The following is a 71,353-nucleotide window of genomic DNA, read 5'->3' on the forward strand; positions in this document are numbered from 1 at the left end:
CTATTTCTTTGTTCCTCTCTCTTAGGGCAGGGAACAACGTTGATTCAGAAAGGAGGGCACACATTTAAAAAGGGGACCCTGACAGAAACAAAGCACCCCAATGCAAAGCAGCTTTAGAGTTATGAGGACAACGGGGGGGGGGACAGATTACCGCCCTACCCTTATCGAGGACAAACGGCGAAACCTCCCCCAAAAGAGGGGGCGGTAGTGGGGGTCGATGGGGGCGCTTTTGGGGTCGATTGGGGCCGTTTTGGGGCTCCTGACAGACTACACGTCCCGGCGTGCCCAGCGCTGGGCGGGGCCGCGGGACTGCGGCGCGGCCACAAAGCCCGGGGGGCGCTGAGGGGGCGGCGGCTCCGCGCCCGCCGCTCGCCCGCTGCCCTCAGCCCTCGGCAGCCGCAGCCGAGCCGGGGGGCGAGCGGGGTCCGCGGCCCCTCATCGGGCTCCTCTCGGTCCCTCTCGGCCCCTTCACGGCCCTTTTGAGGCCGTCGGTAGCGGGGAGGCTGCGGCAGCGGCACCTGCCCGCCGGGGCGCTGCCCCGCCATGGCGGACCCGGCGGAGTGCAGCATCAAGGTGATGTGCCGCTTTCGGCCCCTCAACGAGGCCGAGGTGCTGAGGGGCGACAGGTTCATCCCCAAGTTCAAGGGCGAGGACACGGTGCTCGTCGGGGTGAGTGCGGCACGGCTCGGGGGGGGTCCCGGGGAGAGGTCTGAGGGGTCCTGAGGGGATCCTGAGGGGTCTTGGTGGCATCCTGGGGAGGTCCCCAGGGGCTCCTGAGGGATCCTCAGGGGTCCTGAGGGGTCCTGGGAGGCTCCCAAGGGGTTTGGGGGGGTCTTGGGGGGCTCCTGGGGGGTCTCAGTGGGGTTGCAGTGGAGCCTGGCAAGGGGTGACACAAAGCCGGGGGCCGAGGCTTGCTTCGCGCATCGCTGCCTCACGAAGCATTTGGGCACGAAGGCGTTTATCAAAGCAGCCAGTTTGGTGCAAAATTTTTTTTAAAAAAAGCACCGTCTGAAGTAATTATGGGGAAATGAGGGCAAAACGGAGCCGCTTGCGGAATGGCTCCCCGGTCCCTCGCCTCACGCTGGTGCCTCAGCTCCGGGATCGCCTCCTCCATCCATCCCTACCACCAGCATCACCCACAGGCTGCCTCCTGGGCTGCTTCAGCAGCCAGCTCATCCTTTTTTTTTCCCCTAAAGCAAGCCCTCATGTGCATCAAAACTAGATTAAAACGCACCCTGGGATCATTAAGGTTGGAAAAGACCCCGATCACCGGGTCCCAGCATGCCGGTGTTCAGCCATCAGCCCCATATCCCTCTGACAACGTCATTTTTTCAGGCAGGAGAACCCACGATCCCTTTTTTTTTCCCTGCCTGTGCGAAGGCGCAGGTACAAAATGCATCTTTGTGGATATCGTGCTGCTGCCTGGGAGGACGGCAACCGCGATGCTTTGTGATTGTCTTGCGGGCAGGAGGTAGCGCCTTTAGTAAAGGTAAAAAGGAAAAAAAAAAAAGCAGCAGCTGGCAATTTCCTGCTGTGGGAGTGTAGAAAAATCCCTAACGAGAAGCCAGAAAGCGCGTTTGTTTGTTTGTTTGTGTAAGCACACGTACAGCTTTATTTTTATGGGGGTTCAGGTTGGCAGGAGCAGTCCTGAGGTTGCTTGCCATCTTGAAAATCTGTCCTGGAGCTCGGGGTGCGCCTTTCCCCGCAGCCACAGAGCGAAAGACGGGTCTGGTGGAGGTGTGCATCGCAGTCCTGCCATCTCCTAAAACACGTCCTCAAAGCCCTGCTCGTTTTTCAGCAGGAATCCGCCCAGCTGGGGATGTGGGGACGTTTGTAGCTCCCTGCAGTTCTGCCCGTGTCAGCGAAGGTAGAAATTGTTCCATGTTCTTTGTCATCTTCCTTCGCAGCGCTTGGCTGCCGGGGCTGTGCTGTAACTTGAGCTAGGCTGCAAGCACTGCAGTGTGGCAGCGGCAGGCAGCGCGGGTGGCGTTATCTGCTGCTGATCTGCTGCCTCGCCGTGACTGCCTCGCGCCGGCAAGAGCGGTGGAGGGAGGGGGAAGGAGTCCTGGGGCCGTGCAGGATCCTACCAGAGCAGACTTCCTTCCAGAAAAGCAGTGTTTGAGTCTCCAGAAGCATCACAGAAAGCAAAAATAACCCGGAACCGAACGGGTTTGGTTTGTTTGTTTGTTTTCCTATAGCATTGGGAAAACACTGCAATGCAGCTTCTGTTTTTGTTGCGTAAACTATTGGAGAGAAAGGGGTGCTGTTAGAATTAAAACAGGCAAACATAAAACCTCACAGGAGTTCTGTCATCGCATCAGGAAAAAAATAAAATCCTAATTACTGAAAGGAAACGTCTATTCTTTTCTGGCATGTGAGCGTGAATACATTTACTTCTTCTTCCTAAAAGATGATCACGGGGAAATGCTTGGTATCTGAACCTCCCACCATCCTTTCCCATTAGCCTATTTTATGCTTTGAGCAATTTTTTGCAACGAGAATTGAAGATCAGAACTTGAAAACGAGCAGCAATGAAGGAAGTATAACAGCAGCCTTGAGTTTCTCTTTAACGTCACGGATGAAGCTGCATCTCTGCAAGGGTCGTGGCTTTCAGAGCTCCTCAGCAGGAAAGTCCCGGGGCAGCATCCTAACTGCGTCCAAACCAGTTAAACACCTCGGAGTTGGGATGTGACCCGCTGCTTTACATCCTCACCTCTTTTATGTGCTTCACACGTGCAACAGAGGGAAGCAGGGGCGATCTGAGTAGAGCAGGAAGATGAAAATGCCTTACCTAAGTTGGTCTGTGGCTCAGAAGATAAACAGAATAAAAACCACCGGTGTGTTTTGATTCTACTTCAAGGTTTTCGAAGCAGAAGCCTATGATCTGTATCTGATCTTCTTTATCATGGCAGAGAAAGGCGGCAGTGGCAAATCCATCGCTTGCTGTTGCGGTTAGCTCCACCAGCCTCCCCAGCCTGCCGCTTCGTTTTATGTTCCTGCTGCTCCGCAGCCTCAAGGTGACTTTCTGATCGATCCTGCTGGCTGCCGTACCCAGGAGCGTGTTTTTCCTGCTGCCTTCCTTCTCACAGCCTTGTTGGGCTGTACCCAACGCCGCTTGCAGCCGTCCCTAACCTGCTGCATTTTCTTCTCCCGTGGATAGCTGCACCCGGCGTGTGGGGCTCCTTCCCCTGGGACTCTGAGCTCTGTTGCTTCCAGGTCAGGCTATTTCCAGAGAAACAGCACAGGACTCGCAGATCTGGCACCTGGGGTTATTTTTTGGGTGATTTCTCGCAGCACCTTGAGCCTCTCGGTGTCTCAGGAAGAAGAGGAAGCCGATAGATCAGACGAGGTAGCTGGTGGAGGAGTTCTCTGCTGCTTTTTTTACGGCGTGTTGGCTGGAGAATGAAAACTTCTGCATCTAATTATCAACAAACAAAGTAGGTTTATGTCTTGACACAGTGATGCTTCCACGAAGCACTGAATCAAGCGCTGTTGGTCTGCATGTTTCTCCTGAAATTTCCTCTGCCTCACCTCTCGAGGGAAGGATGTTTGTTGAATCTTGCCCCCAGGTGCTGGGTTTGGGGAAGATTATTCAACGCAGATAATTGTGGACTTCTTGGATGAAGTTGTAGGCACTTTTCTGTTTTCTAAATGGTGAGAAATCAGGTGTGAAAATGCCGGGAAGCCTCGTGTCGCTGTCTCCATGCCGTGTTTTTTCCACTGCTGTTGGGATTCGTCTCGGGGAGTGCCCTCCTGGTCTGATACAGGCGGATTTAGCGGTGTTTGGGGCAGCCTGGGAGCTTTGTGTCCTGCCTCGTTGGAGATGCTTTCACCTCCAAGCATCCTAAATGGACTCCTTCAGAGCCCCAGAGGCGTGGAGGCGCGGGTGTGGTGTTGCTGATGGGTTCCTGTCCTTCTCTGTCCATGGGAAAGAGCCAGGCCGTCTGTATATATATATTTATATATTTATGGCCTCTTTGGATCTTGACTTCTTATGGGAAGTTCTGGAAATGCATGTGACTGTTGCCAAATTCCTGTTACAATACTGATAATTGCTCCCCTGACAGCCTCGGAAAATGCACGTTTTCAAGCCATGCGTTGGAGCCGAAGTGAAAACAGGAGCGCTGGATCTTCCCCTCCTGAGAAAGGAGTGTTAAGAGATGAGGGCTTAAATATTTAGTAGTGGTCCTCTTGGATGTCTGTGCAAAAAAAAGGGATTCGTTCTTTCAGTGCTTCGCTCCCTGCTGGCTGAAACCTCACGCCACCGCCTCGTGCTCACGGGGCCAGAAGGGTCTCCCGGACACCGTGATCCCGAATCCATCTCCCACTTGCACTCACAACTGAATTGCCCTTGTGGCAGCCCGTGAGGTAAGAACACCTCTCATTTTGGGGCTGAGAGTTGGTTTTTAAGGTCAGCCTCCAGAGAAACCAAGTCCCTGGTGCCCAGGCGTGGCTGTGGCTGCCGGGTCGTGCTTCCAGCCGGTGCGGGACGTGCGGGGCCCGGGGTCTGAATCGGGGTAACTGGGTTAGGGAATATTTATAGCAGTGCTGCTGGCAGAACTCTGCTTTTTTCAGCAGTTGTAATCTCTTGTCTCAGCCGCACGGCTCTGAATTGCTCGAATCTCTGCATTTAGGCCAGCAGAGAGCTGTGGTAACGCTTAAAGGGCTCTGAGGTTTTGTTCCTGCCTCGTTTTTGGGAACAGATCATTGCTGCTAAGGAGAGTTGGGGGCTGATTTTGGATACATTGCTCTGGAATAGGTGCTTGGTTATTTCCCACTTTATGGTACCTTAAACGATGTAACTTCAAAGGAAAGCAGTTTGGTGACGCAAGCAAACCTAAAAGCCAAGTGCATCTTGCTGTACTGAAGCACAATTGCTTTCTGCTTGAGCAGGATGCTTGCTCCTTCTGGTCACAGGGGATTCACTCTGTCCCTTGCTTTCTCTGTGTGCAGCCCAGATTTTCCAAGTATTATAAAATAACCATAGCCACGAGCCTCAAACAAAGCCCTTGCCAGCGTCAACAATTTATTTTACCCGTGCCATCTGCGACTGCTGGGTTGTGAAGCGCTGGCTCCCAGGGAGGGAGCAAGGTAGGGCATGGTCTTAAACCTTTGTTTGGTCTGCTGCTCTTCAAGTGCTGTGTGGGTTTAGGAGGTTTGGGGACCTCGGGGTTATCAGCTGGATACCCACTGGAGCTGGGGAGGCGGGCACCTCTGTGGCTTCACTAATAGGGATGTGGTTTTTGGGGAAATGGTGCCAAATGGCGAGCGTAAGGGACTGCACAGGAGGAGCAACGGCTGCTGTGGGTGCAAAGAAGAGGCTGTATGGGTTGTGGTCCCCGTCCTGACTTGCTGCCACTTGACAGTCCTACATCTTACAGGTTTTGTGTCTTTCTGCTGGAGAATAGGAGCGTGAATCATGATTTGTGTGAGAGGTATGGGTGCTGGATTTACAGGACGGGCTTTGGAGGCTGTGGCACCTCCATCTCCGGTGCCACGCTGGGTCCAGAAGCAGCTAAGGAACAAAGTGCCAACCCTGGGGCTGCTCTGATCTCCTTCTGTGCTGTAGGAAGGGGTGTGTGGTTCAGGTGTGCTGTCAGGACGTTTTTAGCCACAGGAAGGGTGACGTGCCAGGAGATGTGTCCCGTGCTTAAAGAGCAATAATTGCAGAAGGTCCAAGCAGCACATTTCAGGATGAAATTAAAATCTTTGTTCCCGTGTGTTAGCCAGCTCGGTGATGTCCTTTTCCTCCACGTTCCCTGGAGCTGATGGAGCTGTTTCGTCTCCACGTAATGAGATGAGATCTACGAGGAAATTAGTGTAATAAGCAACAAGAGCACCAGGGCCTGGCGCTCGGCAGGGGCTGGCTGGCTTTGTTCCTCCCAAAGGGCTGCTGCCTCCTCTGGCCTCCACCTGTGGCAGGAAACGGGGCAAAATGGGCTAAGAAAGGATGAAAGAATTGAACAGAAGCGCTACCAGCACGACAGGAGGCTGGAGGCTTGGAAATGGGAATGGAAGGCCAAAGGAAAGGCTGCTGCTGGTGCAGGTTCCCTGCTGGCAGACACAGATCTCCCTCCACCTTCCCAGCTAACCAGCTTTTAGACGTGCCTTTCGTTTGCCAAGTGAGGACCTTACACAGCAGCGTGCCACGCCAGGAGCCATTCCCTGCCCCAGGCGCGGTGACAGCGGCGGGGGAGAGACAGCGAGGGGCAGGAGCTCCTCCAAACGGCTGTGCTCAGGCACAGGATCACACCTCGGCGAGGCTGTGCTGCTCTCCGTCCCCATCTGAAGAGGTTTGTTGCCAGGAGCAACTCGTCTGCATGATTGGTGACAGGGTAATTGCTCTGCCTGCCTCGCGCTCGGAGCTCCTGCGAAGGCTGCTCCTAGGTGCCGAGCTGCAGACCCGAGCGTTTCCAACACGCGACACAAATGGAGCTGCAGCCAGCCTGTCTGTGAAGCAGGAGGTGATGCCAGCACTGCTGCACAACGCATTGCTCTGTAGCTCTAACTCGTAACACTCTGCGCTCTGTGCTGCCCCTTCCCTTCCTCTTCCAGCACCGCTTTGCACTGGAAAAGGTGGAGGGAAGCACAAAATAGTTGGGCTGGGATTCTCCATGAATTCGCTGGTTTGGGTTGTGCCTTTTTAATGGCATTCCCTGAAGGGAGGCCAGGGCAGCAAGGGGTAATGTCTCCATCATTTTGCATGCTTACTGTCCTCAAACGTCAGCGCTGTAAACCTCCAGCCTCCCAGCACTGCTGCAATTTGGTGTCTGCATTTGGGATGAGGAACCAAGTCTACGTTGCTGGTCTCTTGGGGATCAGGAACATGGTCGACCAGAAAGCACCAGGGGTAAGGTTTATTTTCTGGTCTCTGGGAGTGCGGTCACTCCAGCAGGTGCTGGGCACCGCTGTCTTCTTCTCTCAGCTCTTCTCTTGTCTCTTTTTGACCTGTCCTGACCCGAGGTGGATTTGAATCCACAACTGACCGTGCTCAGTATCCCATTACTGATCTCCTGAGCCCTGCAGCTCCTGACAGATCTGTCAGTGATGCATTTAAAAGGGGGAAGATGAACACCACGCTGCACGGCGGGGTGAAGGTGGAGCTGTGTCTTCGGCTGGGGCTGTTCCACGTCGCACCTCTCTTCTCTGGCTGGAACCGAGCATCCTACAGCATCCTACCCGGGCTTTCTGCACCAAAACCGCTTTGTTTCACATTTTGAGACGTCTGCTGATCCATTTTGTGCTTTGAGTGGTGTTAGAAATGCCCACGGTAAGCAGAGGTGCTGGCCTGCTGGTGGTTTGCTCCTGTAACCCCTCGCCCAGGAGATGTCACTGCCTGAGTCCTCTTCCAGCGCTGCTCTAGGAGCTGCCTCGGGATATCTTTGATTGCATTAGTTTTTTGTTGCATTTTTACTTTTTAAAGAAAATCAGTGCATTGTTTAAATAACGCAAAATCTGTGCTTCTAAACAACTTTGGAGTGGATGAAATCTTGCGTTGCATTTTCACAAAACACCCCATGCGCCACTCTCTGGGTTCCCAGCTGCTACTGAAAGAACCAGGCTTTGCTTTAGAGGGGGCTGTCTTCTAGAATCACTGTACCCTTCTTTCTGTTTTCTTCTACAAAAGGAGTATTTGTTGGTCTTTTCTTTCTAAACTGTCCCTTTCCATGGTTTTATATACGAAAAATAAAATTATATACTCGAGTTCTCTTACCCTGTTGGTGTAAGGGGGTGCTGTGGATTAGCAGACGTGCTGCAGCCTGATAAAACGAGAGAGATTTGGGGTAATTTGCATCCAGCTTGCCTCCAAACCCGAGTGCCCTTCTCCTAGGAGGTGGCTGTGGAGGTAAGTGATGCTGGTGTTGTGGAAGGGCTCGTTAGGCCCTGTCATGCTGCAGTGGCTTGGCCATCGTGTGCCAGAGATCTCTAGCTGCGACGTGGATGGCAGCGTATGAAAGTTAATTTAATTAAGCTTGTCAGTGCTTTGCCGAAGGAAAATGAGTGGATTATGAAGGTAGCTCTGAACGAGCTTGGAAAGGTCCAGTAAAATAGTTAGAGAGGGCTGGCGGCAGGGAACGGCTCAGCACGAAGCTGAAACAGCCGTGAATTGTTTTACCTAAAGCTGAGTTTTTTGGGGAAAGGTGGGGAGCCCCGTGCTGGTCACCCCCAGCTCCTGGAGCAGCGATGGAGAGCTGTGCCTCAGAGCACTGCTGGGGATGTGGCCTCAGGAGAATGGGATAGCCCCGAGTATTTCTTGTGCTTTATCCCTGGGCTCCCAAATTCCAGGGGAAATTACAGGGCCAGCTGTTTCCCCTGCTTGGGAACGGGGCAGGTTTGATGGGGCACCTGTTGGTTTGGCCAGCCCCTACCCTTGCAGAGGGATGGAGGCTCGGGGTCCTGCTCCTGGAGGCCAAGCTGCTTTCTGCCTCTTGCAGAGGAGAGGCTTGGGGCTGTGTGAGGGCTGAAAGCCTGAATTGCTTCTGGGAACACTTTGCTTTCTGATCTGATCAATCCTGCCTTCCAGGCCTGCAATTACGTATTATTTATTTATACCTCTTCCAGGTCTTGGGTCCTGCACAGAGGAGCCCTGTCCCAGCTTCTCGTGTAGGACCCTTTGACGTGATTTTTAGCTCCTGTTACTTTCCTGAGTAAGCTCTGGTGTGGCTGGAATCTTCCTCCTGGTTTTGATCCTCGATTCAAGTTGAATTATGTTTGGGAAAAATGCTCGTGGACAGGAAAGACGCCACGTGTTGGTTTAGTGCAGGTTGGACTGAAGGAATCGGGTTTTCATTTAAGTAGGGTCTGCATGGCTGTGTTCAGCGTTCCTCCTCTCACCACGTCTCTGTTCTGCTTGCAGCAAGGGAAGCCCTACGTCTTTGACAGAGTGTTACCTCCGAACACAACCCAGGAGCAAGTTTATAACGCCTGTGCCAAGCCGATTGTCAAAGGTAGGTGTTGCCTTTGTTCCTTGCCACTTTGGGGAAGGACAAATGTGTCTGCCTGTCCCTCAAACTGTTTAAGGATAGGGTGATAAATGTTTGGCTGTCTGTACTGGAGCTTTGTCATTACTAATTCCAGGTGTTTCTTATTTTTTTTTCAATGTATTTGTCTGTGTAGAAAAACTGATGCAAAAGGGCTGAAGGAATTGCAGTGGGTGTTCCTCCCTTCCTCTGTGTGTGACTCTCATTCCACCCTAAGACTTGCTTTTTGTGGTGTATGGTAAAACCCAAAAAGCATGTGCTTCCTGCAGCTTTTCAGTACTCAAAGGGGCTTTAAAAAACATGGAGAGCAACTTTTTGCTCAGTCAGATGATGACAGCACAAGGGGGAACGGTGATAAACGAACAGAGGGGGGATTTAGGTTAGAAGCTGGGAGGAAATCCTTCGCTCAGAGGGTGGCGAGGCTCTGGAGGAGGTTGCCCAGAGAAGCTGCCCCATCCCTGGAGGCTTTTCTTTGTAAATCCAAACAGTGGGAATGGTGCTGGGGCTGGTCAGGGCCGTGCTTTTAGAGCAACACGAGCCTGTGCTGAACACCGAGGGCTTAACGTGGCCGACGTGCCTGTTGCAGGTAAGGGGGATGAGGCCCAGGAGCTGAATTATTTGATGCTGGGGAGAGGAAATGAGTCATGAGATTGGAGTCGGAGGGGAGCCGAATGGCAGCGATTGTGGCTTCGGCTGGGTGAGCCTTCAGTAAGAACTGGTGGGGCTCAGGGGGTGTTCCCGTTGCTGGCACACAGCTCAGCTCGGGGAAGTTTGGCAAACCATGGCGATGTTACAGAGGCGTGGAAGCCAGGCAGGGCTGTGGTGGCTTCTGCTGTGCTCACAAGCAACACCCAGCTCTCTGGGGGCTTGCAAGGAGGGTGTGTGCATCACCTCTGCGGGCTGGTTTCCTCTGAAAACGGTCAGAGAAATAAAAACCTGTTTGAGAGCAATTTGGAAGGCCGAAATCAGTGCCCTAAGATTTTTCCATTACCCAGATAGAAAGCCTGACCTCCTAAAGCTGGGTACCTAAGGCTGGTGCATGTAAACTTTCCGAAATCCTGTTGGAAATGCAGTTCAAACATAGCTCTGTGTGCGTGTCTGTTAACTTGGACCTTGCTGATACCTTGGAGGGCAAATTTGGTACGGAGGGAGGAAGAAGAAGGGGATAGGAAAAGAAAGAAGTGGAAAGAAAGAAAACAGGGGAGAGGTGGGAAGGGTGAAGGATAAGTAGAGGGACTGAGGGAGAGCAGAGGTTCCTGGATTGATGTTCTCGAGCTCTGGGCTTGCATTTCCTTACCCTGAATTTTCAGCTCGAAGCCTAATAAAGGGAAGGATGTCAAACAGGCTGCGCTGCTTCTGTGGACCACTCCAATGTCATTTACTACGTGGGGATATCAGCTGAGTGCCTGGCCACTTGAAGCCGTATTTAAAGCTTTTTCAGCCTGCATTTCAAGGTTACCATTTGTTAGCAGCTTTCATTGTCCTCCCAAGGAATGCCTGATGGCTTCATTGTGATTAATGTTACTGCAGGAAGCGCCAGCTGGCCTGGCAGTTCCTAAAACACTGGTTATAATAGCGACGGTGACAACAAGAACCATCTAAATGCGTTTTTTAGCTGCAGAAGACATGGACGCAGGTTTAAATAGACAGCTCAACAGCAGATCTGCCACGGCAGGTCCACAGTGGCCCAAGGTGGTGCTGAGCACGGGAGCTGTGAGGACGGTAGAACACGTGTGAGCAGCTGTAAGTGTGTCCTGAGAGGAGAAAATTACATGGAGATCCCGAGTGATCTTCGTGGGATCGCTTTTGTTCATCTGCTGCTTTTTCCCCGCTTGTTCTGAGCAGGCTGTCAGTACCAGGGGCTGTCTCTTCTCCTCGTCAGCTGGCAGATGGTGAGCTAGCTGTTACGTGGCAAGCCTTGCCGCAAAAATACTCTCTTCCCTGCTGACCACTGACCTTTTTAGTGAAGGACTGCGGGGTCAGAGGGGACGTCTCGACATGACCTGCACCTTGTGGGGTGCCGCTGTTGTGTGCTGTCACCTGGGCTGAATGCAGCTTTGCCTCGGCATTTCAAAACACTTGCTTTACTTTCTTGATAGGCCTCATGGAAAAAAGTTGCATATGTCATTTTAATTGACTTAAAATGGACTGATGACTCTCTAGTTTGTATGACAGGAGACAGCAGAGTCTGTCTGTCCTGATGCAGGTCCCTCCTTTACTGCTCTCTCAGGCCCCGAGGAGCTTTGCCCAAGCACTGCTGTGTCGTGCAGGAGGTCCAACCTCTGCCTTCATGCAGTCCCTCCCTCCCCTTCTCCATGTAATGAGTTCCAAAATCCTTATTCAGTCTTGCTGTAGTGGAAACGTGGGCTGATGTTGTGGTTCCCTTTGAAAAATACATAATCCTTTCCTTTGTATTCATTCACTGTCTTTGAAATCATCTTTCTTTGGTTTTTCTCTCTCATTATTTTTTTCACATTTGTTCCTTCTTCATTCTTTTGTTCATTTTTTTCTAATGTACCTTGTTCAATTCTCCTTCTTATCTGGACCGTCTACATAAGTGCACAGGGAGATGCAAATAAGCAGATGATATATATGCCTGTAATACATATGACATTGTATATAATAATACATAATTTAGATGTGTATATCCAGGCCATGGGGTGGTCTTTCTGAGAAGGTTGGTGAGAGCAGCACGGATTTAGTACCACTGGTTTTTAGATTGAAGGTTTCTTCTCATTCTTTATTAGCACCTATAATAAGTATTACACTGTAATACAATAAAAAATATTCATTCTGCCTTGATGGAAGTAGATTTTCAGCAAAGTTAATTCCTGTTTCTGTCTTGTTCAGGTTGTTGGCTGAACTGTTGGGTGTTAGTGGTAGAAAAATTGTGAGTTTGTATAACTTTCTCAGTGATATGTGATGATTTAAAATGCAGGTCATTCAATTTTCTCTTTTCCATGTTACACAGCTATATTGGATAATACATACTGTCCTTTTTTAAGTTATTGTTATCTGTTCAAGAAATTGAGAGGGACATCAGTAGTTCTGCAATTCTGTAGTTTAAATTTTGTTATTTTTTTGCCTTAAGGTAGCTAGTTGCAGTGTATTTTTTCCATTCTTTATTGCACAAACTATTTTCTGATTGAGCTTCGGCATTTTAGAAGACTCAAAGCGCTGAGAGTCCAGCTTGAAGATGTCATTCTGAGTTTTAATTGTTTTCCTCGTTCTTGCAGATGTTCTTGAAGGCTACAATGGTACAATCTTCGCTTATGGCCAGACATCATCGGGAAAAACGCATACTATGGAGGTACGTTGGCAAAATTAAATCAGTTTGGTAGCAGAGGTAGAATTGTACGTAGCATGTACTCAAACAAAGCTGCTAGCTGGAACACTGAGCTGTGAGTGGCATATAAAAGGAGACACAGGTATGTGGAGCTTCTGCTGCTTTTTAAGCTGTGGTATTTCTTTCAATACGGAGCTTTTTCCAGAGCCCTCTACAGGTATTTAGCTAAATGAACAAGTGGTGAGTGAAAAGCATTAACTATAGCTTGTCCATATTTGACGTAACAGTTTAGATATGTTGGTTTTTAAATGATTTGAGTGAGATTTGTTAACCCTCAAATGAAGGCAGTACTAAGGATAGAGTTCCCTTGCATGCAGGACTGTGAAAACACACGGCTTGGTTATCGGTCTTCTCATTTGTGTGCCTCTCCTGGGAATACCACTCGCATGCTGCGGCACAGATGGATGAATTGATGAATTTGGAAATTGTTGCTCTGGGGGAGGAGGGTACCAGCTCCTGGTGGCTGAAGTCCTAACTCTGTTCCTATTTCTGCTACATGAAGTGTAACAGGGTAGTTTTTTTTTTCATGTGTGTGGTTTCTTTTATTTTTCTACCCACTGTTCTGCTAGAGACATGTAGATATTCTGGTCTCTTCCTGTACCGGGAGGATTATTCAGACATTTAATCCTAGCATGGGATTGTTCCATCACTGCACTTTGCAAGCTGTGTGTGTTTCTTACAGCATTTCAGTCAATCTATGAACTTGAAACTGGAAATCTACAACGAATTACTGCTAAATGAAATGAAAGGAGGGGGGAAAAAAAAAAAAAAAAAGAAAAGCTTTCATTTGTTTAACAGCATCAGATGGTTTTGCTACATGATTAACACGGCTGACCTAGCTAACCTGAAGGTTGAAGGAGAAGGAAAGCAATATTCTCCGGAGGCAATAGGCCCTGATGAAATTGCTGTTCAATTGCCACGGTTGCTCCTTTGCTGGAGGATGCAATAACTGATGCCTCATGTCTAATTAAGTCTGTCCTTGCCTCCGTTGGAGAGTGGGGCTGGGGAAATCACTAGCTCAGCCCTCACAGATGGCGCAGCGACTGAGTAATCCACCCGCTCTGTGTACTTAAAGCAAAATGTCTGCGGGGCTCGAGCTGGTGCTTCCACTCAGCATGGGGAAAGATCTCCTAAAGCCAATTTATACCCAGAATTACAAGCTGTGATACAGAAAATTACTGTAGAAAAATGTCTGTTTTATTGTTTTGATAAAGAAGAAGCTGTCATTTTTAAAGTGGAATAAAGTCTGTATTTGGTTTTAATCCCTCTTTTAACCTAACATCTTCTTGTAACGTTGCTGTGGCGTGTTGTGGAGGAAAAAATAGTCTAAAGTTGAAGAAATATTAAATCCTGTAGGTAAAGCTGTTGTGGAGGGTTTTCTGTGAAATGGGGAATGCTTCACAGTGTCAGTGTGGAGCTTACCCAGGACCTGGCTGTGTAACATAACCAAGAAAGGCTTTCTGACATACATGGGCCTTTCTCCTCTGCTAGACAAAACATTTGCCAAGCTGCATAGCAGGATAGATAGCTTGTTAAAATACATATATATGCATTTCCAAGAGGTTACATTAATGGGCTTTAACCTTCTAGCAGAGTTTTCTATAGTAAGGCCCTGTAGGTGGTAGTTATGTCAGTGTCTTGAACTGAAACAGCCCTGAACCAATTGTTACACAGCAGGAGCTACAGCCTGTCTTCTGTATTTAAATGTGGAAGTTGATGTTATTCAAATGAGAGGCTTTAATGAGCAGAGATCTCTGTCCTGGTGCTTTGAGGGAGCTTACTGACTGCAGTGTCAGCCTGACAGCAGCAGCACGTTTCTCCAAATGCTTTCTGAGGTCACAGATAAATCCATGAGAGTTTTCCTCTCCAATTTTCCCGGTGAATAGCTTACTGTTACCTTTCCCTTCCAATTTATGGTCTCTGTACAATTACTGATTTATTAAAAGCCCATTCATCACGAAGTAAAACCAATTGTTTTTTCAATGTATCCTGGAGTTGCAGGTTTTTAAAGCAGTGGATGTGTTTTTGATTCACTGATGTTGCTACTGACTTAAATAGTGAGAAAGCCCATGAAGTTGCAGATAGGAAGTTACATGCACACCTAATCACTCCTTACAAATCACCTTACTTTTTCACTTCAGTGGAAAGTGCATGTAGTACAGAGCTTCCCGAGGTTAGGAGAACATGTAACTGAATACTTTATGAGTTGTCACCTCCTCAGAGCCCGGGCAGTGACTGGGGATACGTTTACCCAGTGCAGCGGTGCCCAGCTTGCCTCACCTCTCTGCAGGAAAAAAATGACAAAGCTTTGAATTCTCACAGCTCTGGGGCTGAGCTAGCAACCCAAGGCACGCTCCAAGAGACCCTTTTCCATTACACAGCAGGAGGCACCGTGTGGCTCCTGTGCCTCTGGTTCTGTAGCTGCCTTTGCTAGCTTGGGGTTCTTGCATTAGTGGGGCCACGCCTTTGGTTGCATACATGAGCAGTGGAGAAATACCACCAAATCTCTGCTTATCCTAGTTTAGGAAAAGCTCCTTTATCCTTTTGGGGAAAGCTGTCTCTGTGCAGCAACACAGGGTGGGGAGTCAGTAGGTTTTGGTAGGACATCAGGGACTTCTCCAGCGAGGAGGAGTGAATGGTGTCGAAGCTGTGCTGTGGTGTCTGCTCAATACCACCGTTGCATAAAGGATCTGAGCTTTGTGCAATGAAGTCTTTGCTGACAAGGCAAAACAAAGAGCTGGGTTTTGTTTTGAGTGTGCTCATAGGATATTTTCCCCCCTCCATCAGGGATTTAGTCATCATCCTCTTTTCCAGTTTTCTTGGTCTGCAATTTGGACACCATATATTGTACAGCAAGGACTTTGTAGGTTTAGCAGAGCTGTATATAGGATGCTGTATATGGTGTAGCATTTAACTGCTTCCACTGCAGAAGTTAATGTTATTTGTGCAATATGAATAAAATATTGCTGGTTTAGGTACAGCTGCGTGCTGCTTCATAGGGAAGGCAGTCAGCAAAGTAAACGGTTGCTCTCTTTCAGCTCCTTCCCCCCAAGATGTGTAGTTCAAGGGGAGAAGCCTAGTAATTGCTTTAAATTAAAGCTTGGAGATAGAGGGAAAGAGAGTGTCAGTTCTTCATGGTTAATTTCCTTCAACTTCAGTTAAATGCTTAGAAGCAGACTTTCATTTCAGCAGCTTTAGCATAAAGGAAGGGATGCCCGGGAAGACCACGTTGTGGTACGCCAGGAAAGGCCGAGTGTGACCCCCCTCAGTCACAGGCAAGCACAACTGGGAGACGTCTGCATGCGTGGCTTTCTTCCCGTGGTGCTAAACATTTCCTGTTCTTTAATCATTTTTAGCAATTCCTGATCAAATCCAAGTTCCCGTGGTTTAGAATCGTATGGGCACCCATTAGATTTTTAATAATTCCCTACCAGGGTTTGGAGTAAGATGCTTGATGGTGCTGATGCTGTCGGTAATACTTGGAGCGTTAAGGTCTCGAAGATCAGAAGGTAAAGTATGATTTTGAGACCCAATGCTCTGATGGAGCATTTACTAGAATGCTGCTTCTTGCGTATTTATGCAGTTTCAGTAAGTTTGTAGAAATAACAGTCCAGTGTATGCTGTAGTCAGAAAGGGTTTTTATTTCAGGTTGGTATTTTTATTCAGTTTTCAGCAGGTGTTAACTTTCCTGTTGTACCAGAGTTTTCTTCAAATCGAGCAACACAACTAAAAGGAGCCCTGCAGCCAGGGCACTTGTTGTTTTTATTTAATATTTAGTTCCTCAAAGACCAGAGGAAGGTAGTTGTGCAAATTAGCATGGGGAACAGTGCTGTGTGTAAGGCACAGTTGTCTGGCAGCAGGCCGAGCGAGCTAAAATCAGAATATATTACTCTAATCCCCAAGTCCCCACAATGCAGCTTTCCCGTTAGCTTTTATTGGCAAAAGAAAAGTGCGATGCTTTAAGGCTTCTTGTTTCTGACGTGTTTCCAAATAGCTGATTTGTAGCAGGGAGCACCAGTAGCCGTCAGGGTGGGTTGTTTGTGTTTGTTCCTCTCCCTTAAGCCAGAGCGTGGCAATGTACGTAGCAGCAGGACAGCGTGCTTCACACAAGAGGTAGGGGCTGCCAAAGCAAACAGGTGCTCTGCTGGGTGAGGAGCGCCAACTTTGAATCATTCTGCCACCTTTTATGTGCACTTACATGAAGCAAATCCCCACGGAGCAGCAGGCGTGTTTGCAGAGCCCCACCGAAGGAAGGTGTGTTTGAACAAGGCTTTCTCTTTGCTTGTGCCAGAGCGATGCTTTCCGCGTTACAGTTTGCTTTCTGCCTCCGCAGGGGAAGCTGCATGACCCCCAGCTAATGGGAATCATTCCAAGAATTGCACACGACATCTTTGATCACATCTATTCCATGGATGAAAACCTGGAGTTTCACATAAAGGTAACTCGGGATGGCACGTTACGTAATGGGCCAGGTGCAGGAAAGCTGCGCTGGACGTGCGGTCTGCATTATGGTACAGCATTTGCTGCAGGATTTGTCCTTTCTCTTCTTTATGATTCAAACAACTGGTGCTTTACCGTGGACATTTATAGGAAATAACCCAATGCAATTAGTAGCCTTCAGAATTTTTTTGAGTGTATTTTTTGCTAGGCCACTGATTGCCGTGTCTTTCACCATGGTTTGTAGGCTAGGCAGCAGGGTAGGAAAGCATCATGAGGACGAGATTATTTCACTGCAGCTTCTTCAGAGACTGCTACAGCTCCTCCAGTTATAACCACAAATACCACTCATCTGCATGGCATTTGAGAGAGTGCTGGAGTGTTGTTCCTACCTCAAGCACACAGTGTCCTCTGTAGTGTGTGGGTTTGAAATGGAGGAGAGCTGGCTTTAGGCATTTTTACCAAAAGATGTTCCGAAGTCATTTTTACAGATGGGCTTCTTAAGATGATGGACTTGGTTTCAGTTTGAACAGCTAATAGGATTTTCCCTGTCCCTGTTGTGATCCCAAACACACGATCTCTCAAATCCTCTGAGTGACCTTTTCGTTCCTACTGTTCATCCAGCTCCTGGGGAGTTCTCCTCTGTCCCAAAGGTTAGAGGATGAATATTTCTGGGCATGAATTTGTTGATAATCTGGCAGAGTACCTCTGCACCAGATAATGATCTCCTGGAAGGGCGAGGTCACTTTGTACCGAGAGCGTTCACAGCAGCGCCTGTTCACATGCGTGCTCATGAAGTACAGACGGAAGAAGCAACCTTATGAAGTATGAATAAACCACTTAAATATTTCAACAGACCTTAGTTTGTAAAATATTGAGCTCCTCAAGAAGAGACACGTATGAATTTTCATGAAAATGGTTTCCAAAGGAGTGACACTGATTTCTTTTCATCATCTGTAAAACGCTCCTGTACCTATCGTTATTCTACATGATAGCGTTTTGATACCGACAGACGGGGACCCCCTTGTACACGACACCAGGCACAGTCAATTCCTGTCCCAGCAGCAGATTATCATTTTATAAATCACATTCTGCCAGCACCGAACTGTTTCAGCGGTTTCCCATCACAGTTGACATCTATGAATATTAGAACAGAAAAGCTGCCTAAGTAACAGTGAATGAGTGAGCGCTTATACAAGGAGCTGTCACGTAGAGGGAAGCACGTTCTGTCACTGGCAGCGAGAATGGAGCCAGACTGCCACACTCTCTTAATAACTAAGCCAACTTTGAAAATTAATATCATTTTTTTTTCTCCCTCTTTAATACAGACTCATTTAGAACAGGGAAGGGAACTTAGCATCTCCTGTGTACGCTGCTCGTCAGCAGTGTGTTAATAGGATAATAAGAAGGCACGTGAGATGAATCTGGGTGAACCACGTTGGTGAAACGAGTGGTCCAGGAGAGGGCTTTAAATGGGACACAGATGAAGCAAATGCCCAGAATTGAAACATGTCTTTATTTAATAGCGATTGTCACACAGGAAGATCAACTCATCAATTTTAAATCTATCTATATATAAATTTATTTTTATAAGTTTATTCATATAAATATATATAGATAGGTAGATTTATTTTTCACATGAGATAAAACTAAACTTTACTAGGTAGCTAGAATTTACTGATACCTGGACTTTAGCCATTTAGTATTTAGTTAGCTAAATAATCCCTGGATAAATCTCAGTTCTGGTGCAGTTCGGCACCACCCCATAGCACATTTCTGTTTGCCTCTGTCGGAGTTGAATGCCCTTTTATGTAGATAGTCATTCATTCATTCTTTCTCTCCTTAAACATTTTTTTTTTTTGAGGACAATTGTCTCTTTTTGCTACAGAAAAGCTCGTTTTTCATTTGCTTTTTGAGACTTGATTCAGGGAAGAACTTTTACAATATGCTTCAGTGAAAAGTTTAGTTTATTGAATGTTACTTGGGCTTGTGCTGCTGGTTTGTTAAACCAGTGAACGTGCTGCGTGCTTCTGTGCTGGTGAACATCACCGTGCCTCTTGCGCTTGTCAAACTGTACCCTCCTAGTGGTGTAGCTGTAGCAACACAATATTAGATGGGTTGCGTGGATTCTGTTCAATATTTATGTCAATTTTGCCTGCGTCAAAAAATAATGAGGAAGTTTAGATTTTTCTGAAGCTTTTGTACGTCCTTTGGTGATGAATCATTGATAAATAAAGGTCGATCCCATGTCAATCAGTTAAGAATACAAGTGCATTCATGAGCACGACGTAATTCAAAGTAGGTGGGAGATGGGTTTTATTTTTAGGCTGGTGCTTTTTATTTGGACATGTATTTAAACATAGATAGAACCATTTTTTTAATTGGAATGTTTATGATTATTTAATTAGGTTTCCTACTTTGAGATTTATTTGGACAAAATAAGGGACCTCCTTGATGGTAAGTTCTACATTTCTTATGTACTAAATGGTGTTTGGTTTGCTCTAGTGTTTTCTTTCCCCTTTCATGTTGACTCAGTTTAGTTGAATGATTTAGATTTAAGCTGTGTGACTGGGTTTCTGAAAGAGAATTCTGTAGTTTAAGTCATCTGACTGTTGTGAACCTACTCTGGCAGTGCTAGCTTGGTTGTAAATCAAAAGATTTACAAGTAAGTATGGCGATTTACAGAAGGGGCTATTTCTGAGCCTTGCAAACCACCACTGGATTTTAGCATACCCTGCATTGGGAATGCATATTCTGATAGTGAAACTGTAATTAAAATAATTTTTAATAGCTTTTTTTTTTTTTCCTTTTTTTAACTTAGGATACTTTCGATTCAAGTTATCACCCCCCTCCCTTTTTTTTGGTGCTTTGCTTCCTTTAGGTAGAGATTTTTGGGAGATACCTCGGTGTCTTTTACAATTTGTGTGTTTGTATATGTGTGCCTTATGTTAATGAAAGTAATTTATGCTTTTCAAAATCAGGCTGAAGCCAGAGAAATACATGCTAATAGTAACACAAAAAGAACATCTATTCAAATATATATATTTTTTTAATTTCAGTGAGATTTTCTCTTTCTTCTGAAAATTTTGTTGCTTTGAAGAAAACCAAATTATCCTGTGTTGATTTAATTAATACAAGCCATAAACCAAAGGTCTGTTCCATAAGGTTACCTTCAAAGTATAAGATCTCCAGAAAAATAAATGAGATTTCCATACAGAAATTGTGATAGTTGGTAAGGATTAGGAAATGCCTGCACTCTTCATTTACAAATGTAATATATTCAAAATGTTCGTGTTTGCCTGTCACGCGTATAGCTGACACACATTACCCGTGGAATATTCCTCACGATCTCCCTCTTTCTTTCTAGTGTCAAAGACAAACCTCGCTGTACATGAAGATAAAAACAGAGTTCCGTACGTTAAGGTACAGGGAGGATTTGATGCTCAGTTTTTCATTCTCTCTCAGATAACCACTGCATGCATTTATTTATGTATTTCCATTTGTATCCCGGTGTGTTTGCTGAGATGATTCAACTGACGTTCAGTTTTGAACGCTCAAGGAGCATTAGACCCTGAATTCAAACAGTTTCCTGAAATATTAATGGGCTTGAATCATTTGTTTGCTTTATTTTACTGACTTCAAGCATTTACAAGTTGTTACAGTGGTGTTAAATTTTAAGCATTCCTATTCCCGTTCCGTGTTGGGTACCAAAGAGAACATCTTGAAGAATTTTTTGTTTAATAGTTTGTTGCATAAGTGCTGTATTTTGGAACAGATTCTCGCGGTATTTTAGAACAGATTTGTTGGGCAAGGAATTCACATAAATTGCTTTATGACTTCCTGTGACCTCACTTCAATGTCATACACTTCTTGTGGACATACGTGAGCCCTAATGAAATACATATAATACTGTTCTGGTTATTCTGACCCCGGAGAGGGGAAAAAAAAAAGTGAAATAATTCCCTCACTAATATGTTGCAGTAATGCAGAGAAGGAGGCCTCTTTGTAGAGTGAGACAAAAGAACCCTTTTGGGTATGTGATCTAACCCAAATTAGTAATAGGAGTATGTGCTGTATAATTCCACGTGCCCTAAACATAGGGGGTCTCTTCTGGTGCATGTTAGGATTTGACTGGGTATTGAATTTTGTGAAAAAATATTCTCTCAAGCTATCCTGTCAACTCCTCCTGAGAGTCATACAAAGGCAATTTTGGTCCATCACCTTGCTAATAATCATATGGGATGCTGATGATTCTTTTGCTTACCCATCCATGCTAAATGTTCTTCTTGACAGCATTTGAGTACCGGTATGCCTCTAAACTCTTCTGTGTTCGATTTGCATATTTCCAGGGTTGTACAGAAAGATTTGTATCTAGTCCTGAAGAGGTTTTGGATGTGATAGATGAAGGGAAAGCTAACCGCCACGTAGCTGTAACAAGTAGGTATTCTGTAGGCACTTCCCTGCCTGAAAGGTCTGGGTGGCTGTTGCTTCCTAGTGGTACACTGATTCCTAATGGTCACAAAGTGTGTTGAGTTCATTATGTGAATGATCTGATGGTGCACAGATTTTAACATTTTAAAATTAATAGATTTGTTCTTTTTTACAGTTTTACTGATTACAGTAACATTTGCTACGAGAACGCCTGAATTTAACATACAGCATTTGTATACGGTATACAAAAAAGCCAAAATACCCTTTTTTTCATGCAGTGTTGATGCTTCAAAACTACAAATAAATGAGCATGTGTTCATATGATCTTCGTGCTACAAGTCAAATCTCAGAGCAATTCATTGATCAAAACAGAAGGCAAAGACTGCAGAGCGATTATTTTTGTTCCAGAATAAGCTCCTGTGCTCTGCGTTTTATCAGTGCTTGTCTGTTTAACTCTGGTGACTTGCCCCAGTGAGGCAGCAACTTGGACAGAGTTCCCATGATGGGAAAATTAACAAATCTTCCTAAATGGAAAATAATCACTTCAACCTGTCCCAAGTTTGTGGATATTCTGTGCTACATGCAGGCAGGTAGCATTGCAGTGATGCAAAAGGCAGGCATCTTTTGGCTTGTTTCCCAATTAATACTTTAAGATGTCTTTGATCAAATCAGGGAGATTGGCAGAACCTCAGCACGTAACTCAAATTTTGCTGATTTCTCCCATTTGCATCACTGGGAAAGTGAATGGGAAAAAGATTGTAGTGGAGTTTATAGTAACAGAAATAGAAAATACAGAGGAGAAAGTGATTGATTCTTAATGTGTTGGTTTTGCTACTGTATGAAAACTGCCCAGCTTCTTTTTAGAGCTTTGTAATTCTCTTTATATATTTTTTTTTTGCTCAGATTAAAATTCTTTCTCTGTCCAGAATGCTGAATACACATTCTTATCACAGCTCTGTGTCTAAATAGCATCTATTATATCGCACGGGGTTTTGTGTGTGTGCACTGTATACTCATGAAGAAACACAAAGGAGAGAATCTTTATTTTTTTCTGTATCTGTGAAATGCTATGCTATTGTACTTACTATTTTATTTCTTAATACTATTTCTGGTCAAGTTTTGCTGCTTAGGGGAAAAAAATAAATTATGTCTTAAGAAAAGGAAGGGGAGGGGAAAACAAAAAAGCTCATTTTCCAAGATTGTTATTTATCACAAATCTGGTTAATTTAGGTCATGACAGGAGAAGTAAGAGCTCATTCCATGGTCTTTGGGTGATAGCTGCAGCTCTTGGTATAGACACTTCTGTCCAGGTCTGGACTTTCCAGGGAATGGGCTCTTATTTTGGAGTTTGTTAGCCACAGGCTAGCACTGAAATAGAATTGCCTGTCAGATTTTAATGTCACTTACACAATACTTTTAAAATGTGATTCCTGTGCAGATATGAACGAACACAGCTCTAGAAGTCACAGTATCTTCCTTATTAACATTAAACAAGAGAATGTGGAAACGGAGAAGAAACTGAGTGGAAAGCTTTACCTGGTAGACTTGGCTGGAAGCGAGAAGGTAATCTGTCTTCGTGAAGTGGGATCACTAAACTCACCGTGTGAATCTGGATCAGTCCAGAACTGTCTTATCTTACACGTTAGCATTAGTATGCCAATCCTATTTTTCTTTAATATGGGGTGCATAAAAGGAACAGATCAGAATCGTTTATTGGTAAGAAATGGAAAGAAAAACACCAAAATCAACAAAAAGGCAAAAATCTGCAATATATCTTCATTTATAGGCGGGGGGAGGAGAGAGAGGGGAAAATGACTGTGGTGCAAGCTAAAGAAGTGCTCTTCCCACAATACGAGGCTTCTCAGCTGAGCCACCTTGAGGCTGCAGGTTGTGGACCAGCAAACCCTGCGTATGAGCAAGGGGATGCTTCTTCTACTCTGACGTTCTTGGTTCATGCAAGCAAAATAAAAAGCCAAAATGCTTTTTTTTGTGTGTGGTGTATGCAGTGCTACCAGGAGTGCCCTGAGAACGTAGCTGTGGTGTCATTTGCAGCCCCCCCTGTATGGACAGGCTGGTCTAGAAAGTGGTCCCCAAGTGCCCTCAGCAGCTTTTCCCTCACCAAAGTAAGGGCGAACTTGACCTTACACTGGAAGAAAGGCAGATGTATTGCAGGCTTCTGATACCAAAGTGCATGTAAAATCTCCTCCTTCATGCTGAGGATAAGCTCGCTGTGTTGTTCTTCCAGGAGCATCTTTAATTGTTGCACTACCTCCACCTGCGTTGTAGCTGTGTTTGCCCAGACTTGTGGTAGCTAAGCCTGACTGTTGCTCGCTCTCTTTGGTAGGTCAGCAAAACTGGAGCGGAGGGCGCTGTTCTCGATGAAGCTAAAAATATCAATAAGTCTTTGTCTGCTCTGGGCAATGTGATATCTGCCTTGGCAGAAGGAACTGTAAGTAATCCCGTTTTGTGCTGTTTCGGAATAACTTTCTATTTATCTTTATCGTGCACATAAAAAATAAGCTAATGTTTCAGTTCAGAAGGAAGAAAATCTTAGCTTTCCAACCATAAACCAAAAATGCTTTTAGTATTCTACTAAAGATAAGAGACTAATTGTCAGTGATACCACTTGAGTGGTTATCCAGTGCAATACATCTTAGCACAACCAAACCTATTGCGCTTCAGATCTGTGTGCTTCAAAGCCCACAAAGCCTGTCCTTGTTGACTCACGTTCTCTGTTATTTGTGTATCACTATTTTAAAAATTGTTCATTTATCTTATTTGTATTTTGATTAGAAAACTCACGTTCCATACCGAGACAGCAAAATGACCCGAATACTTCAGGATTCCCTAGGTGGCAACTGCAGAACCACCATTGTTATATGCTGTTCTCCTTCTATTTTCAACGAAGCAGAAACGAAGTCGACCTTAATGTTTGGACAACGGTGAGTCCTGCTCAGCATCAAGCTAGATAACATTGACGTGTGCTCTTCCGTATATTCTGAAGTAGATGTGCTGAGGGGATTTAGATGAGAAGGCATTTGTAAGTATGGAGGTTGTGGTTTCTGGAGTTGGTCAAAAAATAGTAGTGGAGAGCTTGAGGAAACTGTCTCTTTATTCTCTATGGTACCAGAAAAATAAATGTTAATGTTGGCCAACAGCTGCACTACTTAGAAGCTCTGCTAATTTCTCATGCAGAAAGTACAAAGTGTTTTAGGAGTTCTTTGAAGTTTTATGGGGAAGATAATGGTATTGGGCAGTGTTCTGGGGGCTGCCTTTATCTGGTAGTGCTCTTAATGCTTTTAAGATGTGTCTTCTCTTTGAATGGCATCTCAACGATTCTTGTTATGGTTCCAAAAACCAGTAATTATAACTATTAATTAAGAGAAAATGAAAAATGTGGACTCAGAGTACTGTTGACAATTTTGATAGATTGCTGTCACAGCTGGCTGACATTTTTATATGTTTGGGGTTTCTTAACAATTTACTAACAAGCCATCAGGAACAAGCAAGGATAAAATAAATGTGGAAGTGGTCAGAGAGAACATTTCTCTTGTGTATGTATTCATTGGCAATAGTCACATGAAACAAATCTGGCAAGGTTGCTAAAATAGGTCAGGCTCGTTTCGTAATTATTGCTTTTGTTGTGACGGATGAGAACTCTGATACTTTGGAAAATCACTCCCTTTGTTTTGTATGTGTTTATTTGTATAAGAGCCGACAGAAAAAATACTAGCAATTTGTGATTGTTTGAGATTATTTGTTTAACAGCTTGCACTTTGTCTTTGACGGTAGGTTCCGTTTTCCACTTGGCATAATTTTTACATTAAAATCAACACCGTTAGGGAGCATTTTATATTGGAAGGTAAAATCGTGGATAAAAGATCAATCTGACAATCTTCTATTAGTTCACCGCACCACTTTTAGCCTTTAATGTGAGCTTTTCCTGAGATTTTAGTGAAGGAAGATGATTCATTTAGTGCATTCACTAAGACCACGTAAAAATACAGGATGGGCCGTGAAGGGCAAACAGATTCAGCTGGGTGTAGCCCCTCTTAATGAACAGGTCTGAGGATTAGGGCTGAGGCTGCAGGTTAAGGCTGGAGGACAGTTCTGCAATGCTGTCCCAATCTGGCATTGCCAGAAATGCTGTTAACTTGTCAGCTGCTGCTGGGATTTGTGGAAGGCAGGGTAGGACCCGTGTGCTGCAAGCCAGGTAGCTGTAAAAGGCATGAATTCCTCTGAGCTCTGCTTCCTATGGCATGTAATGAAATATGAAGTGGTAACAGCTCTGAAATATAACGAGTTGCAGTTCTGGTGGTGGTGAAAGTTTAAATATTTTGATGGTTCGCAGTTTAAACCTCCACATGTACAACTTTCTGACTTGAGATGATTTCAGACAAGTGTGAATCTCGCACCTCGGTAAAACTAAAGAGCAGTCCCAAAGTTCCTGCTAATTCCTTCTGGATAAGTGCAATTAAGCAGCTGAAGTGGCATTTCATTTTCAATCAACCCACAGGTACTGGGTCAGGGTTCAGCCTGCTGCCTGTTTCGTTGAACTCTGCTGGTAAAGTTTGGAAGTAAAAAGAAAGGTGAGCTGTAAAATGTCACAGTTCAGAGGAAGGGGATTAAAGGGCTGCATAGCATGTTTTAGTGTGTTTATTTTAAATCTCTACGTTCATGAAGGGGCTTGCTTTTGGTCTGTAATGGATAACCACACTCCAGGATCTCTGGGAACTTGTTCGCGTGTGTATGTAAGGGAGTGTGAGTAGGGGAAGTCCGGCTTCCATCTTCTTTCAGCTTACATTTCTCTTGGTTTCATTTCTCTTTTCAGTAATCAGTAACACTTGCCTTTCTGTTCAGAAGGCAGAATGATTTTCAGACTCACTCTCTACACCGTGAATATCAGAGCTTTGAGCTGACTGCTGAAAGCAGCATGGGGAATTTACCTGCTAAATGAGCTGTCCATCAAACTAGAAGCAACCAACTAGAATATAGCCACGGACTAGATATAGTTAATGCTCTGCTAGGAAGAGGAAGAGGTTTGTCTTTTAAATCTATAAAATATTCCTTATTGTGGACTAGGACGTCAGCTGAAGGAACTGGGAAAACAGTTAAATGCTTTGTGAGAGTGGTTGGCTGGGCTTTAATGCGGTGGCCTTTGTTTTTTTCCTGCTTAAAAGCTATGGAGTTGTGCTGAAACACGAGGTCCTGGGGAGCATTTAACTGTAAGGAAGGCACACGCTATACAAACACAGTGGTGTCTGTCAGCAGCTGAATAGGAATATTGCTGTCTGCAGGAAACAGTTTCATTTACGGTCTCTTTGGCTGTGGTGTTTTGTTTTCCTGGTGTGACACCGTTAAGGGCTGAATAACGTTAAAAGAAAGGAATATGACTCACGGCTGATTGCTGGCTCCTCCATTTTTCCTAGCAGTGAAGAAATATCACCACTGAAATAAGCGTCAGGAGTAAAATTCATCTTCACGGGCCCAGCTGTGCTAATCAATAAGTGCTCCTCTATTAGCAACGACTTCTTTTTGCTCCATCTTTTTTGTGTTTTTATGTTGTTTTTAATTGTAGTTACTAGTAGATGCTTCATCCATCGTTAGTGTAATGCAGGTGATAAATTCCATGGTGTGGCATTTTTTCCCCACTGCAGTTAAAGGAGTGGAAACCTGAGCCAGGCTTTTAGCAGAATAATATGAAACAATTATGTAAAAGCTACCCATTAGGCGTCTGCATCCTCTAAAATACAGGGTGATTTTAAAATTCTTCTAAGGTAATAAAACTTGTGCACTGCACATACTGCAAGTCACTGGAGTATGAGGCACACGTGTGGAAGCGCTTCCCTGCTACCACAGGAAAGCTTCAGGATTTTAAGTAATTGGCCATATTTAGAAGATGTTTTGGGATCATTAAGTGGAGCTGCAAAGAAAAGAAAGACCAGGGGCCCTCCCCAAGGGAGAGGTAGTCAGTGTATCTCTAGCTGACACTTAGAGCTTGTCCTGTGTATTGGCATTTCAGCCTCTACTTTACAACCTGGTGCTGGATTTCTCTGTTACTCCATTAATTAAAGAGAAACTCAATCTCTGATGTGTTTGATAACACTGATTCGTTCTGGAAACACTCAGGGGCTGAGCAGTGAGGAGCAAAGATCTGAAGTTTTCTTTCATGCCCATTTGTTAGGTTTTTTTCCCCCCTTTTGAAAGTGGTTTTGCTAGAGGAGATGCTCTGCATTTTTTCTGCTTGTCCTGCATTCGCTAGTGCCATTGTTTGTGTTCAGCTGCAGCTAAGCAGTTTCACAGCAGTGAGTGGTGGTGATTGTTCGATGGGTTTAGGTTTGGGGATTTGTGCCTAGGGTTGCAGTAACCAGTGTTACTGCTCACGGCAGCAGAGGTTGAGCTCCAGCTTCCCACTGCCAGCCTTCCAGCCAAACAATACCCCAGTTCCCCAGTGGTGACCAGTGGCTCTCCTCTCCTTCCCTCCTTCCAGCCCCAAAAATGCACTTAAAAATGCTGGTAGGTTTTTTAGAAGGATAAATTTCCATATCCCTACCTCACTGCGTTGACATCGTTCATGCCATAATGCCTAAAATCCAGCTCAGTTGTGGTGACAGAGTTTAAGGCATAGTCAGGACAAGCCTGTGGTCAGATGCTCAGTGGGATACTGAGCAATTCATCCCAGAAGGAGCTGAAAATAATGAGGTGACACCTTACTTAGCAGAGCAGTAATGTCCTTATTCTAAGAACAGTTTTCAGAGCTTTTCCTCTTACAAGAAATCTAGAGAGGCAGATCCATGCCTTACTGGAGGCTGCTGGATTTCAAGGCAGGAAGATTACTCCTGAGGCTTCAAGATAGTAATATTGCTGAGGTTGTGAGAGAAGATTGAATTGTGACATTGCATTTCAGAAAATAAACTGCAAATGCTTAGTGGTTTCCCTTTGTGTAATAGAAAATTTTCTGAATCTCTACCATTACGTTGAGATACAAGTTGCAAAGCCACTGACACCTATTTCTGTTACCCAGAGCCAAGACGATCAAGAACACAGTCTCTGTGAATCTGGAGCTGACTGCAGAGGAGTGGAAGAAAAAGTATGAGAAGGAAAAAGACAAAAACAAGAGTCTAAAGAATGTTATCCAGCATCTGGAGCTGGAACTGAACAGGTGGAGGAACGGTAAGTATGGAAAATAGGGACGGGTGTTTGTCTTCATATTTTTAAGTTACATGTGGTTAAGTCTTGCCTTAAATCACTAATTCTAAACTCACTGTTCAGAGTTGTAGTTCACTTTTGTGTTTGCGATGTGTATTGAGGAAGCAGAACACGTTCCCCTACTTGTGGTGGAGAAGCCAGACCAATCCTGTGTTATTTCAGGACTGCCCAGCGACCACGTGGCTGCTCAGTTTGTGCTGGGGCTCTCTGGGGCTGTGTGGAGCAGAAGAGGCCACATGATTTAACACTAATCCAGCAGCTTGTACCAAAGCCTTCCTAAACTTTCAGCAGGGAAATTTTTACTAGAAAAATCTACGTTCCAAGACTAATACTCATCATTGCCTATGTTTATGTAATGTGTGAGAATTATCTAACCGATAGCATTTTCACAGCATCCAAAACCTTTGATCCAAAACCCTATCACCTTTGGCCACAAAGTTGGTGTTGGCCACGGACTTGTCTCTCCCAGTTATTGCCCTCAGCATCTGCTCATGGGCTTCTCCTTTTTTTTCCTCCACCCAGTGAATAATAATAGTAACTGAAGGGCAAAGAAAGCCAAAAACAGGGAAGGCAGCAACAGACATCTTCAGAATTTACCTTTTTATATGCACCAGGCTGGCATGCTGTCAGATGCGGAGTACACAGACAGGCATTGATAATTCTAACAATGATAGTAGTATTAAATTAATAAGGAAAAGGTAAAATTTCATTTTTTTACAAAGCACTGTGCTGCTCAGGCAAGAGAATAAGTTCCATTGTGCTTCAAGGTAAGTAGAATTTATGTTTCCTTATATAATTGAATATAATACTAGAATAAGTAGTCCTCTGGTACGGTGTTTAGGAGTGTTTCTGGTTAGAAGAATCATCAGTTTTCTCTTTCTGTGGCTTCTAACTGCAATTTATGTGAGAACAGCTGATTTTTTGCTTAGCAACTGCTGTTCAGGTTAAGTTATGAGATTAAGTTCCAGTTGCTAAGGAGAAAGCATGTTTTCATGCGTAACATATTACATTATTTTTTTTTATAAAATCTGGAACTCGTACAAATAATTTTATTTCCGTCCTTCCTTTTATTTTTAAAACTGGGAAAAGGAAGAGAAACTAAACCAAACCAAAACCTAATCCCCAATAAGCAACAAACAAACAAAGATCCCCCTCTAAAGCCCAAGCAAACCAGCCCTGCACCCCTCTCGCACCCTGAAATTCCAACAAACCCACAACAGCAAAGTGCTGCTTCTCTGGAGTTATTTTTATTTTCTAAAGTGTTTGTCATCCAGACCCTGTGTGTTGATGCTTCAAGCAGTAACTCTGGCAAACACGAGGCACGTGAAGTGAGAACAAATCTGTGGTTTAATTAGTAGGCACAAATTGTCTTGTAACAGTCAAGTCTGGTTTTGAGCATCATGGGTGAGATCTCTCCTTATGTAGAAGATAATACCCGACCTTTAAGGGTGCAGAAATTGTTTCCTTCTTTCAGCTCCCGGTGCTGTTTGCTCGCCTCTCATATCAGCTCCTTACCTAATGACTGCTTTCTGCATCTTCCTCTGGAGGCTCGGACCACTTTAGCACAGGGAATACTTCCCTTATCTGCATAGTAAAATTGCTATGGAGACGGTGGGTCTGCTGGTGGTGCAGGGGAGCTCTGGGAATTTATGGCACTTTCATGTTCTGCGTTTCAGGCTGTGTTTGCTTAATGCGGCTTCTGTAATTTCCTTCCCATCCTAGAAACATTTTGGTAGAAAAAACTTGTACAGAGCTGTCTTATATGCTGTTTAAACAACCCTTAATAAAAGGTTGTCTCTATTGTTTTGTCTAAATATGCACTCACCACCTCTGCCCCTGCATCTGCCCTGCTTTTCTCGGTGGCGTTACCAAGCGATACATTAAATGCATTCAAAACACTATTGATCTCTAGTCTGACCTTCCGCAATAGCATTGTTTGGAAGGAGATTCTGTCAAAGGAGGCTCTTTCCAAAGGAAATTATAGCAAAAACGACATCAAATACAAGATAGATGCATAAATATTCCACTGGTGTAGCTTGGTCTAGAAACACAGCAAATAAAAGGATATAAATGCAGCAAATAAAAGGGCAGGTCCCCTGCCCTGCTCTGTTCAGGTGAGATGCAACAATGAACAATCAATTCCCATTTTTCTCATTAATAAGGTAATAAAATATCATTGAGTCATTAGCAACAGAGAAAAAATATTTTGGGTGTGGTTCTTTTAGAGAGTTCACGGTGCTTGATTCCAAGTTTATTTTTTTTCAGGCTTTAACTTAACTTAAAAAAAAAAAAAAAAAAAAAAAAAAGTCTTCTGAGTTTGTTGGTCCTGCTCCTTCACAGCATTTTGTTTTACTTTCAGGCCTGGATTAGCCTGCCTCTTTGCTTTTTGAGATATTTGTCCTGCTTGCTTGTTGCCCTGCCAGTGAGATAAATTGTGCCCGCACTGCCTTGGCGAGGATGGTTGGTGAAGCTTTATGGGATTAAATATTACAGCTTTTTATAGAAATGGGAAAAAGTCAGTGCAGAAGGGTGGAACGTCACCTTCCCACACCTCGAACAATGCATTCAGCAGCTAGCAGTCTCTCAGCAGGTTAATGAATGCCGATTCAATTTCTGGCCCGAGCAGCTTGCTGTCCCTCTCCACTCAGCTGCAGCAGCCTTGTAATTGGAGCGTACGGATGTTGTCGGAGAGAATATTCCTTGGAGAAAAGTAGTTTGCAAGAAAACATGGAGGGAAAGCATCCTGTCTGCTGTGCATAGGCAACAGCGGAAAATTGGCCTGTGCTGGTTAATTCTAGCTGGGACAAGACAGAAGGTGAATGTTGTTTTAAATGCAGCTGGCTTGCTTGTCCTCCTGGTGCTTTAGAGCTTCATTATTGGGGGGAGCTGATAAGGTGGTTGGAAATCTGGTCGGAAGGGACGTTTGATTGCCTGTAGGCTGGAAATCTGATTTTTCATCCTCCTTATTTACACTTGTGTTAATCCATGGAGCTGATCCTGTCTGCAGAGGGCTTGAGTGCAAGTGGAGTCAGGAGGTCAGCCTGGCTGCATTTTGTGTGTCCAGCTGGGGGGCCACCCGATTTGTGCCTCTCACCTTTATCCATGGCCACTGCCTGTCCTGTGCCAGCTCTTGGGGCTGTCTTGGGGCCCCCTTGGCTTTGCTGGGAGCCCCTGAGCAGCTGCACGGGACCAGCCTGGGATGTCCATGGCTTTGGGCTCCCTGCTCCTTCACCCTGACCCTGGTTTGTGTGCCCGCAGGAGAAGCCGTGCCCGAGGATGAGCAGATCAGCGCGAAGGACCAGAAGAACCTGGAGCCCTGTGATAACACCCCGATCATTGACAACATCACGCCGGTCGTGGCCAGCATCTCGACAGAGGAGAAACAGAAATACGACGAGGAGATTGCCAGCCTCTACAGGCAGCTGGATGATAAGGTGCGAAGGCTTGTTCTGACTCCCTTCCCTGGGGGTAAATGGAAACCAAACCAAACTGGATGGGTGTGCCTGGGTTTTGGTTTTGGTACTGATTTTGTGTCCCAATTGGTTGGAGCTATTCTTCTTCCTTCTGCCAGCCTGCATGCTCTCGTGGAGATGCAAGAGGGATTGCATCCACGAGGGCTTTAGGATGCCTGGAACCCTTGCAGTATAGCTGTGGCTGTGTCTGACAAGTGGTCTCATCCCTGTACCTAAACTTCTGAATTTCCTACACACTAGCTTGAAAGAGTGTTGTGAAAATGTATTGCTGGAAGAACTTCCCAGTCTCAAAGTGCTTCTATATGATTTTTCTGTGATACCTTTGTCACCTCGTGTAGTGTAGGGCACAATGTTCACAAGATTTGTATGATAGTCAAAGACTTGTGGCACTGTATTTCCTGAACACCATGAACTGGAAAATGTCTCAAAATTCAAAACGCTGTGACTGCATAAAAATGGATCTTGCCCTGTCATGTCAGGTATCTGCTGTTCCCTCTGCAGTTTGTGAGCATTCTCTAGGAATCTGGAGGCAAGCTTGCCCTTGTTTTAAGGGCCCAGTACAGGCTTTTTAGCTCTCCTTTTGTTCAGTGATTTTTTTAAATACTGTACGTCCTTGGCAAACTGTAGCATCATTTCAGAGCCAAAGGAGAAAGAAAAGGGAAAAAAAAAAGACGATCTTAATATGTATTGTGTATTAGAATGTTAAAGAAAAAAATACAGCCATCTTTTGGGCCTCTTTTGTTCATCTTGTTCCAGCTGTGAGCACTCTCTGGAGTACAGGTGGCTTTTTTTTCGATTTGCACAGCTTGAAGTACATTATTGGCACTCAGAGCTATCAGCTACCGAGCACTTGCCGTTAATAGCTTTGGCTTGTGTGAAGATAAGAAGGGGAAAAAAAAAAAGGCATACTGAAAACATTGAGCATGATGAATGAGAACAGCTTAAACTCTACCAAGCAAAAGTTTTCAGCCTCGCCCTAACGTTGAATCAAAACTTAATTTTAATTTTCAAGCGTAATTAGTGGGACAATGCCAGAAAAAGCCCCCCGTTTCCTTGCGTGTTAATGGTTAATGCTGGGCTGTTCCTGAGTACCCAGGGGATAACGGAGAGCTGTGCTAAGCCTTAGCTCTGCTGTGCCATGGCATGAGGTCCCAGCACAGTCTGGTTGCAAATGCCCAAAGCAGTGTGTTGGTAGCTCGTAAGTACCCGTTAAGGTCTTTAAGAAATGATGGCTTTTCTGGGATGGAGAATGCATTCCCTGTAGCGCTCCACAGGTTTTATATATTGATTAGAAAAAGCAAAACAAGTTGGTCATTCTTTCACTTTCCCTCATCAAACATAGCAAAGCCTCCATTAGCCTCAAAGGAGGCAGGAGCAGGTTTGTGTTTTACCTTAGGAAATGTGGGAGACATAATTCGGTGAATTACTGCAGCGCTGTAGAAAACAAGAAGGTGTCCCCCAGACAAAACCAAAATATCCCCGTTTATTTTTGACATCGTAGGCCACTCTTATGGCAGATCTGGGTCTATCTGAATGTTAGCAAGCGGTTTGATGTGTTCTGCTTGTTGGCCATATTTGCCAGCAGGAATCAGGCCATTAGCCTGCTTGTCAGTGAAACACACTGAGTTCTCTCAATCAAAAAAAAAATAAAAATCAAGGGTTTATTTACCTCGGCAAGTTCCTTCACAAGAACAGAGATGGATCCGGTCAGGTGCTGTGCTTGGTGTGCCTCCTGAGCCTTTTTGGAGGAAGGGTTTGTACAGCAGTGCCCATCACGATTTCTCATCTGGATTTAAGCTCAGCTCTTAACCACGAGGACGCTGCCTTAACAAAGAAGTGGAAGTGCCAGTAAAATTGGGTGCCTGGATGTGCATTACCTGCCAGCATTTCCTTTAAGGCCTTGGATGGAGCAGGATGCCAGTTCTGCTGCGTTCTAGGATGAGACGATGCAAGTTCTGCAGATGAGGAGTCCGAGTTCTGTGTTTTGGTTTGAGGCTCCTCTTTCGTTTAAGTTGTAGTTAGTTAATAAATCTGTCTCTAATGATCTTCCTTCAGCTGAATTTTGGACAGGGTGGCAGTGTGTGGGTGTGTATGTATCTGTAGATCTATAAACGCACGACATGGATGTTGTAAAAGGCTCTTGGTCATTTGCAAGCCTTAAGGTGCAGCTATTGCCACATCAGTGTCTTTTATTTATAATGAGGGCCAACTGCTTAGGTCTGTACTAGAGTCAGCTGCGTGCTTGCATTGATTTTACAATGTAGCTCTGTGTGTGTGTATTTTTCTCTCCTGCCACTCAAACCTGCACAAGGTTTGCTGTGGCGTTATTCTTCCTCCCTCTCCAGAGAGGGGAAATAAAAGCAATCAAAAGAGAATTGTGAAAAGAAGCTAAAAATCTCCAATTCTGTTTCATTGCAGGATGACGAAATCAACCAGCAGAGCCAGTTGGCTGAGAAACTAAAACAACAAATGCTGGATCAAGAGGAGGTAAGGAAGAAAACAACAAAACAACAAAAAACAAAACCGCATTTTGCTTATGGGACACTTGTTTAGCGATTTTATCAACATTGTTGGCTAACTATGTACATATTAACTGGCTAAAATTCAGTAAGAGGCACTCAGGTTACAGCTAGGTTTAATATTCAAATTTCCTAATATCCTCAGAAGAGCATTGAGCCTTGATAACTCCTTGTAACACCGTACCATCCTGCTGGGAAGTGATGCTGGAGGTACCAAGGTAGGGGTGTGGCCAGTATTTTTCACTTTGGAAGCATTTTTTCTGTATGCCAGTATCCTTTCAGGTACACTATGGACAGTAGGTAATTAACAGATTTCCTTGTTTGACTGCTGGTAATAGATTATGGATATTCATTATTGTGGCGTGGGCAATTAGAGAAAGTAATGAGAGATATCTGTGACACTGAAAAATCTCTTGCTGGTGCTGCCCCAGATTTGCTCTGAAATCTTGGATTACTCATTTTGCACATTTTGTTTGATTGTTTCTATCCACAGTAGGAATGTTAGTGCTTTTTTAGATGGGGAAGAGGGCAGTCAAGTCATTTCCTTATCTGTTGCCTGTATATGAAGGTTTGAAGATGTGAAATCTGGCACTAACACCAAATGACACCCTTGTAATTGAAAAATGATTCTGTCCATGTCTCAGTCTTTATCCTCAGAGAGGGTTTCCAAGGTTAGGTACCTTAACAGGGAGAGAACAACATATAAAAATGTTTGTTAATTGTCATTCGTGGCTGATGTGCTACTTTTGGGGTCTTATCCTCACTGCCTCACTGAAGGGATGACCAGATTTATTTTGTTCTACGATTAAGTTCTTTGTTCGCTTGCCACAACTTTCTTTTGATGAATCTGTTTTACATGCTGCCTGTGTCCATGGCTATTCAGATGTAGCAGCATTTTATGCGTTCTCAGCAACATTATTTTTGGATGTGTATTATTTAGGCCATCTCGCTTCTCCCATCCATCTTACACCGCTGTTCTCATCTAAACCTTATTTTTCTCCTGGTGGTTTTTCTTGTGCCTTATTTTTTAAGGTGATCTGCATTCCTTTCTTTGTTTTGCATATTCAGGAGCATGTTGCGTGCTGGTTTATTCCCCGTCCCCTTTTGTGTTCCATACTCAGTTGTGGAAGACGAAAAGTTTTCAGTGACCTCTAATCCTTGCTTTACTGACCACTTTTTTCCCCTTTTATTTATTTAAATTTTTTTTTTACACATTACAGTCTAGCTTTTCTGACATACTGAATTCCTTGGAGCTGGTGTCGTACCGCTTGTTTGGAAGGTTACACTGGCTCAGCTGATGAACCTGTCCACCTCCTACCTTTGAAAGCTAAAGCAGTATTTCTGTTTTCCCCTTTAGGGGAACTGAACTGAATTTGTCAAGGTTTTGTCTTCCACTCACAAGGTTCACCTGCACTGCAGGAGTGCTGTACCTGCTCTCCCTTTCAGCTTGTGATTAGCTCCTTGATCTATGTGCTGCAGAAGCAGCTGCCTCACTGTGCTTCTTCCTAATTAACCAGAGTACTTTTTTCTGCTTGATTAAGCTAGCAGGTTAATTATCAACGTAAGGCCTGCCACAGATGGCACTGTGCTGGTAGTGCTATCTCCTGGTACCTTTTTGCCACTGGCTGCTTCTCGTCGCCAGTGTCTCTGGGGTGGGTGGGCTCCAAGCATTCACCTTCCAGTGCCTCCGCTTCAGGGTGCTGACCTTCAAGTGGTTGGTTTCTAATAAAATCAGGCTCTTTGGTTCTTGCAAGGACATACTGATAACATTCAAGTCTCCAAAGTGGGGAGCAGGGAGTCTGCGACGTGGTAGTAAAGCTCAGAAACAGACCTTCAGCACTGAGGATGGGAGGGGATCTTCCTCCCCCCCACACCAGCCGTCCCCGTTAGGTGGAATTCCTTTAGTTCTGACCCATCACCGTGATGTTATGAGCAGCCTTTTTAAATCAGGGTGTGTTTTTCCATGTTATATCAACAAGAATCTTCTGGGGAGATGTGTTTATGCTCTAGGTGATATATAACACTTCCCTTTACTTGAAGTCGCAGTAATATTCACGCAGAAATTTTCTTAAGTAAATGTAAATAATAGTTCCATCTGTGTTTAGCAGAAAGATTATTTTAAGCTATTTTGTTGTTTAAATATTTACATGCCATCTGGCTTTGGCAATTCAGTGGGTTTTTTTTGTAACTTGAGTGCACTTCTGAGGCTGCAGCATTACCAGCAGATAAATTTCCCTTACATCTGAATCCTCTCTTCGCCACTTTGGGCACGTGCCAGTGTCTGAAGCAAGCTCGCTGGTTTCCTATTTTCCATTAGCGCTCCGAGCCAAAAAAGCAGTGTCGTCTCTGCCTTTTGGGTGGCTGGTTTTAGAGGAATGTTTCTGTTTTGGATGAGATCCCCACTGACCTGCGTGGCCTGGGAGCGAGGAGCCAGAGGGCAGCGGTGGGGCAGGGCAGCACGAGTCCCTCCGCTGAGCTTTCCTGGCTCCTACCTGCAGCAGAGCCATTTGTCAACTCACGTTTTTGTTGTTACGGTGCTTTGGTGAGTGGTGTCTGGCCAGGTCAGCACGTCAGTGATGCAGCCTGCTTATATATATATATATATATATAAGTCCTGATTTTTGTTGTTATCACCGAAAGAACAATACTAGCATTAACTGGTAGGTGGTACCTTTGGTTTATATTCACATTTTTCTGCACTATTTGACTACTGTGGAGTCTGTTTTTCTTTTAAGAACCCGATATCTGAATTTTCAAGACTTCAATGCCTTAATAAAGATGCAGTGGTGCAAGGGCAGGGGGCAGGACTGTGCAACTGAACTACAATTGAGCGCTATCATTGAATCTCTTAGTGGTGTGCAAAGACTAAATTTAAATTTAATACAAGTTGGAAGCTTTCACTAGCATGTATGAAGTCAGTATTTTCATTAGTTAATACTTTGCAAGTATGTATGGCTAATCTGTCAGCAGCAGCAAGCTTCAGGCGATCTCTAAAAATAATCATCATAAATTTGTTTATCGAAATATGCCTCTAATGCTGTAACAGCTCTGAGGCTGCCTCAGAGAACCCTTCTTTGGTTCACTTCAAAGCTGCAACTCTTCAACTCCAAGTCTTTTAGTTTGTGGTTGGTTGTGTTTTTTGTTTTGTTTTGTCCTAGCTGCAGGATTGGATTGAGGGCAAAAAATTATTTTGGAGCTATGATACAGCTTAATATAAGCTTCTTTGCCTCAGCCTTGTGTTGTAATAGGATTTGATTACGATTTTTCTTTTCATTGAAGTTTGAAGCCTTTTTTGCTTCCTTCATATATACATTTATGCTGAAAGCTGATGGTGTTTCTGGTAGAGGAGCAGGAATTCTTCTCTTGCATTCTCTCTTCTGTACACACGCTTGCCTGCTCATGTTTTGTCTTTCTCTTTGTCTGGTTTTGCCCTTTTCAATGTTATCTTTTGATTGAGTTCTTGGGTGTTTATACTTCTGTGGTATCTGGTTTCCAGCTTTTGGCCTCCACCAGGAGAGATTATGAGAAGATTCAGGAGGAGCTGACCCGCCTTCAGATTGAGAATGAAGCTGCAAAAGATGAAGTGAAAGAGGTCCTTCAAGCCCTGGAAGAATTAGCTGTCAATTATGACCAGAAATCCCAAGAAGTGGAGGACAAAACAAGAGCCAACGAGCAGCTGGCCGATGAACTGGCACAGAAGAGTGTAAGAGCGAGCAGTTTGTAATGCTGGTTCCCTCCTCTCCCCCTAACTTTGCACCTCTCCTAAAGATTTCCTTAAGATTTCACAGATAATTGCTAGCCCATGCCAGTTCAGGAATCTTTCAGATACTGCCTCCAGGTATCTTGAATAGGTATGTAGGTTAAAGACTGGAGAAGCAGAGAAGCTGTTTAAAGCTCTGTATTTGCTGATGCTACCCTCTCTCTTCTATCATAATTAAAGGATAAAATAAAGATAATTCAGGAACTGCTCAGTGAAAGCTGCTGGCAGATTGTGGCTCTGTTGCAACCTCTGTATTTTGCACACCATGTCAGCTACCGAGCTGAATGTGAGAACTGGCCAGGCTGTGTTTTGATCATTTCAAAACTGTATCATGCCAAGAAAGATGTGAAAAGCTACTTTATGCAAACTGCATCACTCCGTGTTGCTCCGAACTGTGTGCCATGGAGAAGGGGTATTGTACAGAGCCAGGGAACCTTGAGCATCAGAAAAAAAAAGCTTTCTTCAACTGATGTATCGATTGTAAGGAAAAAATCTGATCTGAGAAAAATCAAGATTGGCTTAACAAGCTTAGCACATCCTTGTTCCTTAATTCCCTGCACAAACTGAGGAGGTTGTTGTTAAGATGTCTGATTTCATGCGTATCTAGCATGTAAGATTTTGTTATCCACTTTAATAAAACAGATTACTATGAAATCCATTTGAAAAAAAAAAATTAAATTTTATATCCTTCTGTACCTGTTTCTCTGTGATTAACCTCCTTTGACACGTATTATGCAAATAAGATTCTTACAGGATTTACTACGTTTAATAGATCTAAAGTAGCCTTGTTAGCAAGTGAGTTGTGAAAGTGGATTATGGCAAGGTGGCATTGTGTGCCGCTGGAGTGAGTGTCAGTACGTTGAGCCAGCAGGCATGTTCAGGAAAATATGAAACAGCGCTTTGTAACCTAGATATCACGGGAGAACTGATGCCCAAAAGTGGCACTATTGAAATGCACCCAAGCGGGGAGAAATTTATAGAGCCACAGCTAACTCCCAGCTTTATCTCTGCTGTTTTATTCAAGCAAAGATATTTTGGATGGGGAATTGTTTGTGAATTTATCACATCCAGAGGAGAAAATCCATTTTGTGTTGCTCAATGAGGTTTCTGTATGATTAGAGAGGATCTGAGGAGGGGAGGGTAACTTTTGCTTTTACATCTTTCCAGACGGTTCTGACGACAACCCAGAGGGAGCTGGGCCAGCTGCAGGAGCTCAGCAACCACCAGAAGAAGAGAGCTACGGAAATCTTAAACTTGCTGCTTAAAGACCTGGGAGAGATCGGAGGGATCATTGGTACTAACGATGTTAAAACAGTAAGTTGGCTCTCATGATTGCTTCCCCCAACACGCACCGCCTGCCATATGAAAATAAGGAACGTGGAGGACGTGTGACACAGCAGCCCTTCTCCCCGGACACTGCTGTTTAAACCCTGGGTAGAGAGCACAGTGAAACACTGAGGAGATCTTTGTCTGTGTCAGAGATGGTCAGTGGCTGTGCGCACAATCACCACATTGATTCCCAGCCCAGTGTCTGGGGCTAAACTAATGCAGCCCATCTGGGTGCTGATGCATTTATTAAACTCTGCTGTCCAAGGCCTGGGCTGGGTTCTCCTTCCAAACAATACACACACAGACCTATTCCATAGTTGTCTGGCATGATCCAACATTCCCAGAATCCAAATCATTTTTATCAGAGAGATTTTCAGAATTAGCAAAATTTGTGCTATGTACCGCATAAATATCTGTGATTCTGTGACAGCAGGACAAGCTTAACTTCTGTGTGTTGGTGAATATCCTTTATAGAGGAAAAAATACAAAGGATTATTTTCCTCTAAAGCTGGAAGGTAAGAATGGGGGTGGAGGTTGTTGAAACAGTAGAACCCTTGGTAACTGCATGCGCCTGGAGATGGTGCAAATTTTGGCCAGGTTTGCTTTGAAATTTGCTTTCTATCAGGCTCGTGGGTTTGCAGATATGATAGAGAAGGTAGATGCTCCCAGTGTCATACTCCTGATGTTGTAGATGAACAAAATCCTGAGCCTCAGAGGAGATTTACATGGCTGCTGCTAAATGGCACATTTGGAGTTTTTCATGGCCTGGAAAATCTTTCTGGTGATGTTCATGTCGCCTCATCTGTCTGCTGAAAACCATGTGGAAAAACAAACGTACAACAGTTGCTAAAACTGGTTAAGAAATGTATTCTCAAGATGTATGTAACTTACTTGCAGGGAGCTCCATTTTCATGCTTTTAGTTCGCTCCTCAGATTTTGAGTGATGATCTTTCCTGATCCCTTTCATACTTTAAAGGTAAGAGTGAGTGTGTGCAGCTGGAGTGCTTTGGGTAGCCTCTGAGCATTGTTGATATTCTGCTAAAGCCCCCTTAGGTCAGCAGACGATCCAGTCTGCTCTTACTGCAGAGGATGAAATCCCTGCTGCCCGATGTGTTTATGCAGATTCCAGGACCACAGGACCAAATTTTGCTAGATGTTACAGCAACCTCTGGTGGCCATTTCAGTAGGAACTGTAAGAGGAGATCTCTGCAAATGGAGGCTGGTTGATATACATTTTTATAGGAACCAAGATGTCAGCATTTTACAGGACAGCTGTCAGTGTAAATAAGGCAAGATTGAAAAGGTTTTAGATGAACAATTTCAAATTTGCTGGCAATTAGCAGCTTGCTCAAAGTGTGTCTAATTTCAGACCAGACTGAGGGTTTTGGAGGCAGTAGCATCTTTTAAGCCGCTGGGAGAAGATACAGCACATGTTACCTTCCCCTTGGTGCTAGAAAAAAGGCAAAAATCAGATGAAATTGCTATCCATATGCTCAAGAAGAAGCTTTACAGCTTTTCAGTGGGTTACATGAATTAAGTAGCTGAAGAAAAATCATGAAGAGAAAGACACAGAAATAAAAGGCACAGTGTCAAACCAAGGAAGGAAATGAGGTATAAATGGTATCATATAAATAAGTAGAGCTGAGTGGGATCGGTTTGTTCTTGCCAGGTAAAATTTTCAGACCAATGCCTGTCCTGTAGTTCCCTATTGAAGGAGCACAACCCTTCAAGAGGAGATTTCTTCAAGAAGTACCTTGAAAATGCTCTCCAGTTTCCAACTGCTTGAAGGAAGGAAAATTTCCTGTGCCAGTGACGTGAGAAAGTTTCTCCAAGCTATGCTTTTGCCACTATGGAGGGCTTGATTAGTGTAGGTGTTTATTCACTACCTGTAGCTGAAACACTGAATTGATGAAGCACGCCGTGACAAGAAGTCTTAATTTCTCACTTTTGAAGCTATCTATCTCTAGATGCCTTTAAGATTGCAATTGTCTGTGTGTTTAGTTAGCAGATGTGAACGGGGTGATCGAAGAGGAGTTCACCATGGCCCGGCTGTACATCAGCAAGATGAAGTCTGAGGTGAAATCTCTGGTGAACCGCAGCAAGCAGCTGGAGAGTGCCCAGATGGACTCCAACAGGAAGATGAATGCCAGCGAGAGGGAGCTTGCGGCTTGCCAGCTCCTCATTTCACAAGTATGTTTGCTCCTTCCTTGTTCCTTTGAGGCAAGGTTTGATGACTTTCTCAGTCTTCTTCCTCAAGAAATGTGAGTGTTAGGAGTGAGAAATGAGAACTCAGGGCGCAGAGTGGTGTTCCTCGTGCCTGTTTTGTTGTTTTTTTTTTTCTCTTTTCCCATTCCTCCCCCTCAATGTTTTTCAGCACATTCTGTGGTAAGATTCTGTCCTCCTGTTGCAGATCTCAAAATGTTTTCAATGGCATAACAGCGAAAATCCTCCTCAGCAGGATTTCCTCGTCATGTATTTGCATCCTGTACCTTTACTTTAAAGCAAACTGAGAAGGGAAGCAGCGATTGTTTGGGTCAAAAACAAGCAAAACACTCAGAGAGCCCCCAGTAGCTAGACGGCTAGCGTGCTAGCAGCTAGCTGGGCAGCAATCTATATGCATAAAGATAATTCATCGTGGTAAACGTTACCATGTAAGTTAGAAATCCAGATGGCAGGCAGGCTGCACAGTGGGTGGTACGTTCCAGGCGTGCTGCAGCGCCCTGCAGGGGGGAGCTAAGCGCTTCGACACGCTGCTTTGATCACCGCCCGTGTGAAGGAGACAACTGGAGTTTACTGTATGTCATTTGCTACCAGCGACTCAGAGAAAACCTGGAGTGAGGATAGCCTCTTGTCCTGCAGCAGAATGTCTTTATTGAGGGCTGCAGTCATAGCTGTAAGCATGCTTCTCGGTATTAAGGGGAGGCTGGAGTCCTGAGGGTATTGGCTGTCCAAAAATGTTAAGTAAGGCGATGCTTTTTATTCTGTCTTAAACTTGACATGGGCACTAAAGGCTTTCTGCCAATCTGTCCTGCTCCCTTTCCTTGAGGACTTGCATCAGGAAAGCAGATTAAGGTTTGACTCCTAAAGCAGCTTATGTGTATGCTCCTGCTGGCAAAAAAGGCTCAGTAACACGGCTGGGAATGAAGGTATCAGCAGTGTGTTGGTGGGACAGTTTCACTCAGCCATGCTTTCGGATTATGCTGACCCAGTGAAGCAGTAAGTGGAAGCCAGCCTGTCTGTCTGGGCAGGATTGGCATTTTTCTTCCTAGACTGAAGTCACACTGAAGTCCTAAATCTTCAATGCTCAGAGCTTTTCATAAACGTGACCTAACTGCTGTCTTCAGTACCTATTTGCAGACAGGAACATGGAGGTTTAGGATTTGAGTGACTTATCTAAAGCTGAGGAAAGATGTAACATAAGAGGCAAGACTCCAAGGCAACACCTTTTTTTTTTCTTTTTTTTCTCCCCTACATTTCTATTGTATCTTGACATGGTGAAGAAACCAAGCAGAAATACTCTCAAGCAGGTGATCCCCTTGCCTTGCCGTTTTGGAAGCTGCGCAACTCAGCACATATTGAGGCCTGTGTTTTTAAGAGCAGTAAGAAGCTGAATGTTGTTATGCTCAGAGTTGTGTTAATGGGCAGATGTACCTTATCTCTAAAGCCAAAATTTATTGTTAGCATAATTTGAGTCTTGACAGCTTATTTATTATTCTAGATCTAATTATTGTAGAAAGAAAAGGAATATTTTTATACAGAAGGAGCTTCAATGGCAATAATGATACCATTAAAATCGTAACACATTTCTTTAGTTTCTATCTTTTTTCCTGATGTTACACTCAAGCTGCTTCTTCTCCTTCTCTGAGTCCTAATTTTGGCAGTTTCATTCTGATGCTGCTGATGAGGGCATTACAGCGAGCATTGTCAGCATCGGGAGCACTTTGCTGAGACGAATGTGACGTTTACGTTGCTGATTTCTTCCTCCTTGCTCTAGGGTTCAGTTGGAGTAATTTTTATGTTTGCTAACACGCATTTACACCTTGCCCTTCCTTTAACAGACACAGGGCCACGCAGCTACTGGGTTAAGCTGATCCAGGAGGTGGTGCATGACTGCTGGGTGCTGTACCCAGAGCCTGTGCTCTGAAGCCTCAACATTTGCAGCCAAACTGGGACTTGACGAAGTCTCTTGTCAGGTTTAGAAATCTATTAGAGTACTTGCTGCTGAAGCAAACAGTTCTGTGTGTGCCCTTTTCTTCCTGGAGACCTCGCTGCCTGCAGGCTCTGGACTGCTTTAGTTTCTGCTAAGGCCTGTGCCTCTCTAAATCTGATCTCTGGGGCACAAGAGTAACACCAGCTCAGAGGCCTCAGCCCCTCTCAGCCAAGGTGAACCTTGAGAACAATGAACTACAAATCCTTCAGTGACCTTAATAATAGGATGTAATAATTCCTGGACACTCAGTTTTACCCCCAAGTTAGAATATTATCATTCATTTTTTGATGTTTTCAGTGTGTCCTTCACTATTTTGTTTTGAGTGTAAGCCCTTTTCATTCAAAAGGACATCAGCAAGAAACAAACCGTCAGGATAGCGGGTGGAAATTTGGTTTGAGCTTATGCAGGCAGGTTCAAGCATCCAGAAAGCAAGCTCAGGATTTATCCCAGCCCAGTGTTCAGCTGGTTTCAGAAAGCTGCTGCTGTTTGTGTAATGCCAAGTCATGAGCTTCCAGTGATATTTTGGAATTACCAGCTGTATTGTTCAGTATGTATCTTGGGCTATTAGGAATGGCCTTTAAAAATGCAGTCTGTTTTGATCTGTTACCTCCTTCTCAGATCTCTTGCTCTATTTTCTCCTAGTTAACAGTGCCAGACATGGAGAACTTTATATTTTTCTCCTTTACCTAGAATAGTACCTGAATTCTTAGGCAAGACAATGTGGTACTCACATCTCATTACTATTCCCTTTGTCTTCAAAGCATGAAGCAAAGATCAAGTCCCTCACAGACTACATGCAAAATATGGAGCAGAAGAGAAGGCAGCTGGAGGAGTCGCAGGATTCTCTCAACGAAGAACTTGCCAAGTTGCGTGCTCAAGGTACAGAGCTGGGTCTTATGGTCATCATTTCTTTTACCAACTGTATCTCACAAAATTCAGTTTTGGACAACAGTATGATAAATACAGCTCACCTGGCACCATTGCAGCATTTGATTTTCTGCCCTGTTCTAGTTTTGTCATACGTGCATCCCTATTGTCACAGAAATATGATGGAACAGATGGGATTTGAGTTCATTTATTAGCCCTATGCTTTGCAGCACACAGATTGAAGTCATGGAAGACCTGATTACACAGGGCATGCTTTGACATTGAACTATTGCCTTTGTAGTCCTTTTGTCTGCTTATATTTTGCAGTGAAGTCACAAAATTGTGATTTAGAATATTTAACACATTGCACTTGTACGTTACACTTCAGATAAAACCAGAATTAACCCATTCGTCCTAGCCACATCACAGATTTTTTTTTTAAAAGGCTTGATGTAGGAAAGTTCTAGAACTGTTTCGTTAATTCTTAACTGTCTCAAACTTTAAACAGAAAAAATGCACGAAGTCAGTTTCAAAGATAAGGAGAAGGAGCATCTGACCCGGCTTCAGGATGCAGAGGAAATGAAGGTAGTGTTGCCTGCTGCAATTTTAAAGCGGATTTCTCAGTGAGATCATTCATTAGCTGATAATTAGGGTGTAATTTTGTCTTCCTTGCATGTTGCGTGCTTTCAAAAAAAACCTTTCAGCCTCTGTCAGAACTGCTGACTTCTCTTTGAAAACGTGACCTCTTACGATTGAGTGACCTTGGGAATCTGAAATTGGTGAAGTTGCTAGCATTGAGGCTGGTGACCAGATGAAGGAAAAAAAGTAAGTTAGAGCCCGAGTATCTGATGTGAGTGTGTCCTCTGAGACCAGCTTGTATGCTGAGCCAACTTCAGGGAGTAGAGAGGTCTGGTGGACTGTGCTTAATCAGAGATGTCTTGGTTCCTCAAATCACGTGAACAGAGAACTGAAAAATAAGACCCTGTATGTTGCATCCCTAGTTGAGAACAGTTTTATGTATGATTGAAAACTTACGTTGATTCACCTCTATGTTACTCTAATTTTATGTCAGTGGAGCTCTCAAAGGCAATTTGCTAAGCAGTGGATCCAGGCTACTGGGATTAATATGATTTCAGAACTAAAATTGAATGATAAAGAGGCCAGACCACTTTCCCAAATTGTTTGGGAAGAATTTTGACCATCTCCTAGAAATAATAATGAAATCTAAACCCGTTTTCTGATATTTTCTTCTTCCTGTAGGATGCAAAGAGGAAACATTAGCAAATAATGTGCAAGTCATGTTTCTGATGGGATCACAAGTTACGCAAAAGAAAAAATAGAGTTGTACGAGGGTAGTGATAGAGGTTTGTCAGCTTGAGAACTTTTACCTCCTTTATAAAAACTTAAAGTTATTAAAATAGCTGTACAGTTATTTCTTACAGTTAGAAGAAAAAAAAAAATGTATTAGCAATCTAAAGGAGATGAATGCATTTTTTTTCTTACCACTTGAAGTATATGTAATCCTACAATTTAAATAACAGGGCTGAGGATAAATAATTCAGAGAGGGGCAGAACATGTTGGGTCTGAATTCTGTCTCAGGTATGTCTGTACTCATTTTCCGGTGAATAAACAGAGGAGGCTGATAAAAAGTGTCATTCTTGGCACTTGATATTCAAAGCCCCCTTAGCTTACCCTGTTTTCCATATGCACTATTTTTGCAAGAAAAGGAGCAGTAAGTGGTGTGATTCTGCTGCTGAGAACTGCCTGAATGAAACGTGTAGTGGAGTAGCTGCAATTTTGTAATCGTTGTAATTTGATAAGTTTCACTCAAATCCAGAAAGATGGGTTGATTTAGCTGATGCGTAAAAACAAACTGTAGGTGAGCTACACGATTTCTGTTTCATGTATGGGTTTGTGTTTTGTAATCTGCAGAAGGCACTGGAGCAGCAGATGGAGAGTCACAGGGAAGCCCATCAGAAGCAGCTGTCCAGATTGAGAGATGAAATTGAAGAGAAACAGAAAATAATTGATGAAATCAGAGAGTATGTTCACTCACTATCACTTTCTTTGTTCCTGCACTGCTCTGTGACACTGTAGAACTGTTTTATGGTTGGTTTTGTTAGTCTTAATTCATATCTCTGTTTTAAAGACTCACAGAAAGTAGTATCATTATGTGCAACAGCCAACACTAACTATTTTGCATTGTGGCTTAAAGGGTTGAGTTCTGTACTGAGGAGCTATTACAAATCTTTAAAGGTGGGGAGAAGAAAAGAAAAGAATACTGTCGTGGTTAATGGAAGCTTGGAGGAGAACAGATTTGGCAAATACAGGTTTTGAGGGCCTCTTACAGCTACTCATCCTGTCACAGACTCAAATGTGTCCCATTTTCACATCCTTAATATGTCTTCCTGATGTAGGTATGTAACTTCATTGGATACACCAGCACTTGGAAAAATAAGTTTTTGTTTTTTTTTTTTTATTGTTCTCTTAAAAAATAAGAGTTCATAAAATCTAGGCAATCCTGACATGGTGTTCCTGCTTTCTGCATTTATAGTGTGGCTAAATGATTATAGGGAAATAAGGAAGCAGGACAGAAAGACTGCAAGATCAGCACATGCCCTTTAAGATAAAGGAAACAAAAATGGAGAGTTTATGGCTCACTGTTTAATTCTCCAAGGTTTTTAAAATAAAATCTGTTGTTTTTCAGATTCCTTAGTCTTAATGTTTTCCAGCATTTTGCAGTAGAGCTACTCAGTTTTATTTATGGAGACTTACCTCCATGTTTATGATCCTCAGGACCGAGCTGTACAGACTTTTTCTTTTGTGTTCTAGTATGAATCAGAAGCTGCAACTGGAGCAAGAAAAGCTGAGTGCTGACTATGATAAATTAAAAGTTGAGGACCAGGAAAGAGAAATGAAACTGGAAAAGCTCATGTAAGTGAACAATGTTCTCACCTGGTCTCCGTGAATATATAGTGTCTTAATGCGTCCACAGGAAATGCCCTACCGAGAAACCCTTGTGATGAATTATTCATACTGAAAGTACCATTTCAGTATCAAAGCCAACATGCAGTACTAATGAACGATTACTCTTTACTCTTTTTCTTTACATCATAGGCTTTTTAATAATAGATTTGCTAGTTGCTAAAAAGGTGTTTTAGAGCTCCAGTTTTATGATGTCATAAATATCATGGTGTGTGTTAAAGCCCCCATTACCTAATGCACAGAAAAAAAATGAAAAGCAAACAAACAAACAAAAAAAAAACAATAACTGAGAAAAGATTTTAAAAACAGCTTAAAAGAAAAAAAAATACCTTTCATGGAAATGAGAAATACAACTTTCATATATGGACACACAAAATGCCAGCTAAAATGGACGTGGTGTCTCAGCCATTCCATGTGAGACGGCTGCTTATTTGGGACAGTCAAAAGAATAATTACAAATAAACAGTTTGCTCAAATCTGCAGATAATCCACTCAAACTGATTGTTGGTTGATTCTCTTCTGTCTCATACGACTTTTACATTTTTGATTTGTGTTTAATGTTGTGATCTTTCTAGACTGCTTAATGATAAAAGGGAACAAGCAAGAGAAGATCTTAAGGGGCTGGAGGAAACTGTGGTATGTCCTATTGAAACGCTTTTTTTCCCTACTTCTGTCCTTGATGTATTACCAAAACGCTTATACCTGTGCTCATGAAAAAGACTAATTTATATCAGAATAGGCTAAATTTTCCTCAAATAGTGAAATTAAATTTCAAAATTTAAGATAAAATGCTACTGTTTCTGTCTCTTGTGGGAAATCTGTCTGGCTATTGGTACTCTGCTTTGTTGTTCCTTTAAATCCCCTAAATATCTTTGAGCTATCTTACATTAAAATTTTGTTCACATTTTTAGAGTTTAATAATTACTGCAATGGGAAGTAAAAATTAAGCATAGCAAATTACAGGAGGGCACGTGCCATTAAAGGCATGTGGTATCTCATCACTGCACAACCACATAAGAAGGCATCAGGCTCTGTAGGCACTGGGTGTTATCTGGATGACTATTTTGAGAACGAAGGGGTGAGGAAGTTTCTGTGAGACTAGGGTTGCTCTTACCAGCTTTGGAAAGATGGTTCTCTTCAGAATGGCTTTGGTGAAATATGGGATTGGTTGGAACTTGCTTACCTAGATGGATTCCTTCCCTGCAAATGATTTAGCATTTTTGTCCTTCTGGGAGTAGGAGCAGAGTTGTCCCATCTCGTGTCATACATCCAGTCTGGAGCAAGGTCAAAACTTTGCTGAGCCCGAGAAGCTGATGTATAGAAAAAGCTAAGCCTGGATTTTTGCCAAAGCTTAAAGAGCACTTTCACATCTTAAGTACCTACAAATAAGCACTCAGCCCTGTTCAGTGAATTTGCTACGCTGTGAGCCCAGAGCTTTTTCACATAGCTGGCTGTGTGTAACCATGGCCAGTTCTGAGACTTCAGCTTTCATCCAGAGCAGAGGTGATATATTTTCAGAGGTGGCTTTGGTGTTGCAGACAGCACACGGCGATGCACTGGCAGGAGGAAGAGTGTGTGCCCTGGCTCTCTGTGAGTGCCTGAACTGGGCTGCTCGAACAGCCAATGCCTGCACGTCCAGGCAGGAACATCTCTATAGGCAAATCACATTAAAGTCCTATGAAGTCCTATTATCTACCTCAGAGGTGGTTTGTTCTGGTTTGTAACCCCAAACTATCTCTGATGTCTTACTGGCCTGTTGTTTTTCCTGTCATTTGTTTCCAGGCAAGAGAACTTCAGACTCTTCACAACCTGCGCAAACTGTTTGTTCAAGATCTCACCACCCGTGTTAAAAAAGTAAGAATACACTCTTCTGAACCACAGGCTTGAGTCTTTTGAATCTTGAGTCTTAGTCTTTTTTTTTTTTTGGCACATTCTTTTGATTTGCTGGAATCCACTAGTACGTATGGGTACGAACTGGGATTTTTTTTTCAGTAACAGTGAGTAATCAAATTAAGAGTGTTCTGATATTTATCTAGGTTTTGGGTCTAATTTGTTAAGGAAAAGTCTTGGTAGTTAAGTGACATCCAGTTCAGTTACTGCATTCTGAAAGTTGGAATAATGGATACCAGAAATTACTCAATATAACTTGTGCTAACACATGCTACACACTGAATGAAGTTGTGTAAATATTAAAAGGCTTAACATTGCTTTTCAGTTCTTTCAAGTAGTTTAGGGGAAGAGTTTATTATTATTATTATTTATTTCTTGAGATTGAAACCCCTTATTTGCTAAAAATGTCTCCCAGAACTGGAAAAAGGGAAATGCTTTTTTCCCCTAACGTCCGTGATTTTCCTGTTCAGGATCCCTACATAATTTTTCAGCAAGAATGGTTTATTTTCTTTATAGAAGGCAATACAGCCCCTAAATATCAAAGAAACAGATAAATTCTCTACAATTTGAGGCTCTGGAAGACTTTTTCTGTCTTTGGCAAGCTTAAATTCAGAAATGCCTGAGCTTCCTCTTGAGTTTCTGCATGGTTTTGCTGAATCCTGGAACTCTCCTTGCAGAGCGTTGAGCTTGACAGCGATGATGGAGGTGGAAGTGCTGCGCAGAAGCAGAAAATTTCCTTTCTTGAGAACAACCTGGAACAGCTTACAAAGGTTCACAAACAGGTAGGGACTCTGCTTCCTTCCAGTGCCTAGTTACTATTTAATCAAAAGCTACTGTGTCTTTTTTGCTCATTAATAGTAAATGCTTCTGAAAATTCAGCCATGGAGAAATCTTGGCATATAACACTGTTCTGTAGTATTACAAATTGCTTTTTTTTTTAAAAAAAAAAATTATATTTTTGTACATTTAAGAGGATGATTTTTGAAGGTAAAATGTCGGTACTGTTTAAGGAAATGGTACCTGTAGTTCTCAACTAAATTTCTTGGCGTTAGGAGCTGGTGTTAGACCTGCTCTTCCCACTGCCCTTACTTCTTGGCGTGTTGTTGTGGTTTAGCCCTGGCAGGCAGCTCAGCACCTCGCAGCCTGCTCACTCAGTGGGACAGGGGAGAGCAGCAGAAAGGTAAAAGTGCAAGAACTCGTGGGTTGAGATAAGGACAGCTTAATAGGTGAAGCAAAAGCTGCACGTGCAAGCAAAGCTAAGCAAGGAATTCATTCACTTCTCTTCCCTTTGGCAGGCAGGTGTTCAACCACATCCAGGAAAGCTGGGCTCATCACCTGTAACAGTTTCTTGGCAGGACACACGCCATCACCCTGAACGTCTCCCCCTCCTCCTCCTTTACCCCAGCTTTTATTGCTGGAAATTGAGGTTTTCTGTGCAGCTGAAGGGCTGATGCCTCCCCAGGATGCTGAGGCTGGCCATCTCTGGGCACGTTAATCTGCTCCCTCTTAAGTTCCCCTTGCCATGGGTGCCAGCCTGACCACTAGGAGGTGGAGGGGATGTGTGGGAGGCAAGCATGTAGGGAATAGGTTGAGAAAAGAGCCTTACCCTCTGCTTACTTGCAAGTCTGTATACATCAATGGTGTGTGTGTGTGTATGGGCATATATATCTTGTTAGATAAAATTGGCTCATTTCTGCCAATGAGTAAACTTCCACCCTCTTAAAAGATGTCAGATGTCAGCATCATTGAACTGTATCTCACTTCTCAGCTGCAGAGTACAAACTAGTAAAAGAGGCTTCTGGTTTCATGTCTGAATCGTAACATGACATTCTCCATTGCAGCTTTCTGAACCTGTGAGAGGCAGAGCGATCTCCAAGATTTGCTTTTTTTATTCCTGTAGAAATGCCAAAAAATGCAGGCACTGCTGCACTCTGACAAGTGTCCATTAAGGTTCAGTATTTTAAGGTTCCTGGTTAACAGATGGTTTAAAGACCTAGTTTCTAAATGCGGAAACCAGGACGTGTTAATAATGTTTTTCATTTTACTGTTTTGCCTTTTTTGCACTCTGTTCATGCGTCTGCTGGTTTTTCAGATACAGATTTTTATAGCTCTCATTAGTGCATATTTACTCAAAAACAACCAAGGAGCCCGTGTCTCATAAGAAACTTAACTAAAAAATGACATTGGACTTGACCTGAATATGATCTCATTCTGCTCTTATTTCAAATTCCGTTGGGTAGAACATGTGCTCAACACTTTCAGAAAAAGCACATTGTGACAACTTTTTTTTTAAGCTTTGTTTCTGTTTTTCTTCTGGCACTCGGCCTGGACTAGCAGGTGTAAAACATTTTCATTTTCAAACAATGTGTGAATGTTACTGCATGCTGTCGCTTTGCTGTATTATTTATATGGTAGTTAAATCGTTTTCTTCCCTTCGCTCCAAAAGGGGAGAATCGCTCCTTTGGAACAGTAATCTGTTGACTTTTAGCAGTGCTATAATTGTTCAGTAGAAATTGTACCATTTTTTCTAACTGAAATTCTGTTTGCATCAGGCTTTATTTGTCTAAAAGTGAATCCCCCTTCTGTTGCTTATAATGTTAGAAATTATTCGGAAAAGTGGAAACTTTATACTCCTCAAACACTGCTAAGAAATCACTTTGCAGTTTTCAAGTATTGAGAGGATCAAGTATTTGTGAAATGCCAGACACGTCCGTGTTCTGAAAAAAATGCAGTTTCTGTCACAGCTGCTCTGAGGGTCTGGAAAATTGGTTATCGCCCTGCAATGGATGGGTTTGTCCTGGAGCCTCACCCTTCAGGATCATCTGTGAAATCCTGTTGAGTGGAATAAACTCTCTTCTTCTTTGATCTTCCCATGGAGCTTCAGCTGGACAAATGAGCAGCGTGATTAAAAGAAAATAAATCACACCTGTTTCTTTCATTCAGGGCATACAAGGTGTGAAGAGGAATAGCGACGTTCTCTGCCTCCTTGTAAGAGGACCTCTCCTGCAGTTTCTCATAGGCAATTTTTGAAACTTCTCTTCTTGCAGTTGGTACGTGATAATGCAGATCTTCGTTGTGAGCTTCCTAAGCTGGAAAAACGACTTAGAGCTACGGCAGAGAGAGTTAAGGCCCTGGAGAGCGCACTGAAGGAGGCCAAGGAAAACGCCATGCGTGACCGCAAGCGCTACCAGCAGGAGGTAGATCGCATTAAGGAGGCTGTAAGAGCCAAAAACATGGCACGGAGAGCACACTCTGCTCAAATTGGTAAGGACACCCTGCTAAAGGGCTAGTGGTTGCTCACGTATTTCACAGTTGGTTTGTTTGCTCACGTTTAAATAAAGAGAGCTCTGAAAGCAGGAGTCCGGGGCAAACCACTGGGTCTGCTTCTCCCCTGTTGCACAAGAATCTTCAGAGAGTTCACTTTTTAATAGAATATGCCCCACCTAAAGTTTAAAGTGCCTCAGCTATTTAGCTCAGTAAATAAATGGCATAATGGGTCTTGTGCACCGTTCCAACAACCTGAAACTTGTCTCTTTAAATTAGTCTCTTGCTTTCTTCCTGCTCCCCCACATATATCTGCTCTGCTTTCCAGCCCCTTCCTCTCTTTTTGTCTGATTACTACTCATGCTTTAATTTGGGCTGGGTAGAGTCAAATATTCCTATAAATTCAGTTGTGTCATATATCTGTGTGGTGCAATCTGAATCCATGCAAGACGAGAGGAACGATAGGACAGGTAAATGGCTCTGCAACCAGCAGAAAAGTGATCGTGTGGTTGGCCAAGGTACGGGAACGCAATGTGCATGATTACAGACTTAATTTCCAAGCACGGTTTCTTTTTGGTAAACAAGGGGGTTTGTACTAGAGGATAAAGTGAGATATAAAATCTTGTACAAACACCTAAATGTCCTTTTTCCATTTTCTTCTTTTACTCTGCAGCCAAGCCCATCCGCCCTGGTCATTACCCAGCGTCTTCTCCGACAGCTGTTCACGCCATCCGAGGGGGAGGGATGTCAAACTCCAGCTACTATCACAGCACCAAATAGACAAGAAGTAAGACCAAAGAAACTTACCCAACCGTTCTTTCTCTGATCACCCAGTTTTCTTGTCTTTCAGTCCTGCTTTTAGCAGTATTTTTTCTCCTGGTTTCAGTCGGAGCCTTTAGCCTATGGTTTAACCGCGAAAATTAGTGATTTAAGTGAGGATTGCCTTGTTTAGAGCACTTTGCAAGCTGCTTCCCGGAGTTTTTATTTTAATGACTTATCACTTAAAACTTTTTTAATAAACTGAAATGCTGTTGCAAATCTGTACTGAAATTAGCACAGAGAGGTGTGAAACTCATGCAGTAAAAATAGAGTTCTAGGGGCTGCTTCGCTTTCTACTTTCTCTGACATGATGACGTTATCCTTGTTTTGATATTCCTTAAGGATAAAGACTTCTAGTAACTCACCCTGTACTAGGAACTAGCTCCATGTAGCTGAAAAGTTACCAGCCACCCCTGTGCCTGTGCAGGAGCTGCCTGTGAATGAATAAGGATTTTTTTTCCTGGGCATAGCCCAAAATGGAAAGCATTAGAAGCTGAAAACATCGTGCTTTAGGGTGAGATACTACTTGAGCGATGGATCCACATGGTAAATGTGCTTTTTCATAAGCATTTAACTTTTTCCTTCTGCCCATCGAGCACAGGGGCAGCCCCCAGCCCCAGCTCTCTCCCTCCGTGCCCCTAAGCAGCTGTAATCAGCCGCCTGAGGGGCACAGAGCCCTGCAGCCCAGAGCAGGGGAAAAGCAGCCTTAAGTGGCAGCAGCACTGAACTCTCCAAACTTGAGTGTCAGAATTTGGCAAACTTTACTTTTACTTCTTTTGCTTGTACTCTTACTCAGCTCTCTTAGCTAAAAATATAAATATTTTGCTTTAGTGCAAGGGCTTGAGGGTTTCTGGGTCTTCTCCTAAGCAAAAATCTTGTCCAGGAAAGCAGATCTGCATATTCCCATGTGACTGCTTCATGTACTCAGCCTCCCATTAGATGCTCATCATTTCTGAGATATTTTACATCTGTAATTATTTTAGTTGATAACTTTGTTACAGGCATATTAAGAGGTGGATGGCAGTGAGTGGCTGTGAGAAGCAGCCAACAGACTGCTAGAAAGTCTTTCCAAGTCTGGCTTTTTTCTACTCCAGAGGATTAATTCTGTCTTACGACTCTTTTCTGATAATACGTGGTTTCCTTTAGGCATCTGGCATTCTTGGGTGTGTTTTTCTTTTTTTTTTTTTTTTTTTTTCTTTTTTTCTTTTTTTGAGAATGCTTCGTGTCATGCATGCATGCAAACCATCCATCACATCAGTCAAGCTTTTATTGTGTTGTGTGGATTGTTTCTGTTCATTGTGTTTTCTGTGAGCCCTGTAGCTGCAAGCAACATATTTTTGCTGTGGATGAATTAGGGCAAGTCTTTGCTGAGTGCTTCAGTGCATTAGTTGATTTTGAGCTGAAATTTGCTTTTCCGTCTAATAGGAATGTTAGCCCTTATCTACTTCTCTGCATTCCCATGAATGAGCAAAGGGAAAAGAGTGTGATAAAGGGGTCTATAAACTATTTCCAGCCATACATAATAACTGCTCTGCGGGGGAAAAAAGCTGCTACCTGCCTAAGCTGGGCAGGGCTTTAATATACTGGCTGCTGCGGAATGAAAACTGGCAGGCTGGAATAGGCCACACACTAGGGGTAGGCACACGTCAAGCAAATAGCTGTAGATTAATAAAAGTCATTAACAAAGCAAATACACGTAAAACTAGTTGGGCATATAATAAGATAGGACTTTAGATAGTAATAAAGACCAGTCAGAGTCTCTCTTTCAAACGTTTTAGATGCTGAGCCTTGTATTTGAGGTTGGCGGAGGAGATTTAGGCTGCTCTTGGAGCACGTCACTGAGTAGCTCATGGACAATGGGGGTGGAGAAAAAGAATAGGGAAGGTCTTAAAAGAAGCTGTCTAAACTTAGGGAATTATGGTTTCTGAAAAAAATAGGGGGAAGAAGATCTGAAAACCAAATGGAAGCCCTGCAGATTGGAATGAAGCCAGTTAAAAAGTGTGTGTTTCTTAGCTGATAGTAATGCTCCTTTCTGGCCTTTATCAGACTAAAACTCCTTGCTGCTCAAGATTCAGCTTGTACACTTAGCTGTACAATGTCATATATACTGTAAATAAGACAACAATTGGACATGTCATGCTGCCATTGCTTCTTCAGAGAACCGTATTTCTTAGGCTTTATTTTTACTTTTTTTTTTTAACCCAGTTAAGGTCTAGATTTTTTTTTTTTTTGCACAAATGTAGAAGGATCTCTTGAAGATACAGTGAATTAAGGCTGATTAAAAAAGGTCAGTTCTCATTGGCTTTGGTCCTTTGATTAAAAACATTGTTGGCAAATTGCAAGTATTTGGCTGCCAAATGATTTGGGGAGTATTATAGTAAGCTGGGTTCTCTAAGCCTGTTGGATGAAAGCCCGGGGACCTAAGTTAAGGGTATTAGTAAAGGTGTTACTTCTGCAGGGAACATTTTATAAGAGTTATTTTCATAACATTGTTGGCAGTCCCACCATATGACCCGTGCTCTTGAAGAGCACAGTTCTACCCAGGTAGGTGTAGCACAGAGCTTTCTTTTCTATTCCTTTAGCAGCAGTGAAATAAAAATGGCTTTTCTAGATAAATGTTTGCTGTCAAGTCACGTGGCCTATCTCTGGAATGAAAATTTCATATCAGGACGAGGGGAAATTTGTCTTAGGCTCATTCATCATTCGCAGTAAAGATAATAACCACTTATTGCTGCTGGAGTGGTCAGTGATTAGGAGTTATTAACCAGAGCAGACGACCCCATCAATGACAGCCAGCAGTGCTTTGGCTGTTTGTACAAAGTTTGCTGGTAAAGTTTGTTCTGCAGAGCTGGGCAAGCCTCTGAGGCTGGTCAGGGCCAAGTTCAGCCTGGTTTGGGCCACATTGCCTGGTGCTGATGAGCATTGTGTAAGGAGGTGATTTCTACCCCCAGAAGTTTAGCGTTTGGATAACAGCAGATGGGAGAGAAAGAAACGTGGGTGTTAATAAAATGTCAGAAATTGCAAATTGCTGGTAGCTGGCTTAAACAGAAGACTCGGTGGGCCAAGGAACGGCTCTCTGAGGCAATTCCTTTTGCTGTCTGAATCGCAGACATTTTCAGAAATACGGCTGCAATGAACTTGTTACCTGGGGCACACCTCAAAGCTAGATCTGATGGAATTAGGAGAAAGAGTTTGCATTGGCGTGGCGAAAAGGTAATGGCTGCAGTAGGAGTCCTGACGGGGTGCAGTACATTTCTGTGAGTCCTGACGGGGTGCAGTGCATTTCTGACCCCTGCCAGGCAGTGGTCATCAGCCGCCTCCACAGGATGTCCGTGCCAGTGTTTGGCTACCCTCAAATAAAGAAATTCTTCCCCATGTCCAGTCTGAGCCTCCCCTGGCACAGCTCTGTGCTGTTCCTACCATCAGTCCCCAGGGAGCAGAGCCCGGCGCCTGCCACTGCAATTCCCTCCTCCAGGGTGTCAACAGCACCTCCCAGCTCGGTGTCACTGGCAAACTTTATTCTGTTTTAATAAAAAATAGCTGAAATACATTCTCCAGTTTCTGAATTCTGTGGGGAGAAGTATACTGAAAAACCCTGAGAGCACAATACTCCCCATTTGGGAAGAGCTGCAAGTCTGATCGTGTGGAAAGCTGCTTTGGTTTCTCTGCTGGTCAACTACAGAGCTTAGTTCTATATTGTTATATTTAAAACTATATTTAGGAGTAGTTTCTAAGTGCAACTAAATACAGTGCAGGCTTCGAAGAGGTTAATATATATTTTTTCAAAGAGTATGTATTATATACATACATGTACATGGTGATGTTTTCCATGTGGCAAAGGGAGAGGCGAGCCATGGTGCTGCTGCACTTTTGCAGCCTGTGACTTGGTCAGGATTTTCTCCAGGTGGAGCAGAGATCATCTTTAGGTCTGCTTTGGTTACATCATGGACCTAACGTGGCCTGGGCCAGGTAGGGCCAAGGTGCATGGGAAGGATATGCAGTAAATGGCTGAGCAGCAGGCCAAAGGATAACGCTGATACCGATGATACTGACCTGCAGATCTTCATCCACCCCCGAGCACACTGGTGGGTGAGCACCGGGGGTGCTCAGGTGCCCCGTGCCGCCTGTCCTGCCCTTCTCATATTTGCTCAAACTCAACCAATGCCTCATTTTGAAAGCAAAGAGACGAAGTGAAATGAAGATATGCCAACAATTGCAGTAATGCTCAGTCATCGCTCGCTGGAATTATTAAAGTGACTTGTAGGGGACTGGAATTTGTGAAACACGCTGTGCAAACAGGCTCTTGACTAAATGGCTTCCCTTATCCTGAAGTCTCTGGTATGTTCCCAGCACCTCCCCGTCCTTGAGCAAGATGAATAACTATATTTAATCTGGCCAGACCACAGATTAATCTAGGCAATAAGAGGCATGAATTAATAACCAGCCTGGTTTCCTTGAAGATGTTAACAAGGATGACAACTAGGAGGAACTACAATTGCCACTGCTAAATCGGGGTAAATTTAAAAAAAACAGCGAGGAGATGATTCTTTATAATACTTTGATCTTTAATACCAAAAGGTTTTGTTCTAAATTATCATACAAGAAAACGTTTAATTAAGTAAAACATTGCTTTTGTAAGACTGATTTTATACTAGCTATTTTAAAAAAAGAAGTGACAGGCACATTCAGTTACTCATCTGTTGCTTTCCATATGGCTAATGGGAACTGCATAGCAATTTGAAATGCAACAGTTTTTAAAAGTCTGTGTTTCAAATTACTTATTTAATATTATTATTTATTCAAATGCCTACCAGGATATATGCAAATAATATAGATATCAGGAAAGTACTTTTCTGCCAGGAGACCTGTGCAGCTGAAGGATTTTTCTGGATTTGTCATTTCTTTTTGTTCCTTTCATTTTATAATGTGTTTGCAAGCTCGATTGCAGTTACATTCGTTACTTGTTAATTAAGATATGCACACATCTGTTCTTCAGCACGTCCAGGTGACTAGCAGTAGAGAGGAAAATCCCATTAAAAGAACAAAGAGATAAAGGGGAGGGGGGAGAAGTCAGACCTTTAGCTCGTGTTTGAGGATGTATTTAGACAAGCCATGAATGCCGTGTTACTGGTGGCAAAAGAATGGATTTCATCAAGATAATTGTTTCATTATGACTCTGCCAATTTGTGGGCTGGAAACTTTAAAATTAGACCTGACAAAAATTCCTCTCCGAGGCTGAGTGAGCTCATGTCATGAATTATTAAAATTGTGCTTCCCCTTGCTGTTGTCGTGGCTGTTTGTGTGCCGCGCGTCGGGTTTCCGTGCAGCGTAGGTATCAATTATTTGCCGCGTTGCGTATCTGCCTTCTCATCTAAAACCTCCACTAATTATCGTTACCTTTCTTGCTCTCTTTTGACAGGTCAGTTCCACTTAGCATGTTAAGGACTGTCATTAAGTCACTAGTTTCTTTTTTCCCTCCTCTTCAACCCGATCCACGTCCCGTTCATCCTGCGCTTCCTACAGCCATCTGCGATGCACCGGTCCTAGGTATTTTTGAGCTTCGTAGGATCTTCACGTGTACAGAAGTGTTCGGCTCAACTCTTCTACAGATACTTGTACAATGTATTTAACATAACCATCTAAGTAAGGATAGGAAGTCTGCCACTCAGAATCGCTCACTGACTGCGTTTGACCCCTTGGCGCTGGTTAGGTTGGGGCCTCTCCACTCAGATCGATGCTTCTCGAAGTCCTCTCTTGCATCAGTAAATCCCAACTCCTGGCATCAAAGAATTAATTATTCAGTGACCAAGTGCCATCAAAGGCAGGTGATTGTGCTCAGTCATGACTGATTTACTGTATAATATACATATTATTTTATATTTTTAGGGGATGAAAATGTGCTGCTATATGGTTTAATTTTACTGCTTACATTTTTGGAAGTAAATTTCCCCAAAGAACCATTTGTAATATCCTGATAAAAAAAAATCTTTGGACTGTACAAAATAACCTTTATTGCAGTACCTGGTAAAGATCAAACGGGATGCAGAGAAATCTGTTAGTATAGGTCTAGGTTTTTGAAGTGTGGTAGTGACATGAATATATCTGTGTGACCTATCTTAAATTTAAGATCTGATCTGCTTGTAGTTCTCCCTACGGTGGTGGGTTTTCCTGGAGTGTGATGGCTAGCCATGTGTTCGTAAGCGTTGTTCTCTCTGAGATTTTGAAAGCTTTCAGAATGCTGCAGAAGCCTTGTCTTGGGAAAGCCGACAAGCATCCCCCGCTCCCCTTCCCACATGCCTTTGGCAAGCCCCGATCTGCTCACACCGGAATTCAGAGGCGGCAGCGAGCAGCCCCCTGCCGGAACAGACGCTACCTTAAAGAAACAAAAAATCCCCTCAAAGCCCCAGGCCCTGCCTTAGAAAAGAATATTATACAGAGAGGGTCCAAAAGGAGGTGAGGGTTACGTCCTCAAGCTGTCCTTTGCAGACCAAATTTGGGAGTTAGATGTGTTAGGAGATGAAGAGCGTATTGCAAGGGGAGGAGAATGTATTTCCTGCTCGTGTATTGCCTCGTTGCAACGTGCAAGCCATCCTACAGATAGGACACCAGTGCTCACTGAGCTAAGGATGAGACCACCTGCCTTCCCTGGACCTCTCCGGTGCCAGACGGAAAGTTTCCACCTTCTCAGCAAGGGGGCACTGGAATCCTTCTGGGAAAGCTCAGCCAGCAGGTAGAAGCTATTGCTTCTCCTCCGTGCCTACTGCTTCTGCCACACACATATCCTCATCCTTCAAATGCACGGTAGCCAACCTGAGCTCTTAAGGAAGCGTGACTTTTAGGAAGGTTACAGCCGAGCATAGCCCTCTAGTCTTCTTTTGCAGACGTTTGCTCTTACTTAATTTGAGACTTATATATATATTTTTTAATTTCTGAATGTGTTCACGTTATTAGACATAAAACTATTTAGGTAATGTAGAGCCTTTTTGAAAGATTGTGAATTGACTTCAGTTTTTTTTTTTCTACTGAAGTTATTTAGGTTCTTGCAAAGTAAGTTGGACTTAATTTAACTTTTTTTTTTTAATGTTGCACTATGTTGGAGAGCATTTTGCTAAAATATTTAATGAAGTTGCAAATTTGCATGTATTTAATTTATTTTGTATTTTTCAAAGTTTTATATTTTCTTTATGTGCATGTGCACTGCCAGGAAAATGAACTGTGAACTTGCCATATGCAATCTTTAATAAAATGACTAATTCAGAGCTACTCTGTGCTATCTTATCAGCTCTTCAGAGCTGAAATTTCTACTATGAACTCATTATCCTCTTGTTTTGGTTCTAAAGCAGTTGTCTTAAGAAAAAAAAAAAGAATACCAAATTCTTAATTTCTGTCAAAGATTTTGTATTGTAGTATAGCTTCTGCTCTGTCTTGACTTCAGAGTTTATGAAGGAATTGCATTTAAAAGCAGCATTAGCTTAAAAAATTTCGTAAGTTCCTCGCACCATCATCATTAGTTACATGTGACAGTTTAGACAGCTTTCTTCAGCTTGAGGAATAAGTTAGCTTTGACATCTCTTAATTGCGCTAGTGCTGATCAGCCAGTCAGTTCACCTAGCTAAAATAAAGCGAGTTTCTCCAAGTTAACTTCTGCATCAAGGCTGTAAGAGGACTTTCTAAAACTGAAATGACAACAAGATGCACTAGGTTAAATCCTCAAAAAGAAATACCTAAGATACTTACTCAATTGGAAAATAATACATCGGTCAATTGAACTTATTTTGCTTCTGGATTCTTGTTTTGTACGCCTATTTTAATTAGGCAATTTAAGTTTGTATTGCTTACTGTATATTCAACTTTTGTACCATTTTTAAGTCTTACACATTTTATACATAGAAATGAAAACCACACATCTGCTCTGCAGAGATCAAACCCTGTCTTTTGCTATATCCACTACCTGATGCTATCTTTCTTTGCTCTTTGAATGTTGTGTTATATTTATTCTTAGGCTAATTTTAAAGTTGTGATTTATATAGCGCAAATTAAATTTGTTGTGCATGGGACAAATTTTGGTGGAAACACTGTTCACAAATGGAAAACGTACTTCAGATGAAACTAAAATGCATATTGTTCTTTTTGCTAGTAATAAAAAACCATTTCCTGCTCACCTGAGCTTCTCTTAATGATATGTTCAAATATCTTGTGTTTGTCCTTGAATTCATGTTTCATTGACTTGTTTTCTCAAAAGCAAAGACAGTTAAACCTAGGAGGATCTTGGCTGACACATTTTAAGTTTGTATTTTACTCAGCAAGGGTGAAATTGGATTATCCTGAAAATATTGAAAGTGTTGTTTTTTGTTTTTTGTTTTTTTTTTTTTAATAAGTCAAAAAAAATGGTGATTTCTGCCAACAGACTTTATGAGTAACTTTTAAATATAATTTTAGAAAGCCATATGGATTAAAGTACACATTTGTCTGAAATTTTGATAAATAAGGATTGGAGGTGAAATAAATAATTTTACCATTGTTTCATTTGGGTAAAAGGATATTTAAACCTCATGGAGGTCCAAAAGGAAGAGGCCTAATCAACTTTCCATTACTAGAGGAGGAAGACCCCGTGTAAATATGATGGCTATGTGTCAGCTGGATATTAAAGGAATTAAAAACGAAATGGGCAGGATAATCTGATTCTACCCTTGCTTTGATTTTCGTCTTTGCTGTGCCTGTATGAACTGAAGTGCACTGGATGAGGTCTGCCGTCCTGGACGAACACCGCTGCACGCCTTCGTCTCTCGCTCTCACAATCTTGTCCATTCGAACCACGTTTCGTGGTGGGAGAACCGCAGGGGTTGAGGCATTCTGTAGAATTATACATGTCTAGTTTGTAAAGTGTGTAACGTGTACTGCAGATGTGTATTCTCTGGGCTCTATGTATCTTTACAGTAGTGTTCATTTTAGGAAAAAATAAAGTGTGGACACGTTTTGCTGGTAACAAGGGGAAATTTTTTTGCCATTGCATCGAGCAATGCTGAAATGTATTAAACTCTTGGTAGCAGATCTGAACCCTTCTTCCCCCATCCCATGGAGATAAGTATTTTATCTTCGTTCTAAAATTCTATCAGAAATGGATGGATACACTGGCAGACTGCATGATGTATCATTTGAAAACCGTTACAGTGGAAAAATAAAACTGAACTAAACTTTGCAGTGTGCGTGTTGTGTGACAGTACCTACAGCGGCTCTCCACGCCTGGCAGCTCAACAGAGCCACACGTTGAGGATGCTGGCAGGATTTTAGCCTTTCCTCTAAGTGAAATGGGAGGGAAACGAATGCAGGATATTATTTTTATTTTTTTATAATTGCGTCTTCTCTCCGACGTCTCTGTGGAAGCCTTCTTCCTATTCTTTTTCAGTAGCCTGCAGGGTGACAGGGCAACTCTTCCACTTACCCTTTGCATACATTTCCATTTTTATAGAAACATTACGCACACTTTATATACAGTGTAAGGGAGTTTAAAAGTTCCTGCCTGCTTGTCACCTCCCTGAAGTTATGCTGGGGAGCTTCATAAACTGCTTATTTTCTCAATTACCTCCTTTTCCACTCAGCAATGCAAATGTGCGGCAATCCAGAATGTCTACTGAAAGGGATTGTGCTGCGTTTGTTGGTGAATAGGTTTCTAATGAGGATGATGTGGATTTGTACCATTATTTACGTCTGCTCGTGCTGCTTCTGCTTAGGGCCTGTGAGGAGTACAAGGAGGCCGTGTTGGCCAAATGCTGATCACCAAGAGCAAGGCAAATACCACCGAGCAGCGATGTGTTTATAGATGCAGTAATTAAACAGATTAGTATGTAATCGTGCTGATCAACCCAGGGTGCTGAATAGGGACAGAGCAGCGTCCTAGCTGATGTAGAAATCAGCCTGCTACAATTTGGAGCGCCACAGTCAATTATTTATGGGTCAAAATGACTTTATGGACATAAAACTTTTATTGTGTAGGCCAAATGCTGCCTCCTCATGCTGGCTGAGGTACTGGGCATGGTCTGAGGAGTGATGGCTCTGTCAGGGAGGAGGATGAGGAGCAGGAGGAAGAGGCTGTCCAGGTCAGACAAAATTTGTGCTGCGGTGAGCAGGAAGACGAAAGCAAACACCGCAGCACCCGTGAGTCAAAGTGATCTTTGTGAGATCTGTAGAGATAAAGCCTGTGCCTGGGAGGTGAATTCAACCACAGGGCAGCGTGCGATCAGATCCCTGCACTTTCCTCATCAGAATGCTGTATGGCCCCGGTCAACCCTCAACCAAAACAACGTGAACTGCCGTGTCCATTTCCAACAGTCAGCCTGCGCAGGAGTACAGGGAAAAGTAAGAGGGGGTTGAAACCCTAGAAAAAGCGAGTGGAAACCCATAAAAGTCCATTTTTGCCCAACTGCGCACGCTGTCTCGCAGCGTCACAGCTCCGTGAGGGCCGCCCCGGGGCGGGCGCGGGGGTGTCCGAGGCGCTGCCTCCCCGCCCCGGCCCCACCTCCGTGAGGGCAGCCCGCCTCCTGCCCGGCCTCCACCGGCACCAGCAGCGGCACGGGGGTGGCTGAGGAGCGGGTGAGTGCCCCGGGACGGCTGCTGATGGCGGTGGTGGCGGGGGAGAAGGGGAAGGAGCCCGGCAGAGAGCGGCGCGGAGCGGGCGCGGAGCCCCCTGAGGGCGGCGGGCTGAGGGCTGAGGGCTGAGGGCTGAGGGCTGAGGGCTGAGGCGCGGCCGGGAGGCAGCCGGCTTTGGCTCCCCGTGAAGGCAAGAAATGCTTCAGGCTGCCCCTAGGAGTTCAAAGCACGGTGAAATGAGCCCGCTCCGTGTGGGCAGGTGGCTGTGGAGGCTGTCATGGGGCGTGCTTGGTGCTTACAGAAGGGTGTTGGTGAGTTTCTGTGCGGGCACCACCAGCTCGGGGTGGCACCACACGCGCCAGACCTGTGGGTGCTTTGGGCAGCTCGGTGCCCAGAGCCAGGTGAACACGGTTTGTGGAGATAGAGCGGGTGTGTGAGGCTCGTCTGGTTCATTCCTGAGGGCACCGTCAGGAAAATCTGCCCCTACGGCTTCCCAGCCGTCAGGGGTAACGCGGGCAGAGCCCAGCACCGCACGGGGATCGGGGAGATTGTGCACTGCAGCCTCCTTCCTAATGCCGTACTGGTGATCCCAGGTGCTCAGGGAGTGAGTCAAGTCTCCCTCCCTCCATAAACATGTTTTTGTTTAAAATAAGCAAATGTTAAGTGCTGAGATTACTGTTTCGCAGGCTGGGTTCGAGCCGCTAAGGTTAGAGTTTCCAACCTCCCTGCTTAACTAAGAAATGAGCTTCCCGTCTGAGCGCTGCCTCTCCTCAGCAAGATTTTAGGAAAAGCCCAAAAAAACCACACCATAAAGTTTACGATGACGGAGAACAAAGTCCTCCCTCGCCTCCGAGAGCGGGCGCAGCAGGCAGGCGAAGGAGAGCGGGGAAAGCTGCGTCCTCCCCTCAGCACGGACCTGCAGGTGGATGCCAGAAGTCATTGCTGACGGCCACGCCGTGGGGTGGACGAAGGGAGTTGTCCTGTTTGTTACAAATGATTCATGGATCTCTGCTCTTTTGCTCTTCCAGGCGATCCACAATTATCGCAGCTAGCCGTGCTGCTGGTGAGACTTTCCCCCTTCCTGTCACGCATTGCTTGCTGTAAGTCAATTAGCGTTCCCCAGCGTGGTAACTGCAGCATTCTCTTCGCAGCCGGTCGCGTCCTGTAAACCACATCCCTTGCAGAGGGGTGATCGTGGGCCTTTTGCCTGAACCAGATTTTGTCAGGGCTGGATCTCCAGCACTTGACATTCGGCGTTCTGGCTGTGTGCTATCGACTGTCAGGAGTCCTGTAAATCCCGTAAGCAGCTTACGTAGGCTGGATCCCGGGTGTTGATCCTCGAAGCAGCGGTGCTGCATCCCACCCCCGGCTGGCAGCGGATGCTGGACGCGTTATCTGGCAGCAGGGAGCTGCGGTCTGGCTGCTGGGGCGGCGCGGGGTTGGCAAGAGCACGGTGCTGCAGGGGAAAGAAGCTGCCTTACAAGAACGGGCGCCTTTTCCTGCACCCCTGGGAACTCCAGAGCAGAGACAGCCACATCTTGCTAACTGATGGCCTGATACACACCAGCCAGACTGTTTATGAAGAGCTTTTCCTGCCTTGTTTGCCGTTTGCCCAGGCTTCAGCTGGGGGAGAAGAGGTGGGGAATGTCTCCTCCTCCTGCATTGTTGATGCTGATGATGAAAGTTGTGTCGGTTCTATAGGAGAGCCTTGTCAGAGACCAAGAGCTGCTTAAGTTGCAATGTAGAAGCCACCAAGGCTGATGTGTGAGTAGTGCGATGCATCCTGCAATAAAGAACTTGGAAACAGAGGTGAGAGAGAGAATGACAGCACTTGGCGTGTCAAGGAAGGGATGCTTCATAGCTCTCAAGGAGAGCGAGGAATTTGAAGAGTGAAAAGTTTTCTGGAGTTGTCTTTTCTCAGAGAAATAATCCCACCTCCCCTCTGCCTTACCAGATTGAGGCATTCTTTAGAACAAAATTCTTAAAACAAATTTTGCTCATAAATTCTGATAGTTTAGAATTTTTCCTGCTTTTTTATGTTGAAGTCTAAATTCCCCAGTGTTTTCTTCGCTTCCTTCACATCCATAACCTGAGTTCCGTAGATTCAAAGGGGAGCCGTGCGTCGTGTGTGTGACTTAGGGAACTCCTGGGCGTTGCTGGCAATTAGCTTCCTGTGAGATTCGTTGGGATGTGAGACTTCATGGCCCAGACAGCAGCCATCTGATGGCAGGGCTGGATATTCTGGACGAGGATCCTGAAGCAGAGGCTTGGTGTCCCTGCTGGCAGGCGCTGCTGTTTTGGCAGAGCACGAGGGCTGCAGCCCCCGTTGGCTTTGCAGTGGCGCCGCGCCAACAAAGCTGGAGCTGGAGTTCTTGCCCGGAGCTTGGGGCTTTTTGATGTTTGAGCTGCAGGCTTTGGAGGGGAACCAAAGCAGGGGAAAATGACATTCATTCGGTGGGGGTTTTTGTCTAGATTTTGCTTTGATATTTAAATAAATCTAGAGTGCGCTGTGCAGCCTGTGAAATAATTGAACAAATCCCGTTGTTAATATCACCTCACCGACCTGGAAGTGGGACAGCAGAGGATTAGTGTATGGGTGCTTTTGTTAAAAGAACCAGGTTTTAGCTATGTACTAACTTGCTGAACGGTTCTAGATCAGTCATTTATCTTCTTCTGCCTATTTCTTGTCTCATTAGTATGAATAACGACAGCTTTTCCGTCTCCCTGACTTGCTGCGAAGATCAGTCAGTTATTTCTGAAGAGCTGTCAATGCTAACAGCGGGGCAGCGTGCACCAAGCGACAGCATTTTAGCCAAGAACTCAACCACGCTGAGCCTGCCCGCGTTTCTGTAACACGTAGCAGTGCTGCCACTCCCTCAGTGTGCGCTGGGACCTCGGCAGCGGGGATGCTCCGTCCTGCAGCAGGCATCTGCTGGCAAGGAGTCTTCCTCCTTCGTTTGGTGGAGCAGGACTGCTGTGTTCCAGTAAGCAAAGTTGGAGGAGATGCTTGAGTTATCAGGTGTATGAACAGATTGAATTTATTGCTCAGAATTTGACAGTCCGGTTGTTTTCTCTCTTTTTTTTTTTTGGTTTTGTTCCTAAACCAGCGTCTGTGTTTTCTTGGCCGTGTCAGTCAGAGTGGCCTCATGCCTCTGTCACTGAGTTGCCTAAAAACGTTGTGCTGCTGGTCCCAAAAGATAGAGGAGCTGAGCCTGAAATCCTTGGACCTGTTTTGGGTTATAGAGACTGAAAATGAACAGCAGCTGTAGGAGCACTGCTCGGTTTGCATCTGTGCATTTGCCCCAGGCGGAACCACGAGATATTGTGATTTCTGCCTGTTACTCAAAGGCAAACAAACAAACAAAAAATCCCTAAAAACTCGCTGATTTCAGTGGTCTGTAGGTCACTGGTATAATAGTAATAATAATAATAATTTCTGATACTGCTTCTGTGGTGTACCATGGGCTGTGCCTTACCTGTAAGGGCTTGTGGACCTTAAAGGGGGGAAGAGTGAGTGTGTAGCCTTCAAGCTTTGGGCTGGGGAGTTTTATTTGGGAGTTTGGGCGAGCAGGTTATGGTATCAGCTCCGTAAAGCTGCCTCTGGCGGCGGTGAAAACCCGGTGCTGCAGGGAAGCAGCCGAGCCAGCTGGGCAACGCCAAAGCCGGGCGGCTGGCAGTGAGATTATCTCCCTGACCCCTGCAGCTCGTGCCCTGCAGTGCGGTGATTACCCTTCTCGCCGCCTGAACACGCAGGAGTACAGGTGGTACCAGCTGCAGTCATCTAATCCCTTTCCTGAAAAAACGCTGCCCCGGCTCTGTCTCGATGTGAACAAACCTGTTGCGGCAAATTGCCCTAATTCTGAGCTCAAGGCAGTGCTCGGCAGCGGTGCTGACAGCACAGGGAGCAGCAGGGGAAGCCCGGAGGTGAGCACATCCCCTCGGGTTGGTTTCGGGTCCTTCAAACCCCTTGTGGTGTTTGCCTCGGGTACCACAACACCTTACAGCTCATCGTCATGGCTGTTTGTGGTTTTCCTGTTGCGTTAATGGCTGCTGAGTTTCATCCAGTCTGTCCTGGGTGTGCTGGTGGTTGGCGTGGGTTTTGCTTTGTTACGAAGAACATCCTCTGATCACAAACCGTAAAATCTACTCTGTGCCACAGTAGTTACACTTTATGTCACGTTATTTTGGATTAAAAAGTAAATCTGAGGGATTTATGGCTTTAATATGTGTGTATTATCATCAAAGCACACATCAAGCTTAGTGTAAAGTTACACGTTGAGCTACTGTGAGATTTATAGGGGCTGTTGTTAAAGAGATCTGAAAATGGATTTGAAAATTATCACTCCTTTATTAGGGCAAAAAAAAAGAAAGGGATGACAAAGCGTTCAGCTTTACAAGAGTATCAAGGGTATCGCTGTTTGGTTCAGGCAGGATTGCTTGCCTCTTTCTTTGTAATGCTCAGACCTGTTTGCCTTCAGCTGTGCTAGGGGAAAAAGGCAGGAATAAAACTGCTACCCATGGACGACAGCTGACCAGAGAGGATGAGGATCAATAAAACATGCAAGTACACACAAAAAGGGCAGGCTTGTTTAGGGGAAATTCTGATTTTCCCTCTGAAACCATCCAGGCTGTGCCTGAATATATATATATATATTCATATTATATTCATATTTATATATATAAATGGAATATTTATACATAAATGATGTTGTGATTCCCGCCTGCCTCTGCTCTGGGGGTTCGGTACCCTTCTTTTGCAGTCAGATTCTTGAAAAGATCCAAATTCAGCATGTTCAGAAACAAAATTCCGTTCTTTCCTTTCCTCACTGTAATGAATTCCACACTGGGAGAGATTACCGGATTTACACAAACACAACAAAAAAGGATTTTCCCTAACACAAATTATGTCACGTGTGGAAAAACTTAGCCTAGGTGTTTGAAATACTGAGGTAGAGGAGAGCTGCAGATCTGCACAGACTTGAAAATCTTTTTTCTGTGAAGTAACAGGATGAAGTTAATAATTACAGGATAATTAGACAAGAGGAAAGATGTGTCGAGTGAGGTAGGATTTCTCCTTCATTAGCTGTAGGAAATGAGGGGTTCAGAGTGCAGAACGGACACCTTCCAGCAGCTCTGTACCGGGCTGAGGGTGCTGGCTGAGCCCAGGGCTGTCATACAGGTGCTATGAGAGATTTGTGGTCGTAAGGGTTTGAAGCATACAGCTGATTTCACTAACATATGCATGGTGTGGTTTATTTTTCTCTTTACTAGTCAGAGATGAAGAGCTGCTGCTGCTTACCTCGAGTGCAGGGTGTGCTGGACCCCAGGTACCACAAATCTGTCCAGATAAGATCCCAAGGCAGGGCACATCGTCCTCACACCCACTGCAGTTTCTGTGTGTTCCCCCTCGAGGCTGTGACCAAGCAGCTTTTTGAAATAATTTTTTTTTTTTTTTGAAAAAAATTTTGAAAAGAATTTTTTGAAAGAGACTGGGTGCCGAGGAGCTCGGCGAGTTGCATTTCAAAATCCTGATAGCAGTCTGATATCATTTATTTATCTCCCACAGAACCAAAATACGACCAGTCTGTGGTAACACAGCAGCTGCCATCCCGGATGGTGCTGTAAGATTTGGACTGGAAGCCCCAGGAGCTGGAAACACCAGGGTGAGTAGGAGCCACCACTGGGAATTCGCCTCGCGTGGCTTGTGAGCTGTCACTCGTGGGTGCCACGGGGCAGGAGTGGCAACGAGCACTGCCTGGTGGGCTGGGACAGCAGCAAGAAGGAAAAATCACACGTTGGGCCAAGTAGATTTATACTTTCCACCTGCTCACCAGGAGCCAGAATCCCCGTTCGCTTGGAGCAATTCCTCAGCTATTGGGAGCCTCCTGCGAGAATGCAGCAGCGGGCTGCACTCCCTGTCTGACCCACCTTGACTTCAGCAACGCCCTGGTGATGTGACAAATAGCTCGCTGTCTGACGGGCAGGAATTGTTTGCTGTAGTTCAAAGCCAGGTTTCAGAGGTATAGAAAAATATTTCAGTAAGAATTGATGGAGGGAAAGAAAAGGTCTTTGCTGACATACTTTTTTTTTTCTTTTTTTTTTTTTTTCTACAGGAGTTGCTTTTCCCTGCTAGGAATTTGTGACTCCGCCAGTCTAGTAGGGTAAGATTTAAAAAAAAAACAGACAGTTGTGGATTTTTGGTAAAAGAGAGGCTTCTTACCTTTTATTATTTGTGCCCAAAGATGCACAGTGCAACAGAAGTTGCATCATTTTAATGCATTGCACCTTTCCTGTGTAAATATAGGCATGTTTAACACATGCAGCTGCCAGAGCTTGTACCTGAGCTGATCTGAGGGATGCTCCAGGCTCAGCAAAAAAACGGGAAAGGCAGCTATATTCTAGCTGCTCTTGGATTTTCAAACCCTTATCTTGCAAATAAGACCTTGTAAGCCTCTAATAATTGCAGTTGTAGGGTGGAATATTGTCCCCCCAAAAGCTGAATGACCAAACTACCCTCATCGTGAAAGACGCTATGTTCTCACTTCATTTTAAAATTGCAGAGAGCAGGCAGCAACCCTTCTGAGGCCTTCATTCAACATAAAATGCTTGAGCTACACTATGGGATCTTAAATAGAGGTCAGCTGTTAGAGCCAGATCTGAAAAATCATTACAGAAGTACAACAACAGTAGGTACAGGGAATCAAGAAGTAACAGGATGACTTTTTGTTGTTTTTAAGGGTTGTTCTGTCTTGGAAAAAAATGTCCTGATAATGTCACTGGGCACATGGGCGTATTTTTGAACATTGTTTGTACCCCACTGTCATCCTGGGCTTTTGAAGGCTGATAATTTGAGGCAGTGAAGAAGAAGGAAGAAGTGTTTGCTCTCCTCTCTCTGCTCTGGGCAGCCTTGTGGTATTTCTGAGGACAGCTCTGACTGACGTGATCAGAGATGAGGAAGCACAGACGGTTTTGCTGTTCACCTCAACCCTGGGTGTCTTAGGAAGGATGCACTCAGGGTCCCTTTCAGTCCTTTTGGGGACTGAAATTTTCCCAATCAGAGGAATTGTGCTGTAGCTGTTATAAACCCTGCAAGTGGATGATTAGTGCCTGTGGTTGTTGCTCCCATGGCTGGCCATCAGCTCGGTGTTTCCAAACCAGGTTTGGTTGGGGTGTTACAAAGACTTGCTCCAGGTGAGAGTCCAGGATATGGCAGGCTGTCTCTGGGTGTCTGCTCAGGAATGTGGT

General features: G+C 44.1%; 1 protein-coding gene across 1 annotated transcript; it reads left to right on the forward strand.

Annotated features, from left to right (window-relative positions):
* Nucleotides 1–543: 543 nt before the first annotated feature.
* Nucleotides 544–59,015, forward strand: KIF5C (kinesin family member 5C; the record flags this gene model as incomplete). Its single annotated transcript, XM_084289579.1, has 26 exons — nucleotides 544–669; nucleotides 8,858–8,948; nucleotides 12,218–12,291; nucleotides 16,661–16,765; nucleotides 19,173–19,221; nucleotides 20,132–20,187; nucleotides 21,114–21,201; nucleotides 22,634–22,758; nucleotides 23,540–23,644; nucleotides 23,989–24,137; nucleotides 28,220–28,368; nucleotides 31,663–31,838; nucleotides 34,296–34,364; nucleotides 37,893–38,099; nucleotides 39,324–39,470; nucleotides 41,487–41,675; nucleotides 44,457–44,574; nucleotides 45,071–45,147; nucleotides 46,496–46,605; nucleotides 47,396–47,497; nucleotides 48,124–48,184; nucleotides 49,331–49,402; nucleotides 50,116–50,220; nucleotides 52,486–52,702; nucleotides 53,376–53,489; nucleotides 58,941–59,015. 25 exons carry the CDS (start codon nucleotides 544–546, stop codon nucleotides 53,480–53,482), a joined length of 2,874 nt encoding a protein of 957 aa, XP_084145705.1. The 3' UTR covers nucleotides 53,483–53,489; nucleotides 58,941–59,015.
* Between the last annotated feature and the right edge of the window lie 12,338 nt (nucleotides 59,016–71,353).

The sequence above is a fragment of the Netta rufina genome (assembly GCF_964035555.1).
Source record: "Netta rufina genome assembly, chromosome: 6".
In the NCBI taxonomy this organism is placed as follows: Eukaryota; Metazoa; Chordata; class Aves; order Anseriformes; family Anatidae; genus Netta; species Netta rufina.